Source organism: Mytilus galloprovincialis, chromosome 4, assembly GCF_965363235.1.
Source record: "Mytilus galloprovincialis chromosome 4, xbMytGall1.hap1.1, whole genome shotgun sequence".
Lineage (NCBI taxonomy): Eukaryota > Metazoa > Mollusca > Bivalvia > Mytilida > Mytilidae > Mytilus > Mytilus galloprovincialis.
In genome coordinates, this window is record NC_134841.1 from 3,503,763 (window position 1) to 3,575,851 (window position 72,089).

At 31.6% G+C, this 72,089-nt stretch overlaps 1 protein-coding gene across 2 annotated transcripts; it reads left to right on the forward strand.

Annotated features, from left to right (window-relative positions):
* Positions 1–6,068: 6,068 nt before the first annotated feature.
* On the forward strand, positions 6,069–54,809 carry LOC143070459 (neuropeptide receptor 15-like). Of its 2 annotated transcripts, XM_076244742.1 has the most exons (3): positions 6,069–6,190; positions 6,646–7,138; positions 52,826–54,809. In XM_076244742.1, the coding sequence occupies exons 2-3, from the start codon at positions 6,663–6,665 to the stop codon at positions 53,550–53,552; spliced, it is 1,203 nt and encodes a 400-aa protein (XP_076100857.1). In that variant the 5' UTR covers positions 6,069–6,190; positions 6,646–6,662; the 3' UTR covers positions 53,553–54,809. The 2 variants fall into 2 exon arrangements, with proteins under 2 accessions (XP_076100857.1, XP_076100858.1); XM_076244743.1 differs by lacking the exon at positions 6,069–6,190 and having other exon boundaries at positions 6,611–7,138.
* The last annotated feature ends 17,280 nt before the right edge of the window (positions 54,810–72,089 follow it).

A 72,089-nucleotide genomic window follows, 5' to 3' on the forward strand; every position in this document is an offset into this window, starting at 1 on the left:
TATGAAAAGTCAAGAGAGAATATTTTTCCGCCAAAATTTCAATGGCTAATATCTCGAAAACAAGCACGGTGACCTATATATTTATTTTGCTCTTTGGATTCCTTTATTAATCCCCTATCTATATAAACTGGTGTTTTGAAAAGTTAATTACTTTGAAACTGAGAAGCGAACTCCCTTAACAAAACTAGTGTATTCATATATTCTAAAATTAGATATGAATTTGTAATTGCATAATAGTTTACGAAATAATAGCACGAAATGCCGCCTACCCTTTCGAAACACCTGGTTTCATTCGCTTAGTTAAATGCCTTTTTGATTGTTTAAATTCCATGTTTGTCTGCGTGTATACTTAGACTCAAATCAGGATACAGACATTTCTATTCAGAAACGACCGAATAATACTTTTTAAAGTACTCCTAAAAAAATAAATGAGTTGAACAGCATCTTAATGAAATCAACCGTACGTATGTGATGTTATTTTCATCTTAAATCTATAATTGTGTTTAAACAGCGAAAAAAATATGAAAATGTCCATAATTTATATATAATAATTTTACGGACATAATTTTCACATTACATTAGGCCTACAAAAGATTAACGAAAAGAGAGGTATTTTCGTTCACAATGGATGACCTTAATTTTATGTGACTGCTCTTTAACTGTAAATATTACCTTTTTGCACCAGGCCTTACCACTCTTTCCATATTTAAATCGATTAAAAGACAACATCAAAAATGTATTTGAAATTTCTTCTTTAATTTCCGTCCCATAAAAACTTAGAAATGAAAGAAAACGGAAAAGAGAGAAAATCAGGAAAACACAATTTAATTACATGTACATGTATAAAAAATACGTTAAATTTTTATACATACATGCTGTACAGTAGAAACTCAGACAGCTAAAAACTTCTATTTATAAACTTTTTTACACTAACGCCGCCGTAACCAAATTGAAAAAAAGTAAATCAGTGTATTTCAACTGCGAATAATGTAAATCTGTTCTTATATTCAACTACTAGTCATAAGTAATCAGCAATGTTATCGTTTGACAACTAATCGGGGCATATTTTAAATGTACGTGCGTATAAGTGGTATCAACAAAATACTAAAAAGTAAAATAATTGTTGTGAAATCAAAATAACTTATTTTTCAAACAAAGCTAAGACAATATGTACCATTAAGTCATTTTTGTTATCATGTGAGTCGATTTCCGTCTCTATTTGAATGCAGTGTTTCAGGCTGTATAGAAATGATATATATATATACTAGTCAACAAAAGAAACGATACACGACTTTTTTTCAAATTTCAAGATGAAGTTTTCTGTTTATAGGACCAATATTGAAGGTAGTAATACTTAATGACCATGGAAATATAAATCCGTTTAAAAAACTTTTTTTTGGCTTTCATGCCGTCATTTGGCGAAATTTAATTTTTTTGACAAAATTTACATAAAACGAAAATTTTAAAAACAGAAGTTACAACTAATGATGCCAACCTCTCATTGAAAGGTTAAGACGATGTTTGTCATCTATTCATTTTTAAATCGTACAGTTTCTTTGTTTATTTGTAAAGCAAAATACAGTGTGCGTTTTTCATATTTTAAGCATTGATTTGAGACGAAAACATTTTTTTCTCTTTTTGCATTTTTTGAGATTTCAAAAAACACTTTTTTTTACCAAAAATTTTGAAAAACAATATTTCAACCCATTAATTACAATATGAACACGACTTGATTTAGCATATTGAATATTTTAAAACAAATTTGAAAATTCATTTAGTACTTTGAAAATTGTGAGTCGATTTTTTTATCCATCTTTCCGCAAAAATAATTTGCACCCTAAGATCGTTTACATGGAATTTTGTCACTTTCCGGCAGGTTTTGATTTTCATTATCATACATGTATGTGCATCCATTGCAAATGAAAGCTTTTTACAATAGTGTACATGTAACTCATTTTGTTTTATATTTAATACGTTTTGATAAATTTTAATCCAAAGCCGTATATCGTTTCTTTTGTTGACTAGTATATATGATCAAGCCGACTACAAATGATTGCTATTGTTTTATTAGATTTTCATTTTTCATTTAATTATATACAGGAAATTTTCTCGAACGTTGCTTATTTAAAGAACAAATTAATGCATGTATCTTGAGATGAATTGCATTGGAACGTTAAATTTCACGATTTTCAATTGAATTTCTTGTAATAGTTGACTACGAATAATCTATAAAGAAAAGAAAATTAATGCATAAAACAGTGCATTGTTATATAATTCTATTATTTGTGTCCCACAATGCATCAAAGGAAGTATAAAGTTGTTGACATTATATCTATCTATTATTACATGGGTATTGGAGAAACAGTCCTTAATACGAAAAATTTGCATTTTCTGCACAACATTTTTTTTTTTTAAATATTACAGACATATCTATTGAAATATTCTGAAGCACGAACAACATTGTGATAATAAAAAAGGAAGACGAACAACTCGTTGGATAGTTTCTGTTGAATTTTTTTTTCAGTGATTTTTTTTTATATTTGAGTGTTCTCGTTTATATTAGTAAATACATTTTTCATGTCGTGGTCTTTATATCTGACTATACGGTATGTCATTTCAAAAGTCTCATTTTTTAAGGATTACTAATGGCCTATAATTCTTATATCATAGCTAACTATAAAAACGAGATTTGATAAACCGCTTTTTTAATAAGGAAGTGGTGTACTAAGTTAATAAGGAAGTGGTTTATTAAGTTAATAAGGAAGTGGTGTACTAAGTTAATAAGGAAGTGGTGTACTAAGTTAATAAGGAAGTGGTGTACTAAGTTAATAAGGAAGTGGTGTACTAAGTTAATAAGGAAGTTGTGTACTAAGTTAATAGGGAAGTGGTGTATCAAGTTGATAAGGAAGTGGTGTACTAAGTTAATAAGGAAGTGGTGTACTAAGTTGATAAGGAAGTGGTGTACTAAATTGATAAGGAAGTGGTGTACTAAGTTAATAAGGAAGTGGTGTACTAAGTTGATAAGGAAGTGGTGTACTAAGTTAATAGGGAAGTGGTGTACTAAGTTAATAGGGAAGTGGTGTACTAAGTTAATAGGGAAGTGGTGTACTAAGTTAATAAGGAAGTGGTGTACTAAGTTGATAAGGAAGTGGTGTACTAAATTGATAAGGAAGTGGTGTACTAAGTTAATAAGGAAGTGGTGTACTAAGTTAATAAGGAAGTGGTGTACTAAGTTAATAAGGAAGTGGTGTACTAAGTTAATAAGGAAGTGGTGTAGTAAGTTAATAAGGAAGTGGTGTACTAAGTTAATAAGGAAGTGGTGTACTAAGTTAATAAGGAAGTGGTGTACTAAATTGATAAGGAAGTGGTGTACTAAGTTAATAAGGAAGTGGTGTACTAAGTTAATAAGGAAGTGGTGTACTAAGTTAATAAGGAAGTGGTGTACTAAGTTAATAAGGAAGTGGTGTACTAAGTTGATAAGGAAGTGGTGTACTAAGTTAATAAGGAAGTGGTGTACTAAGTTAATAGGGAAGTGGTGTACTAAGTTGATAAGGAAGTGGTGTACTAAGTTAATAAGGAAGTGGTGTACTAAGTTAATAGGGAAGTGGTGTACTAAGTTAATAAGGAAGTGGTGTACTAAGTTGATAAGGAAGTGGTGTACTAAGTTGATAAGGAAGTGGTGTACTAAGTTGATAAGGAAGTGGTGTACTAAGTTGATAAGGAAGTGGTGTACTAAGTTAATAGGGAAGTGGTGTACTAAGTTAATAAGGAAGTGTTAATAAGGAAGTGGTGTACTAAGTTAATAAGGAAGTGGTGTACTAAGTTAATAGGGAAGTGGTGTACTAAGTTAATAGGGAAGTGGTGTACTAAGTTAATAGGGAAGTGGTGTACTAAGTTAATAAGGAAGTGGTGTACTAAGTTGATAAGGAAGTGGTGTACTAAGTTAATAAGGAAGTGGTGTACTAAGTTAATAAGGAAGTGGTGTACTAAGTTAATAAGGAAGTGGTGTACTAAATTGATAAGGAAGTGGTGTACTAAGTTAATAAGGAAGTGGTGTACTAAGTTAATAAGGAAGTGGTGTACTAAGTTAATAGGGAAGTGGTGTACTAAGTTGATAGGGAAGTGGTGTACTAAGTTAATAGGGAAGTGGTGTAGTAAGCTGATAAGGAAGTGGTGTACTAAGTTGATAGGGAAGTGGTGTACTAAGTTAATAGGGAAGTGGTGTACTAAGTTGATAAGGAAGTGGTGTACTAAGTTGATAAGGAAGTGGTGTACTAAGTTAATAAGGAAGTGGTGTACTAAGTTAATAGGGAAGTGGTGTACTAAGTTGATAAGGAAGTGGTGTACTAAGTTGATAAGGAAGTGGTGTACTAAGTTGATAGGGAAGTGGTGTACTAAGTTGATAGGGAAGTGGTGTACTAAGTTGATAAGGAAGTGGTGTACTAAGTTGATAGGGAAGTGGTGTACTAAGTTAATAAGGAAGTGTTGTACTAAGTTAATAAGGAAGTGGTGTACTAAGTTGATAAGGAAGTGGTGTACTAAGTTAATAAGGAAGTGGTGTACTAATGATAGGGAAGTGGTGTACTAAGTTAATAAGGAAGTGGTGTACTAAGTTAATAAGGAAGTGGTGTACTAAGTTGATAGGGAAGTGGTGTACTAAGTTGATAGGGAAGTGGTGTACTAAGTTGATAAGGAAGTGGTGTACTAAGTTGATAAGGAAGTGGTGTACTAAGTTAATAAGGAAGTGGTGTACTAAGTTAATAAGGAAGTGGTGTACTAAGTTAATAAGGAAGTGGTGTGCTAAGTTGATAAGGAAGTGGTGTACTTAGTTAATAAGGAAGTGGTGTACTAAGTTAATAAGGAAGTGGTGTACTAAGTTAATAGGGAAGTGGTGTACTAAGTTAATAGGGAAGTGGTGTAGTAAGTTAATAAGGAAGTGGTGTACTAAGTTGATAAGGAAGTGGTGTACTAAGTTAATAAGGAAGTGGTGTACTAAGTTGATAAGGAAGTGGTGTACTAAGTTGATAAGGAAGTGGTGTACTAAGTTAATAAGGAAGTGGTGTACTAAGTTGATAAGGAAGTGGTGTACTAAGTTGATAAGGAAGTGGTGTACTAAGTTGATAAGGAAGTGGTGTACTAAGTTAATAAGGAAGTGGTGTACTAAGTTAATAAGGAAGTGGTGTACTAAGTTAATAAGGAAGTGGTGTACTAAGTTGATAAGGAAGTGGTGTACTAAGTTGATAAGGAAGTGGTGTACTAAGTTAATAAGGAAGTGGTGTACTAAGTTAATAAGGAAGTGGTGTACTAAGTTAATAAGGAAGTGGTGTACTAAGTTAATAAGGAAGTGGTGTACTAAGTTAATAAGGAAGTGGTGTACTAAGTTGATAAGGAAGTGGTGTACTAAGTTGATAAGGAAGTGGTGTACTAAGTTGATTTCCATCCGTTTGATGTGTGCTTCAGCTTTTGATTTTGCCGTTTGGTAAAATAACAACTTTACGTTTCTTTTTTTGTTTCTGGTGGATATTTTTTTCATTGACAATCATATCATATCTCCTCGTTTATGTTATAAAGCATCACAAAGAACTTTTAATTTTGGGTAACAAATATCTCCGCTAAATACATGCTCCTACTTTCATCCTTCGTGTACGATATTTATTTTCTTTCAGATACAATCGCTAAACAGATGAACATAGATATGATAGTATAATCAATATTTTAAACAATTATGATTTAAGCTATCAATCAAATGTTGATGAAGATAAGAACAATGTTTATAAAGGATTTAGATACTTGAATTTGTCTTAAGATGCCTTGAAATCAATTCATTGATCAAGCTAAGAAAAGTATTACTGGCATTTTAATGTCGTACTCGCAGTGTCAGATTTGCTATAATACTTCCACAATCTGTTACGTGTGACTGTATGGTCGACCGCCAATCAAATTAACTTATAGTATAACTATTCAACAGTTTTACGCTGGGCAAACACACGGCATCTGTGCTTTATTTATATAATATATTTTATAAATATATTTTGTTGAGATTTTTTACAATAGTCAAGAGCGGATTAAAATTTTTACCTTCAGAGATATTGACAATTCGAAGCATCTGCCGGCTGTAATACGTGATAATGTTGTGTATTGCGATTATTGATAAAGATAATAAGGACATATTTGCTTAGTGTCTCATTGAGTATGTTTCAATTCATCTTTTAAATACTTCTTAAATGTTTTTTTTTTTATTGATTAATCATTTATATAGAAATTTAAATATCTTAAGATATGACTATAGTATCTTGTTTGTTTTATGTTGAAAGAATTATATTGGATTTTTTTTTTAATTTTTATTTGTTAATTTGTTAATATTTCCGTCGATTTGTGTGCCGAACAGATGCAAGTTATCAATGTAAAACTGTGAAGGTCTCTGTTATTAACTATTGTTTATTTGGAAAACTTTTACTTTTATTGTAAACTGTTTATCTTAGCCTACAGAAAATTACTCTGAAGTTAATTTGGACTGATCGAGTTTATAAAAGCAATAATTTCTATAAACAAACGATAACCGGAACTCGCAGATACAAATATAATTCGATTAACATAGCTGTCTTACAAAATCGCCTCATTCTAATTGACGATTGCTTTTTACAGATGCAGTTTACAACAAGATGGCTTGGCAAGGAGACAACAACTCGACACTATTGTTACCGTTGAATGTCAATGTTCCCAATTCTGATAATTATCACGGAAATATTTCGTGCTCAAAACCATCCGGAAACTGTTCTGCTGCGTCAACTATGAATGGGACATCACTAAACATGGACGAGCCAGCCACAACAGAGACACTAATTGGTCTTTCTATTCTATTTTGTCAGATCGGACTTGTAGGAATTTTTGGCAATGTTCTAGTTATCTGTGTGATACTGTTAGATAGAAAGATGCGACAATCAGTGACAAATATTTTCATTATGAACCTTGCGATTGCCGATCTTCTTATCATGTTGTTCGGTATCCCGGAAATCGTCCAATTCAGGCTGAACCGTGGCTGGCTTTTAGGGAGAGTTTTGTGTAAAATTAACAGATATATCTTGGTTGTGTCATTATATTGTTCAGTTTTATCACTGGTTTCTGTGTGCGTAGAAAGGTAAGTGTTAAAACTGTAAAGCTTTCTTGTTAATATTGATTGATTACTTGCTGTTTATCGCCACTTTCTACATTCTCATTCATAAATTTGTTTTCTGATACTGATAAGTGTAAGGTCTTCAACAAGTCGTTGTATCAAGTCAAAATAACCCATGATTAAAAAAAAGGGAACCAAAACTAAATTTCTTTTGTTTCTTACCTTTAGAATAATCTCCTATACGAAAACCATTTAAAGATTAAATTATCATTTAAATTTATCTATGTCTTAATCAACTTTCAGATATAAGTGCAAATGCAAAATTTACGACGAAAGTGTTTTCCAGTTTTTATCATGTTTTCTTGGTCTTCTCGTCATTAAGTATTATTTATACCAATTATCGTTTCAAACATTTCATTTGTTTATGATACATTGCCTGGTACGAATCGTGTCTCTTTTACATTACATTTAACTCGATCTTCTCGAATATCATCGTCATGTTATTTACAATAACCTGCACTATTATTCATCCATCCTTGCCTTTGAATCTCAACTGTGTAAAAAAGATTAAAATTACTTTTACATAAGTGGGGATACATAAATACCCGTTTACCTGTCTCCGCTCCGCGTCGCCAGGTAAACTAAATTTGCGACAGTAAAACTACCGATGGACGTCCTTAAAGCTTCAAATACAATTACAGTTATCTCTTAAATCATTTTACGTAAATTTTGTTATCTGTTGACGGAGATAAACATGAGGAGGGTGACTCTAAAACGTGCAACAGATTCACGTGCCTACCCGATGTTGGGAATCTAATTACTAAAATGGTATTCGCTCTCAATTTGATAATTTTTAACTGTTCGTGGCATTTCTGTATTTAGGGATTGTGTTGTTAATGGGGTATTTTCTGGTTAAATTTTCCAGACAGGCAGTGGTTTAGATCCGGGTACTTGTATATACCCATGACCAAATGGCGACCGGTATAAATTGTCTTTTTATCGTCACTTGGTTGCTGTCTCGTTTACGTATACACCATAACTTCTTGTATTCATATTTACGAAAATTAATTGTTGACATCCATTTCTACTGGCATTCATATTTAAGAAAGATTAATTGTTGACGGATAACGATCGTATTATTGACTTTTTATATCTTTGTTTCATCGTTTCGGACATCTTTAGAAATTATCACCATAATGCCTTCCTTATTTACTACTGTTTCTTAAGTCGTTTTATCAGCGAGAGATAGTTTTCTTGACCAAGTGGTTAGTGCATTCACAATGATTCTTGATCATGATATATCGACCTATGTCAGATCAAATAGATTCTATAATGTCCAGCAGTGCTACTACCTGTGCTAAACAATATTTGGTATCGAAAAGGGCGTTATTGAGACAAGACATAATCAAACGATCAATAGTCATTAAGCGTATTTTTATTGTTCGGTTAATTCATTTCTTTGATGTCATCGGAAGTTTTACATTAAAAAAAAGTATTCCAACAACTTGTGATCTGTTTCCAATCTATTATAATAACTTACTATAAAAATAAATGCCGATTCATAGTTTTAAATACTGTATTGACAATCTTTGCATTTTTTTTTTATAATGAAAGGTTCTATTACATAGTGAGCAAGGAAATATTCTGAGTGTTAGATTTATGTGTTTTGCTGTTACATTGTACCAAAGTATGCAACATGCAACTTTAGGTTTGAAAATCACAGGAATAGGAAATGATCAAAAATGTGATTTTCGATCATTTCCTATTCCTCAAGTATTACACAATGTTTATAGAATACGATGTCAGGCTTTTCTAAAGACAATTTCCGTTCACATCTTATGATATATTCGTAAGTCTGATGCTCTTGTATAGCGCCAAGAATGCATAAACATAAGCATTATAATGCAACTTAGGAAAGTTAGAAGTTTTTAATGAGTAAAGCAAAACTGAAACGATAGTCAAAATAATTAATTCATCTGTGGTTAACTTTGGAACCTCAGTTTTGAATTTTTTTTTTTATTTTTTTTTAATTGGGGATTTTAAGAAAATGATGTTTTGTGGACGAAACGTGTGTCTTTGTGTATAAATTAAAAAACCTGATATCCTTGATCATATTATTTTTAATTGACTAGATGTATCAGTATATACATATGACTATAATGTTAATTCAAGTTCTACTATATGAAAATAACAGTTTATAAATTTCGTGTGTCCGAAGTGCATTTCTGGATTTACCTTTATCAGGAATGCTAACATCTTATCTTAGCATTTGACAGCCAGGTGTTAATATGTGAACAAACTGTTGAACCAAATGACCAACGGGAAAATAAAAAGAACTGGACAATTCCGTTGCGGTCAAACTAAGGGAGTTAAAACATTAGATCATCAATTTCTTAATTTTTAAAAATATGTTATTACTAATTTCAAAACCGAAGCATTGTCTGCTGAGCTGATGATATCCTCGGGGACTAACAGTCCACCAATAGTGGCATGACTAGTAAATGAACATATCCCTTTATCAAGAGGTATATTCGGTAAGGCCCATATTAGGCCCAGATAATTAAGTTCAACGCTTCAAGTTCAAAAAGAGATTAAAGTTGATAAAAATACAGGTGAGAAAGTTAGATAGAAAAATTCTTGTTAAAGTTTTGTTTTATAAAGCAGTGGTGCAAATGAATTTGGATTTCCTCATGTCATCTTTCGGATATTTTTAAGCTTCAATTGACATTTGTTAATGTAAGTTCATTTTAACCTTTTTACAATTGCCCAAGGCCTATATAAGAATTATAAATCTGAACCCCACTGACGGTTATATATACATGTATGTATCTGTCTAAATTCTTTGCAGCGGCCAACTAAATCATCGTCATGTCAATATTTCATATTATTTTACCTCAGTATGTGTTTTCTATACAAAAGATAATGAAATAGTTGTGCTATTACATTCCACAGACTATATGCCAGTCAATAGTTTCAAAGACTATTACCCCGGTTAATAGTTTCATAATCATCTTTCCCGTGCTTTTTCATGCTTATTTTTCATTGGACAATAATGATGTCATTGACTATTTTGCTTGGCAACGTCAAACTCTAATATTGTAAACGGTATAATCTGTTTGTGTCGATTGTAATTTGACTTACAAGAAGCAATAATAGAAAAGAGAGAAAATCTTCGCGCGGATTTTTTAAAGATCTAAAATAAAGTACCTTATTGATAATATGGGTTCGGTCGTCGTATTCTAAAAGTGAATTTGCGTTTGGTGTACTTAAGCTTATTAAATTTATCATATGCACGGAAAATTTAACACAAGTAGATCTAGGCTTTATTGCATCCATTACATCTATGTTGCAATTAATGAAATATTTACAAATACAAGAAGAACTATAAAAAAGCGTATAGTTCATCTTGTGCATGCCAAGTTATGTGACATTTTTTTCTTCTTTTCTTTAAGATGATATATGTACACTTTTAGAAAATTAGTTAATTTGGTATATAAAAACACTTAATGACTGTGTTGTTCAGTATAATAAAACACATAATGACTGGTTGTGCGGGGTAATAGCAGGTGTGTTGTCCCCTCGGCTTTACCTCGAGCAATAGTTGGTATCTCAGGGACAACAAACTTGATATTACCCTCACACCCAATAGGTGTATAATGTTGCTTTAACCTGGGACTATAAGTATAATAGTCCCAGCTTTAACCTGTAATGTGAATACTCAAAAGAAACCAGTCAAACGTTCATCCAACCGGTCCCGGAAACCAATTTATATGGACAAAGCCATTTACATTAAAGACAAATGTGATATCACAAACGTTTCATTTGTCCCGATCATAGCAATTTCACTTGTGATATCAGGAATCTATAAGTAATCCATTTACAACTTAACCTTTTTATGCGAGCATAATGCGGTAATATTTCTACAGTATAATTTAACGGTTTGTTGTCTTTTATCAATATCCGCGTAACAACGTTATCAAAACAAAGTTACTGCTTATTTTGTTTTTTGAGACAGTCATTATTTTGCTCAGATATTATTAGATACTAGATAATACCATCAAAATTGTCTGCAGTAGATTTAATTGAAAAAGTGTGTCTCGTTTTGTGATCTGAAACAGTACTTATTAATAAATGTTATATAATAGATATATATGTATATGGCGAAGGTATGGTATATTTCTATTTCGTGAGTGCAACATAATCTCCACATGAGCTGAATTTCTCTTAGAGTCATTAGGACTTGTTTTACTCTTAGTTTAAATGAAAAAGAAATTAATGATAATACACATAATCTAGCCCAAAACAGTCAAATCTTCTTTCCTTTTTTTTTAAATAACCTTGATCATAATATGAATAACTGAATGTGATAGTATTGTCTGGTCACTTTGGTAGACTTAAGCAATTCATCAGGCCATAATGACGTCATGGAGTTTTGTAATTTGAAGTTCTTCTCCTGAAATGTGTATTATATAATCATACATTTTGTCTCAACTATAAGAGGAGCAACATCTTTATCGCAAAAAATACCATTATATCCGAATGAATTTCGTTGGAAACTAAATACTTCTTGACAAGTTGCTGTTCCAATATGATAAAATAGTAATATAAAAATCTGTTTTCAAAGAACCGTTTAACTTTATTAGAATGTATTTATTTTTTCCTCTCAAAGTAATATGTTTTATGTCGATATATGTTGGGCTTAAGAAATTTCGTTTTCGTACATTCTTCTGTTTTCATTTTTACGATAAGATGTTTTGTTTTCGATAAATGCGTTTGTAAGATTGTCTGCTCAAAAATCATGTAACTTTTTTTTTACAAAGATGCATGAATTGAATTTGTCATGAAACTTTTATTAAACTAATCTAAATACATTTTAAAGTTTATTCACTAGTTTCATAATTAAAAGTTAAAATTTATATAATAGAAAAAATACCCAATTGTCTTTCTGAATTATGCAAAAGTCTTAAAACTATGTTCACAATGTATCCATCAACTTAATTTCTACATCACATCTACATAAAATGATTAAGGTAAATGCTGTCGCTATTTACAAGTAAATCATGATTTGTATATTGTAGAGAAAAGTTGATATCAAAAATATGTATATCGAAATTCATTATATAATTTTAAGTTTTGGTTAATTTTAAAAACTTTTACATATTATTATTTATTTTCTACAATACATAATAATAGTGTAGAAAATAAAGTCACAAAAATACTTAACTCCGAGGAAAGTTCAAAACGGAAAGTCCATTATTAAAAGATAAAATAAAAAACTCGAACACACCAAATGAACGGACAACTTTCATCTTTCTGAAGTGGTACATGCATTTTTAAGTAAAACATGGTGGATTAATCCTGGTTTTATAGATAGCTTAACCTACCACTTGTATGACAGCCGTATAGATTATATATGTTTATACGTATCCTTTAAAAAGTTTTCGTGTTTTATCACTTCACATTTATATAGCGAATCACGTTTTAAAACTTAAAGCTGTTGTATTTGTTAAAATAAATGATGTTTAACATTAATTAACGTTTGTGCAACCCTGTTCATGTCATGGTTAACACTGTACAATTAAGTCTAAGAGGAAGTGAATAGGTTATAACAAATCTGACCAATAAATTGACAGCAATAAGCTTACAAAAGGATCATAAATTAAGGTGCGCTACATTACCATTCAAACATTTGGTAATAAAAAAATTCCCTTGCGCGCAGATTTCTGTTACGTTTGCGCGCATGCATTTTGCGGATGAAACAGGAAAATTACTCGAAGAACATATATAAGCAAAGACGTATTAAATCTGGAAATGCAATTCAATAAAGGTGACACAGTAAACCGCTGATCAAAATATCCATCAAACATTATAATATAGAGAAGCCCACAGAGTAAATAGCATGTCTGCATAGTACATAATTTGACACAGTGTGTAGCTTAGGATAATAAATGTCTATAAAATATTAATAACGTGAGATGTACAGAAAATAACGAAAAAAACCTACCCTTACTAGATAAAAGAAATTACATCAAATGACAGGTCTTCGACAATAGACAAGTGTCTGTACAATATGTCAATCTCTCTATCCCCTGAGTCTTAACAAGTTGTGAATAGGTTTACCATATACCATAAAAGATCAGCGATCAACACCAAACGCTTCAAAGGACAACACATTAGGCTGTAAATAAGATTTATTGTGTAGGACGAGACAAAGTCTTCACTCAACAACATTGAATATGCCATCTGTAATACAATTTCTTACGTTTACGTACATCTGGTATATTTGTTATCTATTATGATGTCAACACAGAAATATGATAATTTGCTAATTATGTTAAATGTTCATTGCAGGAACTAATTTAGTTTCAGGACAAAACGTACACAAATGCTTTTAAATAGTTCAACAAACTATCCAAATGTCATAGTATACTATTATATGTCTTGGGGAATTCTAAAGTACCCTACATGACAACAGTTTCGCTTTGTAATTACTATTTGACGAGCTACTGATTTATATAATTGAAATTATTAAGATTAATGAAACAGTTATAATTCTCAACAGTGATTTCTGATGTTTCCACAAGGGATAAAACATCCTATTAGATTGCAAATGTCTACAGCATTAGCAGATTAAACACAAAAACATCACGATGAATATTTTATTTATATCTTTGACTTTATATGCTAATGGATGCAATATTTTCACTTTGATCGAGACAGCATTGTTTATCTTCGCCCATGCCTTGCATTATCTAATAACAACAAAAAATTATGTGATGAAAGTTCTTGTTTTGAAGTGGGATTGACATCATGTTCCATTGTATTTATTTTTTCATTAATATTGATTAAACAAACAATATAATTTACTGCATGTGCCAATGAGTACAGTGTTATGCAGGGTACTTTTAACGAGTCGAAAAATTATGAAAATTAAATTTTCAGAATAAATATAATATCAGTTTGCAAGCTCTAAGTTTGTTCAATTTTCATCAATTGAAAATGAAAATCAAATTCTCATGATAATAAAATTTTTGCTGTTTCTTGATCTGCTTCAGTAGGGGTTTCTTCTATTGTATCGATGCATTGCAATTGACATATAACCATAGCATGAGCACATGAAAATCACACCATTCGTGCGAAGCATCTCGTCAAATAATGAGTGAAGTGTATTTTGTTGAAGCATGGTCATTGTTGGATTGGTAACTTATAATCTGCAAGTGAAATTATCTTGTTCCGTTTGAGGAGTTATATCCCCATTAACACAGATATATGAGCGAGGTCGTTTGTAGTTAATTGTAATTTCGCAATTATTTGACCATAAAGATATTTGAAACGTTTCAAATTAGTGTATCTAACTTATCAAAACATTTCCATGAAAACAGAATATTACTTACCATTCAATATTTATTACAATTAACTCATATGTACACATTTCTGTCTTAATTAATGCATAATATGTATACACCGACTCACGTCCATAGTCATATATACAGCAAATGAGAAACGAAATGTCTACTTTTGTGTTCTGACAGTTTGAGATGTTTTGATATATTTTCACGCTTTTTAATTCACTCATTTCATTATATTTCTATAAAGTATATTTCCGCTCACATTAAAAGACCGGACAACAAATTATTACGTCATTTTTAGTTTTTTTACTGAATTTTCAGAATTATCCATTGCGGTAAATTCAGAAGTATTCATATCATTTGTTTGCAGTTAATTGAGATCTGTTAAGTCTATGTTCAATAGTTGTTCTACCTATACCGAATAGTTATATACTGAATTTTCTGAAAAGCAAATGAATAGTATTGAAATGATCGAATGCCAATCGTCTGAATAGTTTTTCAATTTAACGCAGTCAAATAATAGAGAAAAAAATACCATTTCAAACCAAAATTCGTTTACCAGTAGGGGGATTAATTGACCTTAAATGTACTTTTTGTAATTGAATAATCATCCTATATTAGAAAAGTTCACAACAAGTGCAAGGGAACAAACATACGATATGGGCATGCATTTTTAATGCGCCTTGTCCAAATTCTCGGTAAAATGGTATTATGGTTACATTTTAAAATTTCAGCAGCTTCACCACAATGGTTAGGTTGAGGGATGTTTCTATTTATAAACTATTTCATTCCTCGTTATTGAATGATAAAACGAAACACGAATAATGGACGTACTCGAGCGAGGTAATAAACTTAGATAAAATATATTTTTGTACGTTCACTATAAGGCATTTGCACTCGCTTGAAGCAAACATAATGAAATTGAAGTGTTTATTGGTTTAATTGTCGTTTTCCTTTATTTAAATTTTAAATGTTAGAAGCATGTGTTTTGTAAATCAAACATAACTGAATCATATAAAAATAATCTTTAAGTTCCTTTTTGTTTTTGTAATCAACATTTTGTTTATGTCCCTTGAGAAAATTAGCTTAAGCAAGCGATTTTAACCTCTTTAAAAAGAGATTAATTTATTTTATTTATTTTTGTAGATTAATTGTATAGAATTGATCATGATCAAAGGCAGCGTCCAGAACCTCACATGAACATTTTATAGATTGTTAGAACTCCTTAAATTAACAAAACCAACAGTTTTAACACGCTTTTTCAAATATTTTCAGAACGTATTACACGTAATACATTCCAAGACTAGTCTTTATAGAATAAATCAGTTTGCTGTATGGTCATATTAACATATTATAAATAATTATAAGAATTGGTAAATATCAATTTTTTGTCTCCTTTTTTTATTCAGTTGCAGTTTTAAGTAAATAAAGGCAACAGTAGTATACCGCTGTTCGAAATTCATAAATCGATTGAGAAAAAAACAAATCCAGATTACAAACTAAAACTGAGAGAATCTTTGTTAGTTATAGAAAAACAAACTATAAAGTACACGGTAACAAACAGCAACCCAACTACTAGATATAAGCATACTATAAAAGAGGGACGAAAGATACCAAAGGGACAGTCAAACTCATAAATCCAAAACAAACTGACAACGCCATGGCTAAAAATGAAAAAGACAAACAGAAAAACAATAGTACACACGACACAACATAGAAAACTAAAGAATAAACAACACGAACCCCACCAAAAACTAGGGGTGATCTCAGGTGCTCCGGAAGGGTAAGCAGATCCTGCTCCACATGTGGCACCCGTCGTGTTGCTTATGTGATTACAAATCCGGTAAATTGTCTAATTCGGTAGGTCATATTCATGAAAGGGAAGGGGATTGTAGTTACGACGTAAGGAACATATCCGATATCATTTGTGAAACGGTTATTCCATAACGGTCAACCAACTCGTGATGGCGTCCGTAAAATTTACGAAGGGATGATTTCAACTTCACCATTTGGAACTCTTGGTTTAATAGCTTCCTTGTTAGCAGCAAACCTCTATCAAGAAAATCATGATAGGAAATGCAAGCACGGGAATATCGTATCAATTGGGAGATATATACCCCGTATGCAGGTGCTGCTGGAATGTTGCTACTTAGAAATGGAAAGTTCACAATTGGAAAGCTGAAATCATCTCTTTTGTCGTAAAGTTTTGTTTTCAACCGACCCTCATTGTCAATTTCTAGATGTAAGTCAAGATATGAAGCCGACTTAACTGTATCTGTAGTATCCTTTATCTCTAGTTCGATTGGATAGATGCGTTCCACATAGTCACCAAATTTTGAATTGTTTAGTGAAAGAACATCATCTATATAGCGGAAAGTAGAGTTAAAGGATATTGCTAACTTCTTATCTTTCTTCCTAAGAAGTTCCTGCATGAAGTCAGCCTCATAATAATAAAGAAACAAGTCGGCGAGTAGAGGGGCACAGTTTGTTCCCATTGGAATGCCGACAGTCTGTTGAAAAACACGTCCTCCGAACGTAACAAATATGTTGTCAATCAAGAAATCAAGCATCTTGATAATATCAGTTTCAGAGAATTTTTTGTTTGAATCAGAGTGATTCTTTACAAAGTAGGATTAATCCCTCCCTAAGACAAGATACTTGTATCTACGTTGGCCATTCTTTTTTATGAAACAAAGCAATACCAACTCTTTCAATTTGTCTTTTAGTTTGGAATGTGGAATACTTGTGTACAGAGTAGAAAAGTCAAATGTTTTAATACTGTTACAAGATGAAAGAGAGTTAGATTGTATGTACTCTAAAAGATCTTTTGAATTTTTAAGTATCCACATCTGATTCACACCACCTCTAGAATAGGCAGTTCCACAATAACTTTGAAGCCCGTCTTTGATTGCTGATAAAATAGATGTTAATAATTTAGAAAGAGGTTTCGTGGAGCACTTGGAAGACCCAGCAATATACCGTTGTTTGTAAGGACACTTATGTAGTTTAGGTATCCAATACAGTGATGGAAGATCCAGTTCTTCATCTTTGGTTGAAATTCCAAAGGAACATAGAACAGACCTATGATTATCCAGGATTTCCTCTTTGGTAAGTGTCGTGAGGGTATATGTTGAGTTTCCAAGTGAATTGTCAATACCTAATTCGTTTATCAAGCAGTTGATGTAGTGACTTTTACACACAAAAACGATGTTATTTGGTATTATATTGCTCTATAACATGTTATTTGGTATTATATTGCTCTATAACATTCAGATGTAACCATGCAGTGTTGATGCAATTATAGAACATTCAACATTTCTAAAAAATAAAACAAAAAATATGATCAACCGTTTTGAAATGTCTGAACTGCTAGTAAAAGATATATTTATACGATCCTATTCCAATGAAAGGTAGCATTTTTTGGTTGATTGGTTGTGTAACGTTTAAAGGTTATTGTTTCATTTATATTTGAGACGGGACAATGTCTAGGGGTCACCTGTTGGGCATATAAACTTATTAGTCAATAGCAGTGACTTTAGAATCTTTGACAAGAGTACATAAGGCTTTCCTTGTCGTAATACAAGTACATATTATTTAATAGTTTATACAAAAACGAGACATATATCAAATAGAAAAATGTTTGCGTCATATTTGCCCGTTTCACTGTACTATTATTTTTAATAAATGACAATGAGATTGTAACGAGAATGACAAAGCCATCATTTCTTCATATGATAATTCCATTTTTTGATATCGATGTTAGAAAATGTGAAAAAAAGATTTATCAAATGTTTTCTCTTTCAAATAATTAAGCAATAAGACATTTCTTGTCACAGGATGGCTTAGCAAATATGATGATTTATTTCATTTTTTTTAAAAACTATTGCTCATATCAATTATGGGGGGAAAACCTCTACAAGAGATGACATTGATTGGTCCCATGTTGTAGTTGTAATCACGTGTTTATGATTAGTTTAGTTATCCGAGTGTCGTCACAACAACAAAGTAATCAGATTGTGTCATCGTAATGTTTTAGAAAATATAAAATTGATTGAATTTTAAAAGATTTTGAACTGCTTTTTTCTATGATTATAAGTGCAAAAAACCTGATGATTTAATACCTTCTCCTTTATTTTCAGACTAGATTTGCACTTTTTCCTTTGTCCTTTAGATACCCAAATATATAAATATATATGTAAGACTCTGAACCGCGATGGTACTCCGAACCGCGATGTTACTCCGAACCGCGATGGTCACGCTGAAGTGCGATGGCCCATGCTGATGTGCGATGGTTAACACGCTGAAGTGCGATGGTGGTTACGCCGTAGTGCGATGGTCTACCTGTGACATTGAGTCAAAAGCTAAATGTACATGAACCGTTAAAATCAAATCACATTATTACGAGTTGACATAAGTAGCTGCTAGCATTTGAAAGATCAAGACGTTCAAGTCAAATCAAAGACTTTATATTTTGTTTTTTCAATGTAATTTTAAATTTGCCAATTCTCCGATTAGCAAGCAGTAGTAAAGAGTCAGATATATTTATAGGGTGTTCAAGAATCGAAACGATTTTGTTAGTGAGTATGTCTATATGATTACATTTAGCAGTGTTCATTTCAGGTTATCAAATGTTATAACAAAACTTAAATATTGATCATAACAATTAATCTTGTGTATTATTTTAGGAAGTACACGTAGGAAGCAGTCAGGTTAATTTTGGCCTACCATGTTGTAGACAATTAACACTTTAACCGCAATAAAATAAGACAAGAGTGACGATGTTCTTAAAATTCAGGATTTATCTCGGGATTAAAGAAGATAATTAACTTGATTAAAAAAACATTGCAAATACTCTCAATCATCATTTTTCTATTAAATTTTCCACATATACATTAATTATCAATTGCATTAAGTTTGTGGCATTATTCCGAACACTGTATAGCCCATTTCCTGACTAAGTTCAAGTTTCAGTCTCGTTGCTCTCCTTAATTTGCTGCCTGACATGGTTAAAAAAAATGTAACTTCCACATTTAATGCTCAACTGTTTGGGACTTGAATCAATCGATTCTTTCTTTTTCCCTTCAATTCCTTTGTGAGCATGACACATTCATCTAAAAAAAACCCCTATCATACTGCTTGCAAATCAATGTTGTATTTAAAAAATATATTGGAAAACGTCACAGTATTCGAATGTCATGTAAAACCATCGTACTTCAGCGAGAGGAACATCGCACTTCGGCGTAGACCATCGCACTTCAGCGTGATCATCGCACCTCCGAGTCCTACATATATTTCGAGAAGAAAACTGTTTTTGTTTTCTTTTTATACGGTCGTTATTAACCAAAAACGACAATTGAAGCTTTTGAGATGTAAAAATTAAAACCTCAAAGACGAGATATTAAATTATCGTTTTGAATTTGTCATCACAAGTTGGTTAGACGTCACATATGACAATGACTTCTCCTGTATTTTTTTGCTCTATTTGTCGTATATATGTAAAGGTTGATATCAATGATATATTTATGAGATTAAGTAAGACTTCGTCTATAAATCCTCCGGAAATGAAAGCCAAAAATAACATAGTCTTTGAAACCTACGGAGTGTATGTTGAGCGGTATAATGTTATAAAAGGTATAAGATGCTCGATCAGGGAAGAAATACAAGTCACTTTTGTGTGTCTCTTTTATAATTAGTCTGGAAGTGTATAATCGAAATCTTCTAATTGATCACACGTCTTCAAGTAAATTTGGTTCCGTCTGGATTTAGCATGTAACTCAACCCGATACATAATGAACAGTAAATTACAATATTGATGACTAAGCTATTTCAAGCCAATACTATTAAAGGATCACATCACTAATTCAACCCATAACCTTTTATATATAGCACCAGTTAACACTAAAGTACAGTACTGTCTTTTTATGCCTAAAATTAAAAATCAGGCAATTTTTTTTATGAAATCGCATAAAAGATAAATGCAGTATTTTTAAATTTTCATTTACAGTTTAACCAGTCAAATTTGTTAGCGTAGTTTTACCAAATTGTGTGACATAAATAAAGGCAACAAGAGTAAACCGCTGATCAAACGTCATAAATCGATTGAGAGAAAACAAATCCAGATTACATACGACCATTTACTGTATCTTGACCTAGAACATTTTGTTTCTATGGTGATGGTCTAATCTGTAATCACCCTTTTGTATTAGTGTGTGTAAATCATTACCAGTTATGTAGGTATGATGTTTGGATATAATTACGAAATGCAGGGTAGCAACGAACTATGCTGCTTTCGAATTATTACTTTTTTCTTAAAACGTTTACTTTTTTTCTCAAGACAAGACAAGACAAGACAATTTATTACAACTTAAGCACACTCGATATGCTGTTTTTACATAACTATACCGTTTATTTGTAGTATAAAAATGATGGGCAAAGTCGTTTTAGTTCCTTTCAACTAAACTGATCGCTGTTATCGCTTATCGTTACACTACCACATTGAGTCAGAGCTTAAGATAAAAATTGCTACAAATATATTCCTTTACTACTGCTTAATATATTTAACTTTTTTGAAAGTTAAACTCTCTACTACTCTCCATCAACAGTCTGATAGTTTAGGATTATTATTGCTCGGTTCGGTATGGCTTATTTTCAGAGATAAACAGAAACTGACTCAATTGAAATTGGCTTTTTCATATTGCAGAATCTAGATTAATCACAAAAGTCCATTGATTCATTTTGAAAGACATATCACAAATTGTGTGCCAGTTATGTTTAAACATATGACTAAGACTTCAGTTATTGAGGATTTTTTCAAACATAAAAAGAGTTGTTAAGTACATGTATGCAATCAAATTATAGCGTCATTAATGTAACTACGATGATTTTTATTTTGTTTTTTTACCACATTAGCTTTCCACAAAAGACTTTTATATTCAAACATTTACCAAGTTGAAATAAATGTGAAAAGGCTCTTTTAAACAATAGAATGAAAAGACTTTATATTTTCTGTTTCATAAAAGATCTATCGGGTTAATGTTATCATTTAAAGAAAACATTTTCTTTTTTCTTTCGGAGATTAGGCATTGATCAAAGTTTGTTTTGTCATTTGTTTTTAATCATATATATATGATAATAATTATAAGTGAAAGTAAATTTTGGTTTGATGTTCAATAGAATATCAGTAAAAATGCATAAATATACATAATATATGAAAGAGGGACGAAAGATACCAAAGGGACAGTCAAACTATAAATCTAAAACAAACTGACAACGCCATGGCTAAAAATGAAAAAGACAAACAAACAACAGCACACACGACACAACATAGAAAACTAAAGAATAAACAACACGAACCCCACCAAAAAACTAGGGGTGATCTCAGGTGCTCCGGAATGGTAAGCAGATTCTGCTCCACATGTTGCACACGTAGTTTTATTTATGTTATAAAAAATCCGGTTAATAGTCTAATTCCGTAGGTCACATTCATGAAAGGGAAGAGAATTGTAGTTACGACGTAAGGAACATATCCGATATCATTTGTGAAACGGTTATTCCATAACGGTCAACCAACTCGTGGTGGCGTCCGTAAAATTTACGAAGGGATGATTTCAACTTCACCATTTGGAACTCTTGATTTAATAGCTTCCTTGTGAGCAGCAACCCTCTATCAAGAAAATCATGATAGGAAATGCAAGCACGGGAATATCGTATCAATTGGGATATATATACCCCGTATGCAGGTGCTGCTGGAATGTTGCTACTGACTTGTATATTAACAAGAACAGCAGCAAAATAAAAGATAAAAATGATAACACAATTACCAATGTCTTACTATGTGTAGTAGATAACATTTACAATGTGCGTTTTGTTTCATAAATAAATCTACAGAAAGTGGTTTCAATGCGTGTATTTGTCTGACATATAGTCCAGAGAGTATATGGTATGTTTTCAAAACTATCAAGATGTAGTTTTCTACTGAATCAGAATGTTTAACTTATTTGTCGTACCGGCCTTTATTTAATTTCGTTTCGATTGTTGCTTTGGGTTTTGTGTGTCATACTTCGTTGGTCTTGAAAATGTTAATACACTAACTGAAATGAAAGTACACTTTACATACCGTTGATTCATTAATATGCTTGGATTTAGTATAATGCGTGGATTAATTATAATTCGTTGATTTATTATAATTCGTGGATTAATTATAATGCGTGTATTAGTCTATTTTGTGGGTTAAGTAATTACTTGACGATCACGGGTTAAATTTTTTTCAGAGAAGAACACATGTCTATAATATTGTAAACAGGCTTCGGGAACACAATCTCAAATATCCACCAAAATAAAAAAAGAATTTTCCTAAAACCACCAAACTATGTGTCCTTGGAAATAATTGTTCAGTACCGGCATTATTATCTCCTTAAATCATTAATAGACGTGGACGGAAAATCACGCCTGTTTCAGAGAGGAGGTAAAAATAAAATCACATAAATACTGAACTCCGAGGAAAATTTAAAACTCTAAGTCCCTAATCAAATGACAAAATCAAAACAACACGTGACATGCACATTATTGGTCACTAATTGTGTAGCTATTGATCTGCACTTGTTATATATACAGAAAATTTACAATGACCCTAATTTTACTTTCAGTCACAAGGTAGATAATGTGCACTTATTAGTAAACAAAAATAATCAGATTATACACCAACGGAAATATCGTCAAAACAAAAGTCATGTATGAATACAAGCAAGATAAGAACACATTAAATCAATGTGTAGAAAAATAACTAATGTCTGCGTGACTTTAATATTTTGCATTAAATCTGTCATTTCTATCTTTTGTCCCTTTTCTGCAATTGTATCAATGGGATTGTGGCGCCGCGGTTGTGTTATAATGCAGCCATCTGAATTTATTCAGTAAAACACTGTCGTTAACAAAAATCATTATTATGGATACCAGTTTTGTCAGTAGTTATTGTAAAACTTACTATTTATTGCAAAACTGGTAATGGCTATGTTGGATTTCTGAATTTATTTGAGTTTGTTTTGTCATTGATTTATTACAATCAAGGAAAAGTCTTGACCACATCATTTATTACAATCTAGGAAAAGTCTTGACCACATCATTTAATCAACCAAATATAAATCAGTTATCCAGTAATGACAAAACATAATGACTATGTTATAGCATATTGGATTACGTTTATCAATGTACTACTGTATCATAATGGTAGTGTTCAATGTATCATGAATATAATGACGATCTGTGGTCATTCATTTGATTTCTATTCCAGAACAGTTAGATAAATCCAATGTTAAAGTTCACTTTAAAGGCTTGACATTCAGCTGGCTTATAAAACAACCCATTCACTGAATATATCAAAACAAGGAACATAGTTTTGGCTGCATAAACATTAAACGTGAAGTACAATTTTATGAGGAAAACAAATACAAATTTGCGAAGAACACAATAATTAACTATACTGTTTATAGAATGGTGTAATCTATTTCGAATGAAAAAAAGCCTTAAATTTTCATGATAAGCAGATGCTAGAATGTCAATCTATTCGAATTCTATCAGTTGAAAAACACGACAATCTGATTGATATCTACAATTTTAAGACAATACAAAAGTTATAAAAAAAAAGATTAAAAGAAAATCTTTATGTTAAACAGATGATACAGTGACAGTATATAGTTGTGCTCAAACATTTTAAGGAGAGCAGAAAAGTTAAAAAAAAAAGGATTGAAAGAAAAGATTTAATCTTTCTTGTGTCTATTTGTACTTCAAAAGTAAATGTAGAAATACAATACAACAGTTTCAAAATGATTGAAATAAAAACTTTTAATATTCATGGTAAACAGGTGCTTTGATGACAGTCTACGTATTTTGAATCGAGTGATTAATATGCACAGATATAACATGTTATCGGTCTCTTGCAAACAATTTTTCTCATCGGCTATGGAACCCATGCAATGAGATATGACGGTTTGATCCTTTTGAGGACTTAACAGTAATGTAAGTTAGAGGGTATTCAAAAAAATATCGCTTTTCTTTTGCTTTACCTAGTGCCTGCAGGAATTTGCCATATGCCAGGTATGCTCATTAATATGCATAGATGATATCAGTATCTTGCAAATATTTCTCCTGAGCTGCTATGGGATCCTTAAAACGAGATGTTGAGTTTTGCTCCGTTTTGAAGACTTTACTGTAATTTGGGATAGAGAATAGAAATAAAATCGCTGTCTTTACTTTATCTGGTGGCTGTAGGGAATTGTGACATGAATTAATGCACCATATCCCTACTTTTCTTGACATTTCAGATATATTATTGTGTTATGCGCAGAATGTAAAAGGGTTGCTAATTAAACTGAATTTTTACAGTTGTATGTCTTTAAATGCACGATAATTACTTCTACTATATTAACTAATTACTCATTCCCAATTTGATCTTTATATTACAACTGTCATGCCCATCCGAATTATTATCCCCCCAACATATGAAACAGGTGAAACATGATGTTCCCATTGTCTTAATGTTGATACTACTTCTCTATTGTTGATCAAAATTTAGTAGACATTATCTCTAAGTTGTATTTGTCAGTTATAGTCCTTAATCTCATTAAAGCATAGTTAATTAAAAGTTTGATTGAGCATTATTTTCTATGATTATGTTTGTGGTTGTCATGCGTTTTGCTTTATCTAATCTTACTATCTCATTGCTCGCTTTTTCTGCGTATTCTGTTGATATTCCACTCAGGAAACGTCTTCCATTTCCTTTTGTATTGCATTTGTCTTGTATATCGTGATTTTATTTTATTTTATTGTTGGTTTCATTAGTTAGAGGTAAAAGTAGTTTACCTATGTTCAAATATAAATAATGTATTACGAAGATACAAATCAAGGTAAAGACCCCCATAACGAGGCTCGTAATATTCTTGATTTGTCAGCTTGTTTGTGTTTTAAGGTTACAGTCTTCAACCAGATTTGCATTACTGGTTTCTAAAATGTTGTGATAGTTCTGGTATTTACTCCTGACCAATAAGTTTTTAAAGTTTACTTGTAAAAGTATATACAATGCCTGCGTGGTGTGTAAATTAACAAATCTAGATTCCTATGATTACTAGATTACTAGCATATAATTCGGATTATAATAGTTTCATTCATTAATTTACCTTCATCCTTTAAATTACGTTCTTTATTATTTTTCTTCTTTCACTGTTTTTATTCTTTGATACCTAATATGTTTACAACCGGATTGATACCAAAATCAGATACTGTTGACTATCTTAATTTGCCCAAGGCCACTATCGGAAGCAGCAGGCTCGTTAGCTTATTGAATTATTGCTTTTGTCAGGAAGTTTCTGGACAGTCTCATCCATTGTTGTTATATCAAAACACACTATTTCCATACTTCATGCAAAGATAAAAATCATTATCCTTATAGGAGATAACATTATTCAGGTTTATATAATCTTTTAATTTTCATGCTTAGATGGATTTAGCTATTTGTTTGTCCTTGTTGATCATATAACGCTTCAACTGACGAATCCCACCAAAACCTAGGGATGATCTCAGGTGCTATACTTTATTGTAATTTTAACATGGGTATGCATTATATTCGTGATTATTTTTGCCCGAGCGATAGTGAGGGCTGAAATGACACGAATATAATGCCTACCCATGTTAAAACTACAATAAAGTATAGCTTGGACCAATTATTTCGATTCTGAATAAGACAATTAAAGTAATTTCTATGTCCGACAAGTATAAGTGTAAAAGCATTTGTTAAGCTCTTCCATGAACCTCCCTTTTTGTCAAGAATCAAACGGCTGCCACAGTGATTTTTCAGGGGGAGGAGTTTTAACAGCAAGCATGAACGGTTGTCCTATCTAGGTCAAATATGTCAATTTCGCAATGCAACACATCTATATAGTCATAATAAATTAATTAGTACCATCGTGTGCACCATTTAAGAGTTTAAAAGTGTTTTAAAGTTAAGGAAATATATTAAGTGCATGATAATTTGATAAAATTCATTATTCTGAAGAAGTCAATATACGCATGTACAAACAAATTTTATTGGATTTAGAGCATGGGTTTGTTCATAAAGCGAAAGATGCACGTCATATTAGAATACAAATTTCTTTTGATAAGTTTACAATTTGTCGTAATTATAACGTAAAAGCTTGTATGAATAGTTACATTTCATTTTTTATTTGTAAAAAGCTCTTAAAATGCAAGTGAGTTGCTCATGTTTATACATGACATGTCGGACCAAATTGTGGCATTTTGCTTTATAAAATTCATCGTAATAACTCTTATTAATCCGTAATAAAGCATAAATAACTCGTAACAACTCGAAAGTTAAATGATAAAATTTCAATAACCATCCGTAAATTTGTGGAATCCATTAAGATTCGTAATTAAAATCCATGTATGTGAAGGGGGCATTAAGGTTTCGACATCATTTGTGAATATTGTATAAAACACAACTGATTAATTGTCTTTTTGTTTTTGGATTGCTGGATCGGTCTCATATCGACGTTACTTTTATTTGTACTGTATATCCGTCATGTAATATTTTCCTTTTAACAGTATATTTAACATTGTCATAAAGCTCGAGGTTTGGCTAGCCACAAAACCAGGTTCAACCCATCATTTTGCTTTAAAATATCCTGTACCAAATCACGAATATGACAGTTAATATCTAATAATTCGTTTCCATGTATTATGAATTGTCGTTTGTTTTTGATTGTACTTCAGCGTTCTGTTGTTTCGTTGTTTTCATCTTAAAGTTGATTTGTTTGCCTCGGTTTTAGTTTGCAACCCGGATTTGTATTCTCTCAATCGAGTTATTTCTTTTGAACAGCGTTATACTACTGTTGCATTTATTTATGTACGTCACATTTCCTGTTTTCAAGCACAAAAATGTAACTTTGATTGTTTTGAGGTCATTTGTTCGATATAATGATAACATTATAATGATGAAAAGGATAGACAGAATTGTCTATCAAATTTGTTTATTTTGATTTTCGATGTACTTTAGGTCAAACTTTTACAGAAACATGCAAGCTTTGAAAAAGTCAATATCTAAATTGTTATCCATTGCAAATTAAAGTCCCCGCCTGGATAGCATGTTGTTAATCAAATTATTATAGACTCATTTGCATTCATTTTGATATATAAGGTTTCATGATCCTTTGATTCTGAAACTAAATTAATCGGCTAAAGAGGGACAGTAGCCATACCTTTTTTGCCGAATTCTATATAATTTAAAGTTGATGTTTTGTGGATGAGTCAATGAGAGGAAATTCTTTGCCAATTTTGTAAGCACAATTAAAAGTACCTCGCGTGTTTAGAATCCAACTGAAAATATCGTTAACAAAACAAAGGTTTTATACTGGTGGAATTTACTTCCGAATCCTACTGATTCTTTTTTTATTTTCATGTTTAGATACTTCATAGATGCATGATATTGTAAATATGGGTATGTTATCTAGAAAATGATAAGGACAGGGTTCTTAACACTGATCACGGCATCATATGTTCTACTCTAGGGTCAAAAGGTCTTATGTTCATATTTATTGACCTTGATGATTAATTTGCAAATTACGCTAATGTAAAAGATATGAACAACATTCAATTGAAAAATGTTATCAAAATTTAGAATGAAAAATTAAATAGAATACTCCGTGAGCCCCAAGAAATCTGTCCACCACATGGCTGCCACTTTTGAAATTTAAAATATCTTGAAAATAGCTAAAATATTCACCCTTAACCAAATATGTTCATGTTTTTGTCTTATAAATGACTAAGATCCCCATTAAACCATATATTTTCGTATTCGTAGTATCAAACTTAATTAAATGATATATAAATAAAGTGATTCACCAAGATTATCCCAACCTCTGTCACAAAGACTCCCAAACATCTATCAGGTGGTTGCGAATCCTTCTACTAAACCATATATTCGTTATATAGGGCGAGTCACAATTGGTATGCTTTTTTAGATAGTTAATTTTCAAAACTAACTTCGCAACGTCACCTTGTTCTTATCATTACATTACTTTGTGTAAAAGAGATGCAGATAAAGAGTTTTTAAGCAAGATTATATAACCACACTAGAAATCAATCTGAGCTACTGCTCAATGTTCAGATGACAACTTCATTTATTTTCAGATTGACTTGTGGTTGCAAACCATATCGTAATGTTACAGTGGTTGTAAAACAAGGAAAAATTCCCTTGCATTTGTTTCACATATGTAGGTTAATATTCACAAATTCTATGTACATTAACATTTGATAATTTCATTTAATAGAATAACAACTGATTTACTTTGATGTGGTGATAATATGGTGCCTTTTGAAAATTAATTATCGATACCAAAAAGTCACGATAACTATTTAATTTTCTTTAGTTTGTTTTTGTTTTTGTTTTTGTTTTTGTTTTTTTGTTTTTTTTTTTTTGTCTTGTTGGGGTTTTGTTGTATCGATGTTTACCGGAAATTTTCGGTTTTCAATTAATTCGGGTTTTGTTTTGAATTTTTCGAAATTATGTAAAATAATAAAATGGAAAGGCAATACAACGTCAGAAATCTTTTTGCAATAAATATCATGTTCTTTCTTTTAGGATTCTACATACTTTACTGTAAAACATTACCAAAAACATGTCAGCTTTTAAATCTATCTACTTAAAACCCGATCTCGCATCTCTCTAGTTTTCTGATATGTCGCGTGGGAGAGCTACATAATATAAAAAAACGGGAACGGTTTGAGATCGGTTTTTGATTGAATTGCTTTGAAATATTCGATATCTAAATTGAAGTCCATAACAAATTAAAGTGCACGACTGGCTTACATGTTCAAAATGCTGTAAAATGTATAAAGTCTAGACTCATTAAATTTACATGTAACTTAAAATATAAGGTTTCCTGATCTTTCCGATTCTGACACAAAATTAATCGGCTATTTGAGGAAAAGTAACCTAACCTTATTTTTATATATAATTTACAATTTTGTTGATCAAATGTAATAACCGTAACAAAAACAAATGTCGGACCTTTTCTGGAATTTTGATATCTGATTTCTTCATTAAAACCTTGTAAACTGACAGCCCGTAATATGTTCTTCATTGCACAGATTTCAAAAGTTTCGTCGACATCTAGGAGATTTTTCTTGCAATGTGTTCTTTTTAAACTTCCATTGAGGTGTGAGCTTTTGCACGGTATTGAAGTTTTAACTTTTTCCTTAGTGTAAAGAACTTCACTCTTTGTCATGGTTTGCCAAGTGCCCGTATAGTGATATATAGTCATTCACTGGAAGGCGGTATATGAATTTTCAATACGTATAGAGTATGTGTTCATCAAATAACATTCTTTATCATTAAAATATAGTTTACTCTCTGAATACAGGTATAATGGTTCAGATGTCTTAGTTTGAAAATTCGCAATATTTCAGAACATTCTGATTATTACTGTTTGCACTAGTATAAATATTGTTTTAAGTATGAACTGATTACACTATTGCAAGAATTCAACATGTGTAGTTAAAAATATTTTGTAAATCAAATAACTTCTAAATCACGATCTCTATTAATGTGAAGCAAGATATTCTTAGATGTTTCGTGATCAATTAAAATTAAGTTATAGAATGACCACTAAAATGCCTACAGAAGTATATGTATTTTTCCTTTACGAATTTCGTGTTCAAGACAAATCTTTGGTATTATCTGATTAATTTATTAAAAATATTTCTAGACCTGAGGCAAACGTATGTCATTCAAATGTGTTTGTCTGTTGCTTGTTATGTTAACATCTATATGTGTCTCGTATTAGTGTGTTATTGTTTCTGTTGCTGGTTTGTGAATATTCACTATTACTCCCATCCGTGCGCTTCGTGACAAAGTACACAATTTACAGATTTATTTTCACGTGAATTCTTCTTCCTAATATTTTGTAACATTTAATGTAAATGACTTAAACTCTATATAATCAATGTATTCATAAATATAAAAATCAACGGCGACCTGTAAAAGTTGTAGTGACTGTAAGCACCTTGAACATACTGAGTGATCAATTATTTCCTTAAAACTATGATTAACCCCGCCTTTTAATCTCCAACGAATTTTACGTGCATGCATATTAGTTTAGTTTAAACATATTTATTTATAGTGGATTGGGAAACAAGTTTTGCAACTTATATTAATCCCTTTCCACTTTGCGGGAGCGAGTGCTGCCTTGTAGCGGCATATTCATCAGTCTAAATCCTAAATAATTTGAAGCCGATTTTCAATTGATTTAAGATTTAAAAATATTGAACAATATATACAACAAAGGAAAACCCTAAAGTTCCAAAGTAATGCAAAAATCATGCGCTGTCGGGTTATAAAATGCATTCATACGGCAGTTTAACAGCAATCTGTCCCCAAGCCCTCGAATACCGATGGTATTTCAAACAGTGCGTACCATATCATTTTCTATATTGATTGACAGCAGCAGGGGTAGGAGATGACATTTAAAGGATAGCCCGACATACGTCAGAGTACGTCTGTTTAATAAAATATCTGACACGTGTTAAATGATAACATCAAAGTAAGAATTTTTTCTAACAGCTCTGAAAAATCACACCAATAGAAAAAAAAAATGTCAAATTTGTTGAACAATTTGTTTGTTCTTTAGATTTAGTTTTACGTGTATTTTCAGGTTAATTAAAGAGATGAAAACGTGTATATTTTATAGATGTTAAACACAGAAAACTAAAGTGTGTCCCTGGTACCATTTATATATATATAGTTAAGTTTTAAATTAACATGGATAACAGGATGTAATTGGCTAACATTTAGTTTTTATAATTCGGTTTTCTTTTTTTGATAAGAAATATTTCCAAGTTTTGTTTAAAGTAAATCAGGCATTCTCACACTGTCTACAAGCTAGTCAGCTGTCAAAATCATGTGTGATTTTACAAATTTGTTCTCTGTCGTAATTCAATACGTACTTTTACAAGATCTTCAAGCTAATGGTGGCATACATCTTTCTCATAATGAGAAAATAATTAGCTAAAATGTAGTTCGTGCCATTACAGTGTTAAGAATTGGCATATATAAAAACAACAAAATTTATGTTGTGGATTGCTTTTCAAATTTCATAAAATCGTAAACATATTTCAAAAATTTAATTACTAGAAAATGCCAACACTTTTCTTTTACTCGTAAATAATGTTTAAAACAAGAACTTTTGTGAATTTCAAATGAAAGAAAATTTTAAGTATTATGTTTTTGCTTAGATAGTATTGATGATAATAAAAAAAGCAATTTCTGTATTTTTACACAATTCATATTATCTGTAAGGCTCCTCTGGCGCAATTGTTCCGTCACAATTACTATGGTCTTGTGTTGATTTCATGCCGTACTTAGTTGTCTTATCTTCACGGTTACTTGGCGGTTACATGATCATTTTACCAAATTGCAACGAAAGTACACAAAACACAACATAGAAAACTACAGACTGAGCAAAACAAACCTGACAAGTGCTGCGGAAGGGTACACATATCCTGTTCCACATTTGGCAGTCATCGGATTGTTCATATAGTACAATTTAGGAGATGTCAAATTCAATAAATAGAGGATTTTGCGACAATTTGAACATACCCGTTGTCTTCTGTTGATCAAATATTAAATAAAGTTCAACCAGCTCGGGATGGCGTTCGTAAGATTTTGACGGATTTAACTTCAATAATTGATACCTCTGGTTCAATAGCTTCCACATTAGCAGCAACCCACTTTCAATGAAATCATGATAAGGCAGGCTTAAAATATCTTATCAGATGGAGATTTATACTCCTTTAAATGTTGCGTAGACCAATAATTGTCTGTTCTTTAAAGATGTCTGTTTGGATTTACCTTTCATATGTTCATTTTTATTGTTGAATGTCCTTGCAGTGCGATACTTATATTTATTTTTATTTTTTATACTTTTGTATACGTACTGCCTAATAGCATCATATTGGTTTAATGATCTTGGTTTTCTGAGCCGTTGTTTTTTATGTTTATTGTTGAATATGTCAAATCATACGTAACATATGAAACAGTATTCTGATGCTAGAAATTGGTAACATGTACGTTTTATTACGTTATGTAAATACACAAGTACAAAACAATATCTGGTAAATGTCAATGTGACAGTAACAAATAAAAACACAACAAAAACAGGTTTACTAACAAAGAAATGCAATAATACTGACTGGACGTCAAGTCCCAGGCCATTGGTAAGCCACTAAGCGTCAAAGATCGATTCAAGTTGTGAATGGATCTTAAACAGGTAGTCTAAACTTTTTACACTGCCTGACGATATCCCTGCATAAAAACAGACATATGTGGCACGTTATTACTAAGTTTTAAACTATCAAAATGTCAACAAAAATGCATTATTCAGCAACGAAACCAGTTAAATTAAAATCAACAAGCGAAGCCCTTTCAATTCTCTATAAATTACAGTTTCCATTTAGAATTGAAGCATGTTATGTTTAACCCTTCCATGAAGGGTACTTATAGTTCATATAAGGGACTGTTAATATGTAAAGTTTCATTTCACTGTTTTGTAAAGCGTGTGACTTTAGATACGTTTCAATTACATAAGCTTGAATATATATTTCAAAGTAGGAGGGGAGGGACAAATGACTCCTCATGGTTACTAGTATTAAGTGTCACCTTTGAATGTCTTATACTGAACATTACTTATATTAGCATCGATAACACAGAGACCAATCATGCTTTCATAAACTTATATTGAACTTGGATCCGAAAATGTTAAGTTATCAGGCAAATATATATGATACCACGTTTAAGAGCGTATTCCAACTGTTGCTGGAATAGTTCGCATACTATTATGAAGACGTAAGTAGACACTAAATATGTAGGGTGCCAAATTCAACAGAAATCAATTTAAGGCATTTAGAAGTAAACACGAAGGAGTTGCAAGGTTGCTGGTACTTTTTATGAAAATAAATTGTATCATTGGAATAGCATGATCACCGGTCCAATGTAAAATAACAGTTTGAAAAACTAAACCATCCCAACCCCCCTTCGATATTCCAGAAAAGTACCAGTAAAAACTTTCTTTAAAAAATCCATTGGTGCTAGAAAAGAATTGAATATTATAGTTAGTGCAGACATGTCATGCCTTTGTTTACAGAAACAAGTAAGACTGTCCTCGCTCATGAAGGAGGGTTTTTTTAATATATTACCAGCTGATGATATTAAAACTCATTATGCAACTTTTTTTCTATTCTTTAGAGACTCTTTAATTATTCTGGTATAAAAGAGTTCAGGATAAATTGTTCATGTTTACAAGGATCCATCTTTCAAATAACGCCACCAGTAAGATATTCCTCAGACTTGACGAACTATGTTTCTTGGTTCCAGATGGTACAATTAGTAAAACACAAAGAGCGTGAAATCATTGCTTCCCAGGGGAGATAATTAAATTCCAATAAAATCATGATGTCTAACTCGAGTTCAAATATCGATAAAAAAAAAAGTTGTATTAAAAGGTAAATATATATATTAGGCAGCAAAAGAAACGATAGAATGTCATGCATTTCCCATTCATAAATGAATTGAATACACGATTCCAACTAAAAATACTAGTACCCAATTCGTCTTATGTAAGCAAAATGTTGTTCATGGGATTAAAAGATAAAAAAAACTTGTATTCAATTTTTATTCATTTGTTTTGCCTCAATTATGTAAAAAGAACATGTGAATGCCGATGTTTGTTATCATCTTTTGAACAATACTGTTGACCCCGGTGTTTAAAAAAAGTTATTTTCTCACTTTCCATCTTGTATCTTTGTCATAAGATAATGTAGCAGTTTGCCTTTTTATTATTTTCATGATATATTATAGTTAACTTGTGTATCGTGTCTTTTGTTGACTAGCTAAACATATTTTATTATCAAAAATAGCTAGGATATCACCGGGCGAGTCAGGATGTGCTTGATCAATCATGTAGATGGTTGTCATGGAATATGACAGTTAGTTTTCATTCTTTTCACCACGTGTTTGAGCTTTTGATTCTGCCATTTGATAAGGGACTTTTCATTGGAGTTTAGTATTTCAATCACACTCATCTATACCCATTTAGGAGTCGTTGAAGAAATAGATAGCAATAATCATGGACCTGTATCGTTTCTACAACTATGCTGCGGTTTATAATCAAACTCGAATCTTTGTGTTGTTTTTTCTTATGCTTGTGCTTTGTATGGATCTGAGGAGTTATGCCTTGAAAAACTGAATTTTATAGTTTGTCTTTATAATGTGCTGTTCTGTTTCGCCACTTTACCAGGTTATGGGGAGTGTTGTGCACCTCAAATATGTTGTATCCTGACACATCCTAATGCCCGCGTCACACTGTCCCGATTTTTATATACGATCGACACCCGAATGCGAAAATTGTAAGTTCGTACGAAGTTGGTCCCGATCTCGTTAAAATACCCAAAAGTGACCGAAGCAAGTACGATGAATAACGAAGTCTATACGAGGGTGCCGAAAGTATATACGATAGCAAAAGATGGACATACGAAGGTTTACCGAAGACGATATTTAAGCTTCATATCTCAGCCGAAGCCTACAAGATGGATCACGAAGGCTACACGATGGATTACGATGATGGCGCGATGGCCATACGATGTCTAAAAGACGTCGTGTACAGCTTACGATGCATTTAAATTATATGCCGAAGACATCACGCGTTTTAAATTGTTAGATCAATATTGAATATATATTATATTGTACATTTAATTTTTGATTTAATCATAAGACGGAAGACCGTGGGTATTTCCAGTTACTGAATAATTTGGTTGATTTCTAAATAAATAGTTTATGTATCAAATATGCGTATTCAATTTACCATTTTCTGCATGTGTCATATACAAATATAGTGTCCATATTTGTCCCCAATATGTTACATACGAGGGGATGCCACGCTCGGCATTGCCTTGTTTGAACTGTAAAATGTTTGCACTAGTCTGAATAATCACTCATAATTATGCCCATGTTTACTGATCTATCTTAAAGGTAAGGTAATGGGTTCGTTGATCCCTTTTATCCAAAAAGAGCTCTTTCCAGGAGTATATCATAATAATATAGACTAAAGGAAGGATGTGGGGAAAGCAAACAATGCGGCAAAATATGACATATAGAAAACAAAATGTTTATGGAGTAAACATTCGTGTAACAAAAACTCAGACGATACATAAAAAATCAGAATAATGAAGAAAAAGTTGGTTTCCCTATATACGTGTACCTGCAGTGTTGGTAAACGGGGCGCGTTTATGATTTTTATTATGTTATTTGATATGAAAAATTGACAAAAAATAATATTTTATTTGTAAAAGTAAATCCTGAGCCTGTAATACCTGCTCTTCTTGTTCCATTTGAATTAATAGAAACAACGCTGTCGCCTTTCTTGTTCTCATAGAATCATATGATATGAGGTCCATGTTTTGTGAACGTCTTTCTTAACTGTCGTATTAGACTGACCAGTGCATATCGCGCATGGCACTTTAAATGTATTTAAGCGCAAAAATTAACTTACATTTAGCTGGATTTATTGCCGTCGTAGTTCCATCTTGTCACCTTCGTACTTTTATTCGATGGCATCACGACGGGATTACGAGATCTTCACGAAGTCGTGTTGCCATCGAAAGACCTTCGGTTAGCTTCATGATTAATTCGTGTAGACATCGTAATATCAAAACTGCCCGATGGAAACGATGGAAACACGAATGCAATACGATGTTCAAAGATGCATTTCCGGTGACATTGCGATGGTGATTATGGTGATACGAACTCAATACGAACCCTAAACATCGGACGCACCTTCGGGGATTTTTTAACATGTTAAAAAATTTAGAACCCTTCCCGAAGTTGTCCCCGAAGGCTAGAAAAAGTGGCCGATGGTTCTACGATGGTTAAAGATGGCACTACGAATAGCCCGATCTGGATACGATCAGTCCCGATTTTGAAAATTTCCATAATCGTGTTGCCATCGGCGTAAAAATCGGGACAGTGTGACGCGGGCATAAAGAATATTAAAATACTATTACATAGTATGCTCAATCATGTTGGCCTGTGCATACTGAACAGGTAAAACATATTAAAAAATACTTCAAAGTTTGCATCCACTACAGTTTTATTTAATAGCAATGAATTAACTGCCAAAGGATGAAAAATAATCAACCCTTTAGTATTTAAAACATCGCATGGTGTGTTCTTGAAAACTGAACGGAAATTTTTACATAAAGCCGGCAGATTGATTTTTCATTCTGAAATTAACAATGAAGCGAACTTCAAGTAGAATGAATATTGTGTTGAGTAATAAATTAATCAATGAAAACTGTTCCTTGGTAAGAGAATTAAATCAGCATGCCTTTTATTGTTCTTACATTACAAAGTATGTTCTCTTTAGTTAAACTCTTCACTACGTAACAGAATAATGCAGAAAACCTTTCAGTTATAAGCTTGATTCGATGGAGTTACAATGCATAGGTTAATAAAACGATAGCTAGTTCTCAATCGATTTTTACTCTTAGATGAATTTACAAGCTGAAAAATTACTATTTAAGAGGATTTTCTTCAGCTTGATATTATCTTTTAAGGCAGCAGGTATTCAAAACATTTTAAGCGTGATTTAGGGTTTTAAGATTATGTAATTTACTGACAATATTCGAAACAGCATTTCAGTTTTTTGTTTTTCTTTTAATACTTCAATTTTCATTTGATTTCCGATGATTATGACGGATAGAATGTATTTATTACCATCTTGAGTCTTTCTGAGAAACTGTTATGATATAAATGTATTTTTACACAGCAAATGTTAAATCTGAATAATAAAGATGCTCTCCCAGTGAATTTCCATATTCCTCTCTTAGTATTAAGCATTTGTTTCTTCATTTGGTTACAATATCCGAGGTACATGCTCATGTACAGACTGGGATAATATCAAAGACTGGGGTAATATCAATAACTGATCAAGATTTTATTAGGATTTGTGTTCCTCAATATTTAGTATTTTGTGTCGATTTTTGTGAACTGTCATTTGTTTTGGACATTTTTTGGTCCTTTAATTTCATTGTTTTCAATACTTCTATTAACAAATTTGTTGTCTTATTTATTCTACCTACAATTTTTGTATTGCTCCTTTTTCTGTTCTTTTCCCTTACCAAATCGCATTTGCCGTTTTTTATATGATTTGTTATATTCATTGTGTTACAGATTGCTTTGCAAAAGTTTAAGAATGATTTGTAATATAAAAGCTGTAAATATAATTCATGATATATTTGGAATTGAATATCCATAAACTTTTATACTTGGCTTAAAGTTTTGATCGTTGTATATCTTGACCTGTCAATGAAAAGCCAAACATCTTCTGCAAGGTCTTTTCGTCTTATGAATAATACTTATCTTAAAATATCATTTTTTAGAGACCCCTATTCGTCCCAATATTAAAAATACAGAAAGCTAATCGGTAAAACAATTTATGACTTTATATATGTTCAAATCAGCATCATTTGACACTTAATTGTCAAATACGTCCAATGGAAAAATATAAATATTACATACAATAGCTGCTATTGCTATTTAACTGTTTTTTTTTTCCCTTGTCAAAACGTATTTGAACCCTCTGATCCTCACACTATCATTATAAACTAATGACGATATCAAATACTTACTTCTTATCCTCTCACATACACTGATTATTTCAATTAGATTTTGTGATGAAACGTTATAAAACTTTGAAGAGATGTTCCTGATCTAATTGTTCATTTTATAGCAACGAATTATAATTAGATAATGTCTAAATCATTTCTTTTATACCGCTGACATTTCTGTTGTTATTTTGAAAACTCAGCTTAACGCTTTTATCAGACAATTTTTTATGTTATCATTTGAGTGCAATATATTCGAACGCCTCCATTTTCAACCCTTGATAATCTAATTACATTAAAAACTATATCAAATATTGACCTCTCACAAAGATTGTGGATTTCAATTACATTTTGTGATGAAACTTCAGAAATGTTTTTCATTGACTATGATTTAGCAATGAATTTCAACTAGATAATGTCTAAATAATTTCATTTATATGGTTGACATTTCTGTTGTTATTTTGATTATTCAACGTATAGCTTTTATCCGACATTTTATGAAGTTAATTAAACCTTTGAGTGCAATGCAAGATATTCAAATCTGCTTAGTTGTAAGGCTATCACATTGATGTTCATCCAAAATCTTCATATTCGTTGATGTATTTATTTTTTATTCTGTTTTGGGATAACTCTTACTCTGTTTAAAAATGCTGTTGTTCAGACATAAGCTTTCTGAGACTGACAACTTCGAACTATGTCAGTGTTAATAAATAATATTATTAACCAGATAGTTTTATAGGTTTAATCAGACAGTCGGTAGTAAGAGTCATCTGAAATCTCGTTTTGCGTTTTTTTATTCGTAAGAAAAAGGTTGCTATCCTAAATTTTTTTTCCGGATTGAAGCGAATGATAACAGTTATTTTTGCGAAACATACATTAAATCATCGTTAGATATAAGCAGTCCGCGTCAGTTGGTTGGTTGAAAACTTGAGGATGTTAATTTGATGTATGCCTTTTTGTGCTTCGTTTGTTGTTTTTATAGTGATTTAGATGATAACACAATGTTGACTGCTGTACCCCTATTTTTGACATTTTTACCTATTGTGTCTGTTTGTTTTGTTCACGCATCGGTTACAATATAATGGAATTTGATGCGACTGTCATACAAGTGAGAGGTTTAGCTAGCTATAAAACCAGGTTCAATCCACCATTTTCTACATTTGAAAATGCCTGTACCAAGTCAGGAATATGACAGTTCTTGTCCATTCATTTTTGATGCGTTTTGTTATTTGATTTTGCCATGTGATTATGGACTTTCCGAATTGATTTTCCTCTGAGTTCAGTATTTTTGTGATTTTACTTTTTACAACAACCATGACACCCTTTGTTTGGATTTTTTTATAGAGATGTTAACGAATGAGCTATTTAACCAAATCTTCTAGGTAAAAATGTAAGCATGTTTTCGAAACTTTTGCAGTCGCCATTTCAACAAGTTGATCGTAGGGGAATGTCTATGTCACCCTTCTACTTGAATCTGACAGTGTTTACCCAAATACGACATTGTTAAATTCTTTGTAACGTTTTGTTCTATGATTTCATAAAAACTATAACAGAAAAACTGACACGGCAAACAGCTAAAGGGATCAGCAATACTTAATTTACAAACATGTTTACCGAGATCATACGAATTTTGTGATATTTGTCAAAATTCATTTACGTTAGTGTTTTTTATACCCCGCGATAAAATTTCCGTTCGTTCGTATGTTTTTTCCGTCCGTTCGTCCGTCTGTCCGATCATGATACATTGTTTTCTAGCTTTCTTCTCCTACAGTTTTGGAATTACAACTGTTATATTTTGTAATATGTTCAAACTCATAATGAAGGTGTGCATGGCCACAGGATTTTGATTTGTTTCTATTCTGAAAATTGCAGATAGTTGAACTTTTTATTTGGTTCTAGCAGCATACAGAGATCATGGTTTGTCCGGCTGTCTCCTTTTTTAGTTTTTGAAGTATAATTTTAATATTTTGTAGGATGTTAATTCACATAAAGGAGTTGTGTTTGGCCACAAGATTTTTATTTCTTTTAAATATTCTGAAAATGACAGGTAATTGGACTTCGGGTATTTTTTGGGGGTACTAGATGGCTAAAGAGATCATGGTGTGTCCGACTATCTCCATCTCCAGTTACATCATCAAACATAGTGTTAAGTATATTATTTTCTACGGTCAGGTGGAGGCATCATTTGTGTCTTACAGACAGGGTATCAATTTTTAGCTGTATGCCAACATCACTGCAATTTAAAAATATGAGGAAACATACTCATGCATATGACAGAGCAGAAAAGGGACATTGTCCATAGCAAGTTTGGTTATTATTCTATGGATTTTTGTATGTAATGCAACTCTATTTTCTCTCTGTTTCTGTGTACATGACTTTATATCAAGCACAATTTTATCAATGGTTTTCCTATTCAAGCAATGCACATTTTCTACTGAATTAAGTTAATTCGATTGATGTGTGAGCGAGCACCTGTACAATGAATATTAATCTTACTTTATTCTAATTTACAAGTGTAACTTTCTATTGATAGTAGTCGGTCAAAGGAGGGAATAGCTACTCATTGCTAACTGATCAAATAGCAAGGTCACATATATCGGAAATATGTCTTTATAATTCCAATTGTTTATCAATACTGAATTGAATTATTTATTGGGTTCTGTGCAATCAGATGAACAAATAGACACAGTCACACAAATAAGAATGAAGAATTGAAGGAAAAAATGTTTGAACAAAATAAGCCAAAAATACATAGGCAAACAAAAACAACATAACACACATGAAATGGTCAAACTCTATCAGAGATTTTCTATTAAATTAAGACATTGCATTATACTACTATACAGCAGTATTGGTATCTAATAATCTAAAGATATAATTCCGTAATTTAAACATTTTATCTTATTTTTTCATTACAGTTTAAAAGTATCATACTAAAAACCGACGCAATTTCTGTAGTTTCATTGCATTTTGAAGAGTATTATAAGGATAATAGTGCTTTATATACCACGCCCTCTTATAAAGATAATGGTTTCATTTCGATATTATAGAATTTAATTTTAGGAAAGAGATAATGACGTAAATTACATTTGCTTATGCTTGTACTTTTAATTAATATGTCAAGAGAGAAATTTGATTGAAAAGTTGATTTCCTCTCAAAAATGAAAATTAATGATATTTATTGCATGTGTTTGCACTAGGTTTTTGTGGAACCTTACTTTTATAAGACATGCAGAAATATCTATGTTATTGTACACTTAACATTTGGATCCGAAAACAAAATAAAAGCTGCTTAGTGGAGTTGTATGTATTTGAGATTGCTTCAAAATTTATTTTACAATCAGTTGGGAGTTACTTTTGTCTTTCACTTAATTTTTTTAAGTGTATGGAACTTTAACATATAAAGTCTTATCCAAGATCACCTAGAAGTACTCAATACTTAGCCAGTGCACAAAAACAACCTTTCCAAAAATGCTTATAACTTCTTTATGCAAAATCCCTCGTGGATGTACTAATAAATAGTTAAGTAACTTAATCGTTCAAATTTGGCTTTGAGTAGCTATTAGTATAACTGCCAGTAGAAATTTGCATATATTCATTTAACATTTTGTCAGTGTCACTAACAGGTTGTCTGATATTTTGTCAGTGTCACTAACAGGTTGTCTGTTATTTTCTCCTATTTATTGTGCTTGATATCGATCTGATGAGTACCTTTTCAATTTCGTTTTTTCAGTTTGTTCTAATGTATTGCTGTTATGACACTAGGCTAGACACTTCCATTCTAGTGGTTTATTGTCTGTGATCATTGTGTTTTGCTTTGTGTAAATTGATAAGATAAGGCCGTTGGCTTTTTGTTATTTGTTTCACATTTTGTTTACCAATGGCCTTTATAGCTTACTAAACGGCATAGGTTTCTTTGAAAAATGTATTTTTGTTAACTATAGTACAAAGAATGCAGTTTACATTCTTGTCCTTTTAGGGATGCTGTGGCATGAGTGGTTTTCCGATTTGTTTAATTAATAACAGGGACGTAGTCTTTTTTAAATGTGTTGGTCCAAGATGGGACCATGTTGATAGAGCGTCATCAAAAAAGCCAGTGTGACCATCGTAGTTTAGAGTACCATCGCTGTTAATAGTCCTACATAACAATCCAGGATTTTCAGAATTTGTTAATAATAACCACTCGCTATGGATGACTAGCACTGTTGATTTTTTCAACACACAATGATTATACTGAATAATATCAGTTCTCAACAGACCGTGGTACATGTACATGTAGAATTTAGATTCTCTGAAATTAATTTTTAAAAGTGCAGGAGATGGCCCGGATTAAAGACGTACAAATTTAAACAAGAATGGTAAATATGATGTTCTCTGATGATTAAATATATCTATATTAGTATACCTTTGCGTAATAAGTAACGTGACAACAGAACACCGTTTAAAGAATATATGTTTTCTAATCTACGTGCTTCAATTAGATCTTATTAAAGTTTGAAGTATCAAGCTTATGCATACATCTTATATGGGATTTATAAATGATTAATAAACTTTTTTGAGGAATATTGGGTAGAAAAGCAGACATTTATTTCTGGTCTATAATGAGTTATTGAACTATATTCCCTTGATTAAAATGATCCATGATTGATTAGTTACAAATGATTAACTGTCTTTTAATCATACCAGTGACGACATAATACTTTATAAAAATCAAAATACTTGAAACAGAGAAAGAAAACATTTATTTTGGTTAATCTATAGACCTTTTGGGAACTATTTTATAAAGTCCGTAAACTATAAGTTTGATGAAGTCGATTTTATCATACTTTCCACTCGCCTGTGTCTTGGGTTCGGCTTTTTTTTAATCAAAGTTTCTTAATTATTATGAAAAATATCCGATTCCCTTTGGTCGTTTTAGTAATGAATACGTGATAAAACTATGACAATGTCAATTTCGTTTAAATAATTGTCAGAACTGAAATTCCTTTTCTCTTTGTTATAAATGTGTATCAACAAAAAATTCTACATAAACTCTTTGGTCTGTAAGGAAGGATAATTTTACAAGTCATGAACCTGATGTTCATTGGTTGTCGTTTGTTGATGTGGTTCATAAATGTTTCTCGTTTCTCGTTTTTTCAATAGATTAAACCGTTGGTTTTCCTGTTTGAATGGTTTTACACTTGTCATTTTTATGGCACTTATAAACTTGCTGTTCGGTGTGAGCCAATGCTAAGTTTTGAAAGCCGTTCTTTGGTACATAATGGTTTCAATTTTACAAATTGTGACTTGGATGGGGAGTTGTTTCAGTTTGTTTAAAATTTTTATTGATACATTACTAGCCCCAGGGTAGAGGAGGATTGAGCGGCTCCAGGAAGAGAAGAATTTGGCGCTCACAATTGCAAGCGTATTTATACCCGCTTTACTCTATGTTCCTAGCATAAGTCAAAAGTCTGTAACTCAGTGGTTGTCGTTGTTTGAGTTTTGACATTTTTTCTAATATTATGTCTGTTTGTTGTCAATATAATAGATTTTGAGCGATTGTCCTTCAAATGATTAGTTTAGCAAGCTATAAAACTAGTTTCAATTAAGCCTTTTTAAGGAAAATGTAATGCCTGTACCACGACAGGAATATGACATTTGTCTTCCAGTCGTTAAATGTGTTTGCGCTGTTGCTTTTGATAAGGAACTTTTTGTTTAGAATTTTCCTTGGGTTCGGTATGTTTGTTATTTTACTTTATACAATATTTGTTTTTCGTTTATTGTATGTAGTATAAATCAGCCTGTTTTGAATGGTTTCACAATCTTCATGCTTGTCCTTGATGCGACTGTCATACAAGTGAGATATTAATCCAGCAGCTAAGCTACTAAACCAGGTTTAATCCACCATGTTCTACACCAGAAAATACCTGTACTAGACAGTTGTTATCCATTCGTTTAATGTGTTTGAGCATTTGATTTTGCCATTAGATTAGGGAATTTTCTTTTTGAATTTTCCTCGAATTTTTGTGAATTTATTTTGTTTAATTTGCTATACGGAATTGATTTTGCTCTTGGTTGAAGGCCTTATTTTTTTAATACCATGTCCTGTAGTTGTTGAATAATCGTCATATAGGTCTCTCTTAGACAATTGTCTTATTAAAAATCGTACGCCCTCTCCTTATTCTAAAACTGAAGTTTCTCATTGACTTTCCCACTTCCGTTTTATTGTCGCATCTGATGATACACTTCATGTAACACTGCTATTTTTCTATTCATCTCTTTTCTATTTATTGCATTTTGCCATTAGGAATAGTCATGTATAATTATGTTTAACACCACTGTAAATATAAAATGTTTACAAATTGGGATAAGACGAAAAAACGGAAGTGGGAAGATAGAAAGTCAATGAAAGACCTATCGATAAATAGAGTCAGCTAATATAAAAACAAAATTAATCTTTCTTACGTTTCTATCAGCGGGATGATTGATAGGTTTTAAAGTTTCCAAATGACGCTTGTAAAGTTAATGTTTGAAAGGAATGTGCTATAACAATGATTAACTCGTAGAAATGTTATACTTCTGTAGGTTACTAGAAGGTATCTTTCTGATGAATGATCGAAAAACATGGGATCGCTACTTCATTAAAAAGCTTGAAGATCTAATTAAAATATCTGACAGATCAATAAGCACCCAGGTGTAATTCGGCGGAAGCATATGTTGTAAACCGGCCTCCATATTATAATCCGATTATTCTCTGAACTTTTGAACCAAAGAAGACACTGTGTCCCAACATTTCCATGACTAGAATTACTTGTGAATATAATTATTAACTAGTATCATAAGAATATGAAGAGCATTTTACAGGAAAGTGATGAATTGTTAAAATATACTGGTATTTTGCTCCTTCTTTCAAATCTTTTCGAAATGAACATACCTGTGACTGTATTTGCAATTCATAACTAAAATGAAACAATTTAGTCCATAATAATACCTATGAGTCAGCTGATCTACTCATACTGATAAATAGTGTCACTGTGTTCAAGCTGGGTATTAGTCCTGCAATATATGTATACACACCACGAGATAGGGGTAAATTGATCCCTACGACTTGAAGAAGAAGGGGTTGATTTGACTTAGCGTTAAATACTAACAGCAATGTTAATATTTAAATCACTAAGCTAACAGTTGTTAGGAGTCTGTATTCAGCGGTTGTCGTTTGTTTATGTGTTACATATTTGTTTTTCGTTCATTTTTTAATATAAAAAAGGCTGTTAGTTTTCTCGTTTGAATTATTTTACATTTTCATTTCGGGGCCTTTTATAGCTGACTATGCCGTATAGGCTTTGCTCATTGTAGAAGGCCGTACGGTGACCTGTAGTTGTTAATTTCCGTGTCATTTTGGTCTCGTGTGGAGAGTTGTCTCATTGGCAATCATACCAAATCTTCTTTTTATAGGTATTAATGATTTTGCTATCCTTGATTAACAGTAGTTTCTGATCATGATTTTTGAATGAATTTCGCAATAGTTGGCATTTGTTGTTTTGAAGCAGTTCAATGTTTACTGTGCATGTTTCTGTTATGGAAATATATACTTATTTTATGCAAAATAAAAAAATAGCACATATTTCAACAAGTCATCAATTTCTTCACACTAGACAAGATAAACTACAAGCAAGTTAAGTTTGAGGACTTGAGAATATAACTATCTTTCTGGATTTGAAGGGTTATTATTTTAATTGTTGTATAAAACCCATTCAATGTGAGTTTCGAAAAAAAATCATTTAGAAGTAATTACAATTTTTAAGTGTAATTGTTTCATCATCACCCGTCCCATACATCATATTGATTTCTTTTTCGATTAAGAATAATTCAATCAGTGTCAGAAAAATTCCATTATTCAAACTGAATTCTTTACATAATTGTGTGTTTCGCCTATCTGATTTTTTTTTCTAATTTTTTTAAGATGTAGTGAGGTAATTTTAAAAAAAATCTAGTTCAAAATCAATATAATAAACAAGAAGAACATTAGCTAGAAAATTATAAACAGATTATGGAACTTCTTTTTGAGATATTTGATTTTAACAACATGGCGGGAAAGGCTGACTCGGTATTTTACCTATATTTAGCACTGACATTATTTGGGTCTCAAATCGTAAGAAATGAAATCTAGAACCTGCTTAAATTTTGGTTAAATAATATGACCTTTTATGAGATACTGAAATTTTCTTTAAAAAGAAGAGTGCATGATATGGGGCAAAATCCTTTACCGTGTATCATACGGAAAATACCCAAGGAGTCAGAACATCTGTTGAAACCTATACACTCGGTACGGTGCAAGTGACGTTGGTCAGATTTTACTAACAAAGATTTTAAAATTCATAGTTACAGTATACCTTATTCACCCAACAGATAATTTATGTGACGAGTTTATATAAACAAAGAATTAAACGAGCAAGAACTTCTATTTAGCTGGTATTAGATAAGTCTACAAGTTCCAGCCTCACACTGAGCCATGACTTCGCCTCAGCTGGCGACTGATGAAGTTACCTAATTAATATATTAAACTACGAAGAAAGTGATCAAATTAATTCGTGGCCATATATTTATTTTGTGTAAATATCCAGACTATCGTATCTCATATAATAAAATAAACACGATACAAGAAAATGCTTTGCGTAACGGGCAATTCAAGCAAACACTTATTGATACGTGTTCTGAGTAAATGATTTCGCGTAAGTTTGCTTGTTACCTATGTAGTTACGATTACTTTCAAAGCTAGCACACTGAAACAGCTTGCTTGTCTCGTAACATAAAGCGTGTTTTATTGGTAGAACATCTAATGTTATAATCTTTAACACTCAAATTTTGTATATTCTTTCATGTGTCTTTAATAGGTACACTGGTTGAAAGGGATTGAGGTCTAACATTTTTGGTATAAAACTGTTTAAACACACCACGTGTTCTTGTATCTGTCAAATGGCAGGCTTGTCAATGACGTTTTAGTTCATATAACTTGTACTAGTATCTGGTTAATGGAAAATGTTTGATAATTTCTTGTCGATTAAGAAACTGACATATTGAATAGACGTGTTTGTATTGTTTAAGTCTATTTTAGCACGTTTATATATTTTATTATTATTATTATTATTATTCATGTCATAGAAATGCTGTCTTGTGGTATGTTCTCCACATCTTCTTGTATTTGTATGTTATATTTGAAGTCAAGTAAAGCATCTTATTGATTTTATAAGAATTAATTTGAACTTTCAATGGTTTTCTGTAAATTCGTTACATAATTGAATATAACTTCAAAAATTGGAAGTAGTGCGTAGTAGTATTTCATCCTAGTTCATCCTTCATCATAAAAAGTCTTTATTTTTCTATTCATTCACAATATACGTCAAATATAATATGGTAAAAATGTTATCGCAACAATGGTGACGTTTTTTTTTCTATAATTTGTGAAATTATAACTTGCATCAAATGATATAAACCATTGTCAAACAATTAGAGATCTTTTATAAGCTTATAATAAAATGACCCTTGGGAAATCACCTCCTTATTTTATGGATCAAACATGAATGGCGCTTCCTTTACTATAATATTGTAGGGAATATGAAGAAAATATGTTAGTCAATGGTTAATTATTAAATCAATCAGATCTTCCCACCAATATAGTCAATGTTTCGAAACTGTGACATCATGTTCACTAAAAACTTTCATTTCTAGTTCATTTTTTATTTGAACAAAAAATCCGGTATTGATATTCAACCGCTACAGGTATGAAAGCCTCTTGAAGATTTTTATAGTACAAAAAGTTTGTTTAAATGAATATTACCGGGCAATGACCTACTGTTATGTTGTACTTCACAAGAAATAGAACGAACAATCTAAATTAATTTGGGATTTTATTTTTTGTTGGAAACTCAAGGATGGATATTGTAGTTTCAATGGTTAAATAACAAACTGGTAAATTTCCATAATTTATTTATACAAATACATTGATTTCGTTAGCCAGAACTTGTGACATGATAGTTAAATCGGATCTTTGGCGAGCCTATGATAACGTAGTGAAAGACACATCATATTTATTTAATATATACAAGGCCAGAGATAATATACATTGACAAACGCCGTAATTTAGTAGAACCCACATTTAATTATTATTTGAATTGACACTCAGTGACAGAGATAATTCTTCATTTACGTATATTCTTACAGACAAAGTCACCTTCATTGCCTATTTAATTGATGACAATTTCATATAGAATAGGTACCAGATTCAAATTTGCAAAAAACTGAAATCAGTAGTACATGTCCATGTAGAAAAGTATTATACAGATAGATTGGTAGCGATTTAAATTTACAAGCAACTATTTGTTACATGTATATTGAGGACGCTAACATTCTTATGCGGTACAATTGTAAACCCTTTTTTGTTGAGCCATACTTTAACGTGCTTCTCCACAAAGAAACAACAGTGAGTCCTTAAGAAAACACATCAGAATGTTACTATAGTTCAGAGCCGACCATTCTTTTCTGGGTATTTCCGCTGAGCATCTATAATGTTTCACATATGGGTCATTTTCAAAAAATGTCGAATTTTGAAATTGAAAAATTTAGTAAAAGTTACTTATTCAAACAAACCTGTACATAAGCAAATCAAAACAAACAGAACTTTAAGAACAACATGTTAAAAGATGCAATCTTAATGATGTCATACAAGAATATCTTGAAACATTTTGTGATCGGTGGTACAATATTTTGTCTCTCCTGTTACCATTTTCAAAAGAAATTTTTGGTTATTAAGAAAAGGTTTAGATAAAATGTTAAGCTTGTTTTACGTAGCCAATTAAATGGTTTTCAAGAGAATAAACTTCTATATATATTCATTCTGTAAAATAATAGATTATTTGCCAATTTTTCAGGTTGTACTAAAAAATGCCTCCAAAAATTGGTTTTCAAAGGTTGTAAAAATTACCACCAGTAATGCAAGTCTACGATAGCAATTTATATTGTTCGGCATTTTTTCACCCTTTCAAGTAAATTCTTCATAAGTTAGTTTACTTTTTTCTTTATTACATTGGTGATTATGGTTTTCTATTTTGACTTTCGTTTCCAACACGTTATTGCACTTTTTACAAGCATACTGTTGGTGTAATAAATCAAAATTGTTGGTAACAGCATAGACATGAAAAAAAGTACACTCTATTTTTTTACACTAAATGTCTTGAAATTTCTTTTCTCTACACTGTCGTTCAAGAAACGTGGCGTTTTAAATGTAAAGATTACTTTGCACTTTTGAAGTCAACACTGACTGATTATATATTCATAGAGAGAACAATTTAACGGCTGATTTAAGTAGCGGTAACAGGATGGACATGAACCTCCCGTACGCTGATTGAATTTAGTTTCTAGATAATATGTTACATACAATGATAAAGAAGCTACGATTGTTTGTTAGAGTAATAATTAACGTTCTTAAAGTCACTTTTGCAGATATCAAGGCGATCAGAAAATTGGAAAAAAAATCATTTGAAATGTGTATTTCTGACACTGTACGCACATAAATACCCCCAAAATCGGCCTTAAATACAGTTTAATCTTATCAAAATAGATGTAAGGTGTGTTTATTATTACTGTTATGAATCATAAATCCGACAAGCTTTCATTCAAACCATTACAACTGAAATTTCCATTAGAAATAAAAAAAAAAAAAGAAAAAAAAAAAGCATGGGTGTACTGAAAATTTGACATTTTTTGAAAATGACCCATATCGTCTATAATTTGGGTATTGTCAGCATCAGGAGCATATGTGATGTGTCCATACATGAAGATTTAAGCTCTTAGGAAGGAAGGTCGAGTTCAACTAATTTCTTGTTGGTGTAGGTTTTTTTTTCTGTCTATTAATTTTCGATAAACCTATAGTTTCGCTGTGATACTGCTAATCTCATTTTAAAAAAATGTCTCTATATCATGATTTACATTTTTCCCAATATTATTATTGTTTTAATAAATTAATTATTGTCGACGAAATTGTCTAAATAAATGGTATATGTTATCTATGAAATTTCATGGTGAAAAAATAATCTTTCATGAACATTTTACATTTTTGCTAATTTTCGCAATCCATATGCAAAGTGTAGTCTTTCTAAAAATAATATCGAAATGTAAACATTTATATACGGCTGCAAATAGGACGAAATCGTCAAGTTATCTTAATTTTTTTATCATGCATGATGTGTAGGGAGATCATCATTAATCGAATGTATAAATCATACTCATCTTGGTATACCTGTCTAAATGTTTGAAACTAGAAGAGAATAATGTCCGTTTAAGTTTACGATTAGGTTGATAAACATACCGCAATGTATGTTCGCCCAAATAATAATTTACATACATGTAATGTGTGCCCCACTTATATTCACCTCAAATGCAATTCCTATGTATCTACAATTCTCGTTTGTACTTATTTTATGTTTCTGACATTTGTCAATAATTTCTTTTTAATCTCCATTTCCCCTTTTGTGTAGAATCCTTTTAATATATTTCCAGCTATTTAGGTATGATCATTGTTGTCAACGTTAAACTGTAATACATTGATTTCACCAAGCGTCAAGTCACACCCCTTCTTATAGTGTATTAAAGAGAATCTTCGATTTTCTCCGTTTAAAAACAAAAAAACGTTATTTGTTTTTGCGTATAACGTTACAGCATATATGTATAACTATAGAACAAATGTTATTGACCTAAATTTTTATACTTCTTTTTCAATCTGTATCAACCGCCCGTACCTTAGTCACTATTATTTAGATAATTAGCAATCATTGAGTATTAATCACCTATACTTTAAGGACACACTAAAAGACAGGCGAAAGATGCCATATGAACATTTAAACACAAGTATGAAATAAACTGACAAAGCCATGGCAAAACAAAGTACAAACATGCAAAACACAAACAATAGTATACAAAACACAACATAGAAAACGAAATACTGAGTAATACACACCCCTCAAAAAAAAAACCGTCGTGTTGTTAATGCAGAACAAAATTTAAAAATGCCAAACTCCAATGAAAATTTAAAAGGAAAGTCCCTAATCAAATGGCAAAATTAAACACATTAAACCCGGGAATAAGGCTAATTTGGTAGGTCATACTCGAGAAAAAAAGGAGGACGGTATTGACGATGCGACGAGATTGGATTATTTGATTATATGTATCCTTATTCGCAGGGAAAAAAAGCATGAACCAATTGACGTTAACCATAGACGCTATTGCATTTCATTATATTTCAACAGATACCCAAAATTATTGAAGGCCATCTGCAAAACCGCATTTTGATTGCACATTGCATAGTTTATATTCTTTTAACAAGCCAAAAGATAAATAAACAATAGGTCAGATATATAAAAGAAGCAATGAAGTAGAGAAAAGATCGTTTCTACTAACGTTCATTTTACAGATATTCCATTAAGCTTCAAATACAAATTAATGGCTTTCCTTAGGATTTAAATGAGAAATACGACATAACTGCATGTTTCATAACGCTTAAAGTACTTCAATGACGGCGTAGGTTCCATATAAACTGCGATTGTGTACGCCTGAACAAGGTTTATAGAACAACGACATGATACTTAATCGCAATGTCACAGGCATTTACTGTGAAAACCGGAAACTCTTTTTTCATCTGTTATATAATAATAGCGTTTCCGTGACGAAAACTCAAGTGACATTTAACAAATATTTTTACAAGAATACAAAAAAGGTTGTTTACATTTTGCATAACAGTTTTATCATTCAGCTGTGAAACAGCGCAGTTTTTTTCGTATTTTAAACATATGGAAGACCTGCTTTAATGAATAATCCAGATTCTGAAGTGATTAGGGACATCAAAATAAATATAAGTTAATATTAAGCCGTTTTTGGATTATTTTTTTTTTAAAAATAGCTTTATATGAAAATAAATGTTATTTAGATTGTGTTGGATACCTGTCTCATTAGCAATCATCCCACATTTCCTTGTTTTATATTGAGAGCCAGAGATCAAATACTATAATTTAAGACGGCATAGTTAAATCTTTACTATTCACTTCTATGGGGAAAAAACGTACAAACCCTCAATTCCGTTCTCAATTTTAAACTATAATGTCCTCGTACAGAACACATCTTTCTTGGATAAACTCTTTCAGTTACGCTCGTTTCGAATACAAAAGTTAGAAAATAACAGAAAATTGTTACAGAACAGAGAAAACGTTGCAACTTCATAATTTTTTAAATGAAAACTGATACCAAAAGTGTATAATCATTGTATATATGACTCCTTGACAAAAGATAATCACTGACGTACAGAAACATGGCAGTATATAAAATAAATAAATCAAATGGAACCAGTTGGTAGTAGCCATACTGTTAACCTTTCATTAATATTTAACTATTCAAAATATGTAAGTGAATCCAACTTGACTCTGTAATCGGGATCACCTCTCTGAACTATCGGGTTTTACCTTTCTGAACTGTACAACCGTTTATCGAAAATCATCAACAGCAACATTGATTGTATGTCTTTTGCATCATACGTTATCTTTAGAAATACTTAACCTTCTCTTTACAGTTACTTATTACAATTCCGTCAGTGAAACAATTAATTCGAAAAACATTTGTTTTATTTTCGTTTCAGGTTTGTAGCTATTGTTCATCCGATAAAAGCACAGATTGTATGTAACAGACGTAAGAATATTGTAGCTGTCGGCGTTATATGGATGATATCGTGTGCCTGTGGGATACCTACAGTGTTATACAACGAAGTCAAGTTGATGATACCTCACGCCGACATATCGTTTTGTATAACAATCTTTCCTAATCACCAGTTAGATAATATAATCTTTAAGTTTTTAGAGTTTACATTCTATTATTTCATCCCAGTGTGTATACAAATAGTTCTATATGCCATCATTGGGAGACGCCTGTACGCAAGCACTGATGAACTTCATACTAAATTTCAAATGAGAAAAGAACTAAATAGAAAAACTGACCGAGCTGCAGAAACTATAAAAGCTCGAAAAGGTGTTGTGAAAATGCTGGTAGCAAGTGTTATTGTTTATACATTATGTTATGCCCCGCCACAAATTTTGTTATTTTATAACACACTCTCCAAGACGAGATTTCACGAGACATGGTCCTTTCAAGTATTTGTCAATATTATTGCATATGTAAACTCAGCTGCAAATCCAGTGCTGTACAGTATATTCAGTCAAAATTTCCGTCGTAATTTTAAGCGTTGTTTATTCTGTATGTGCATTAAATATAAACATGAACCATATATAAGAGCTAGATTTAACTCACTTGACTCTCGTGGAATCTCGAGAAAAGTCAGCACTACGAGAACTACAATATCAAGACTTTGAATCAAAGATTTATTATTCTAGGAAACGGGCTGGGATTTGTTGATCCTGATCGCGTTTTATTCAACAATATGTTTATCTTTGTTTGTGCTTTTTTTCATTTGGGTTTCATCCATGCTTCATTTCGAAAGAGAGGCTACAAATTGTTTCACTCATGCTATGTCCTCATTATATCATATTTACTTATATTATGTCCCTTTGTAATGTCTTTCCCAAGTTCTTTCATTAGAAAATAAAATGCATGATATATTTTTTTTAACTTTTTCTTGATAAAGATCTTCTTATTTGTTGATAACGATACATTTTGGTATCGTTAAAATTTTGTAATTTACATATTAATATGTCTCTTTGGATAAGGATGTTAAGTAAACGTCTTTCTACCCTGTTGCTTTGTCATTTTTATAAATACTCTGATTATTTCAGAATGTACAGGAGTTTAAAATGACTCAATAGAAAATTAGAACTAAAATATAATTTTTACGATGCTCTTTTCATTGATTGCTCTAAAGAAACAACTATCAATTTTGAATATAAGAAAAGGCATAGCATTCCTATTACCAGAATCAATTATTATATTACAGATTATGTTTATCTTTCTTCGTTTCTAAAATGCCGTTTCAAAACAAATTTCCAAGAAAAAGAAAGTTACATGTTCCAAGGGTACTTGTCTTGACATAAACTGATTTATAATTTTGTTTTCCCTTTTGAAATGTACCAAAAAATATATTTATATTTTCCCTAGCTTTCCATTTCATCTGCAATTGGCGTTCCTGGTGTAGGTTGAGCCAGTAAATCGCAACTAAAATTCTATAAATTAAAAATATATTTTCCGTTTCCATTCTCAATGTTATCTTCGATTTTAAAATTCAAATCTTTTCAAATTATTATATTAAAGCAATGTCAGGAAATGTGTATAAATTCGGATATTTTTGTTATAAATGCCTTGGTGAAACATATCAGAAAGCGAATAAACTCATCCAGTCTGATAGTTTGAGATTAACAAAAGATCTTTAATGTTTGCTCGAAAATCATGTCAAACATGTCACAGGTTGTTTTTATTCATTTCAAATAAAATATAAGTATCACAAAATCAAATCATGTACATAATACTTAATATTTGTTGATGTTTTTATCTTTGTATATATTTAAAGTATATGAATATTCATCGACCTTGTCTACGGGTCTTTATATTTTTTGTTTTGTGTTATTGATAATAATTCAACAAAAATGTATTTGTTTTGTGTTCATTAAAAAGTTTATTTCATGTCAACTATGATTTGTGATTTCATTTATAATTCAATTATGTAACTAAATATAGTATAAAAGGTTTGCTAAATACAAACTAGGTAGCAATTCTGGTATCTTCCACGCTTTATATATATAAACAGCTTATGACTTTCCCTTTTGATTATTTTTAAGAGTAATGTTGCTTTCTTTCACTTTCTCATGGTATATTTTGACACCTTATGAGCATGAATACAAAGTTTTCATCCACCTTGTGCAGTCTCAAAAATAATGGTTTGTCTCAATTCAACAGTTGACCAAAGTTAGTGTTCGTAAAAACAGGCAAACATTTGCCCCAAAAAACCTGGTCAGATTGGACGAGCTCGAAAAAAAGTAAGTCGACAAGAGCTAACTGTATGACGCGTATTTCATTCTATGCAATAGCTATGGGATTTGACGAACTCCAAACGAAGTAAGATAAGGACTAATGATATAGTAACCCTCTATCCAATAATGGTAAGACCGTACATTCGAAACCAAGTAAGACAAGATACTACTTAAGCTAATCAATATTTCTATAGGTATCGGAAGATGTGATATGAGTGCCATTGAGACAACCTTCCATCTACGTCACAGTTTATATAACACGGAATTCCAAAAAAAAATCACTAAGGGAAAGTTTGTGATTGTTTTGGCTTTCGAACGTCATTTAAATATAATATTTAACATTGCCATAAAAGCGGGAGGTTTGGCATGCCACATAACCAGGCTCAACCCACTATTTGTTTCTTAAAATGTCCTGTACCAAGTCAGGAAAATGGTCATTGTTATATATTATAGTTCGTTTCTGTGTGTGCTACATTTTAATGTTGTGTTTCTGTTGTGTCGTAGTTCTCCTCTTATATTTGATGCGTTTCCATCAGTTTTGTTTGTTACCAAGATTTGTTTTTTTTCTCAATCGATTAATGAATTTCGAACAGCGGTATACTACTGTTGTCTTTATTTATATGGAACAGGATCGTCGTTTTCGTTTATATTTCTCTGCCATGATAATGACAGTTGTTTTCTTCTTGAAATATTCTTTTGTTTTCTTTTGCCTCTTTTTCTCTCCTCTCGTCAATGAACAATACAAATATCTCATCATGAAATATAAATAACCAAGTTTAAACAATATATTATCTTGTGTTATGACATGTTTCACAAATCCAATGATAAAGATTTGCTGGCTAAACGGAATCTATTGATTCAATAGTTGTGATTTACGAAAGCTAGTGTCTTATAAAAATATTTACAGACACCATCAAACAATGTTCACAGATGACAACGGATAAATTCCATTTGTCATAAACATAATCCTGTCTTCCTTTTTTTTCTTTGATGGCCATCGCCGAGTGCAATTTCCTGACATATATTATATTTTATTGCATGTAACACCTGACTTTTTACTTGTTGAAAAACAGATAAAAAAATAGTACCAGAGAGACAGACAAACGCATAAGTCGAAAATAAAATGAAAACGCTATGGCTAAGAAAGAAAAATACCAACTGGATGTGTTAGCATGTCAAAATGTCCTATTGTTATGTTTATTTGTGTATTTATTTGTCCTGAATGTTCTTGCATTTATTTGTACTGTAGTCCTGTCATGTAATGTTGTCACTTTAATGTTTTATTAAACATTGTCATACAAACGCGAGGTTTGGCTGTTCTGTACCAAGTCGAGAAAATGGCCATTGTTATATTATAGTTGGTTTCTGTGTGTGTTATATTTTAGTGTCGTGGTTTTGTTGTGTCGTAGTTCTTTTCTTATATTTGATGTGTTTCCCTCAGTTTTAGTTTGTAACCCGGATTTGTTTTTTATTCCATCGATATATGAGTTCCGAACGGTGGTATACTACTGTTGCCTTTGTGTTATAGACAAGCAATTGTACACAAAATTCAACATAGAAAAATATAGACTGAGCTATATGAACCCCACCAAAAACTGATGTGATATCAGGTGCACTGGAAGGGTTTAGCAGATCCTGCCCCACATGACATTGTGTCACCTGTCCTGTAGTTTATGGTATGAGAAACCTGGATCTTATAACATTCTATCCTTGTTTTGCTATTGTTAGTTGGTTTTTCAATTATTTGTGTCTATAGTATCATTGAATCTTAAGTTTTACATTTTGTCTATGAAGCTCATTAAAATTATCAGGCTTACGATTTTGTACACCAACAGGAAGTTGTTGATTGAAAATGGATTGTCCTAGTAAGCAAACCAATGAACCCCTAACTGTTCTAACGGAGCAAGCTGAGCCAATTGAATAAGCGTCCCCTGCTATGTTTCGAAAAACGGCTCAGTAAAAATTCACACAATGTTAGGATAAAAAAAAAATAAGTCTAAAAATGGTCGATTGGGTTTCAATATTGTTAAAATTTAAGTTCGTGTAAATCAGGTTAATCATGTATAATGTTTGAACTTTCTTGAAACCAAATCTGATAGCACAAAGCAAAAACAAATATAACTAAAGGCAATGTAGTTAATAAATGATCAAATATCGTAAAATTTCATAAAAGTATCTAGACTTATAATTTGGTACTTCAAACGCGCATTTAGTCGACATCATACTTATCCTTTTACATGTTATGACAGTGTAGGGTCCATAACAGCTTTAAGTGAATACGATACAAACATTCGGCAATGTATTTACTTATCTACATGTATGTACTTATCTACATGTATGTACTTATCTACATGTATGTACTTATCTACATGTATGTACTTATCTACATGTATGTATTTATCGCATTGGTTTTGCATTTTATGCATATGCTAGTCATACAATATCTCAAAGATCAGTATCAGTATCTAATCGGTAAAGTGAACTTACAAGTAGTTTAAATCAACAACAAACTAACTGTATATGAAGAAACAAAAGGCAACAGTAGTATACCGCTGTTTTAAAGTCATAAATCGATTAAGCGAAATAAATCTGGTTACATACCAAAATCGAGTGGAACATATCAACTATCAAAATAAAACACCGGAAACACTAACTGTAACAATGAAAACTTTAACAAACACAGAATGAAAAAAATATCCAATTTATAACTGTAAAAGTCCTTCATTTTTAAGACTGCATAGCTATAACATGATGTTGTTTGATGCGGAAGATACTATGGTGATATTTAAAACTGATATATCGAGGGAAAACTGATATATCCAGGGAAATCTAAAAACGCCAAAACTGTTTTAACTTTACCTCTAGAAAGTCTTGTTAAAATGGCTTTCTTGTAAGCAGATACCCTTTATTATGCAAATAAATATAGGAAAAGGAAACTCTGGAATGGAGCTTCAACTGGTACATATATTCGTTCCGACGCAATAAGGCTGAAATAGAATAGTTATTTCGATCATTTGTAAAACAAAAAGTTTTCTGTTTTAGTGTTTGAATGTTATCTAACATTTATGAGAACGAGTCAACCGTATACTTGGTTAATATGCGTACTTGCATTTTTTTAAAAACAATAATTATATGATTCACAAGAAATGAATTTACCGTCATTTCGGGTAACTAATGAAGGATTTATAATAAAGACAAAAAAAATCAAGATGAAAATTTCTTTTTCTGTTTTAAAGTTGTGAATTTTTTTAAATGTATTGATCTATTTGAATAAAATTTGATTCAACCTAACAAAAAATCGAAAATCAAATGGAAATTTCAGGAAAAGAATAAGCAGGAAGGTATAAAAGTAAAAAAAATACCGAACTTTATGGAAAATTCTTTATTTAAAGTCCCTTATTTAAAGGCAAAATCAAAAGCTCAAACACATCAAATGAATGAAAAGTAATTGTCGTATTGCTGACTTGGTTCAGACATTTCCTTATATAGAACCTACCTTGTTTTAAAGCTAGCTAAATCTCTGACTTATTGCACATAATTTTATTATATTGAAAACACCATGAGAGCAAAACAACGATACAAAATAGATAAAAGTATCAAACTTAGGGAACAGCAGTTAACATTGTTTGATTATCTGAACCACTATAAAACAACAAATAAAACAAAGAGTCGTATAGGCACTCGACAAACAAAGTACATAAGCAAACATGAAAGACAGAATACAAATTACCATAATACAATCGCAGATGAATCAATACCGAGCCACGTCAAAATTATTTTACCAAAAACAAAAAGGACAACACCTGCAAAACCATCATGTCATTATATTATTTGTGAGATTGAAACAAAATATTTATCAGCAAAGCTTTGGTATCTTCCCAAATCCTATTTTGCTAGATAAAGGCAAAAAAGGTCCTGTGACATTATCCTGGTTCATCAACTTTCTGCTCGGACACTGGTGTCTTAGGAAGGTTTAAATCCTACAATGTAAAGCATCACTCTGATTCAAACAAAAAATTCCCTGAAATTGACATTATCAAGATGCTTGATTTGTTGATTGACAACATATTTGTTACGTTCGGAGGACATGTTTTTCAACAGCCTATCGGCATTCCAATGGGAACGAACTGTACCCCTCTTCCGACTTGTTTCTTTGCTATTATGAGGCTGATTTCATACAGGAACTTGTTAGGAAGAAAAATAAAAAGTTAGCAATATCCTTTAACCATGTTAACTCTACTTTCCGCTATATAGATGATGTTCTATCTCTTAATAATTCAAATTTTGGTGACTATGTTAAACGCATCGATCCCATTGAACTAGAGATAAAGGATACAACAGATACAATTAAGTCGGCCTTATATCTTGACTTACATCTAGAAATTGACAATGAGGGTCGGTTAAAAACAAAACTTTACGACAAAAAATATGATTTCACCTTTCCAATTGTGAATTTTCGATTTCTAAGTAGCAACATTCCAGCAGCACCTGCATACGGTGTATTTATCTCCCAATAAGTACGATATTCCCGTGCTTGCATTTCCTATCATGATTTTCTTGATAGAGGGTTGTTGCTCACAAGAAAGCTATTAAATCAAGAGTTCCAAATGGTGAAGTTGAAATCATCACTTCGTAAATTTTACGGACGCCATCACGACTTTGTTGACCTTTATGGAATAATCGTTTCATAAACGATATCGGATATGTTCCTTATGTCGTTACTACAATCCCCTTCCCTTTCATGAATGTGACTACCGAATTAGACTATTTACCGATTTGTTTTATCACATAAGCAACACGACGGGTGCCACATGTGGAGCAGGATCTGCTTACCCTTTCGAGCACCTGATATTACCCCTAGTTTTTGGTGGGGTTCATGTTGTTTATTCTTTAGATTTCTATGTTGTGTCATGTGTACAATTGTTTGTCTGTTTGTCTTTTTCATTTTTAGCCATGACTTTGTCAGTTTATTTTCGATTTATGAGTTTGACTGTCCCTCTGGTATCTTTCGTCCCCTTTACTAAAGTCTGGGTAGTGGGTGGAGTCTTTTGAACTCAAAATGATTTGGGAAATGTATATCCTATGTTATATGCTGGTGAAGTTAGTATATTGCTTTAGTTATAAGAAATAAAATCACAAAAATACTGAACTCCGATTAAAATTTAAAACTGAAAGTCCCTAATAATGTTGAGGAAATGAATAAGATCGTCTCATTTGTCATAGATTCTGGTGCTTATGTCAAATTATTATTTGGACTATCCTTGAACTTTGGTAGTTTGCTATTTTACTTTTTACACATGTAGTCATTAATGGAGCTCTGAAAAGAGTAATTAGTAATCTTATTTGGTCTTTGCATTAATAAAATGTACAGTGTAAATTAAGTGCCATAGGATGATGTTGATCCCGGAACGGAGAGTAAAATTGGTCGTAGATTGATGTAATTTACCTACACTAATGAACGTAGTTGTATTCACCTTTTCATAATCCAATTATTCTTGTCTGTTTTCAATATCCTTGATCTCTGTTAAGGACAGTATTGACTGTATATAAAGCAGCGAGTTCGAGGCAATGTACAGTATTTCTGTTTTCTGGCTACCAGTTTGGGACCAAAGATAGAAACATGCCGGGTATATTTGTTATTGGCTGGTATGGTAATATGCGTATATCTATATTTCAAAACAAAATTAGTTTATTCAGTTTTTTTTTTCATAATTAAATTTTGAAACAGATTTTTGGAGACAAACTTATCTTTAAAAGCATTTTAACATCACATTTGTGTAACTAGAAGGGGATGAGGATATCTTTGGTTCACTATGTAAAATAAAACTTCTGCATTTTAACAAAGCCGGAAAAAATGAAGATTCGGGAATTGAAAGTTAAAGAATAAATTGCCTATAAACAGCACCATGCATATGTCCAGTATTAGAACAGACACAATGTTGACAAATCGAGACAATGGTGTTGATCCTCATTAAGGCAATTGACATATCTTATCAAATACGTCCTTCATTTTAATCTGATATATACCAAGACTGACATAACTGATATAAACTCATCATAGATACTAACTTTTGCATACAAAAGACTCATTAGTAACCTCGCTTTGAAAAAGTGAAAAGGACTTAAATTATCATCAAGTTGAATATCACTGGGAACCCAATAGCCCGTATCTTCTCAACTGATAAAGGACTACGATAAATGTTTACAGCGAACAACACGGAACTTTAAAAAACGTAAGGTTCTTATCATACAAATAACGTTGAATAAGACGCAAGTTATCTGAAAGTTAATCCAACCTGTTCTAGATCAACCAAGAAAATAATGATTTTGTAATATAAAAAATATTCTTTCAAAGGATAGACAACAGCAACAGGGGACATGTCGAAAGTCGCTTTTGCTCATTGTGTTTTCTAAATTGCATATTATGACTGCGTAAAATTAAGATGTAATTTTTATTTTAAGATTACCCTTTTCCTTTCATTTTTCCGTCATTTAATTGTAGTATTATCTAACATTGCTGAAACGAAATTTATTACAGTTAGGAATCACTCATGCACAAATGTCGATATGTTCTCCTTTCCGAACTTGCCGTATAGAAGATTCCTGTCTATCTATTGTAATCTTTGTGTCTGTTTCCAGTAGATTTAACACATTATATTATTTAACAGCAGAAAAATGAAATGAGAACTTTTAATACAAAACCATCAATACCAGTCTTCAGTTTTATCAGAGGAGATGGTTAAAAAATATATACGTACTTAAACAGCATTGTATGGAGACGAATTCAATCATGCCATTTGAATTCATTTTAAATTATTAACTGAGTGTGACGTTTTATGTCTAGGGAGGTTACACATTTTACTTAATCTAATGTAGTTGTATTGTTAGCGATTATTTGGGAGTGTTATTACTTCTTTCATATGTCCTTGTTCAAATGACTAGTTTATGGAAAATCTAGGAATTGGATTTTACAAGTACATCTGTTAATTTCTTTGCCAAACAAGCCTTTTTAGCTCACCTGGCCCAAAGGGCCAAGTGAGCTTTTCCCATCACTTTGCGTCCGGCGTCCGGCGTCGTTAACTTTTACAAAAATCTTCTCCTCTGAAACTACTGGACAAATTTAACCAAACTTGGCCACAATCATCATTGGGGTATCTAGTTTAAAAAATGTGTCCGGTGACCCGGCCAACCAACCAAGATGGCCGCCATGGCTAAAAATAGAACATAGGGGTAAAATGCAGTTTTTGGCTTATAACTCAAAAACCAAAGCATTTAGAGCAAATCTGACATCGGGTAAAATTGCTTATCAGGTCAAGATTTATCTGCCCTCAAATTTTCAGATGAATCCGACAACCCGTTGTTGGGTTGGTTCCCCTGAATTGGTAATTTTAGGGAATTTTTGCTGTTTTTGGTTATTATCTTGAATATTATTATAGATAGAGATAAACTGTAAACAGCAATAATGTTCAGCAAAGTTAGATGTACAAATAAGTCAACATAACCGAAATGGTCACATGACCTCTTTAGGAGTTATTCACCTTTATAGTCAATTTTTAACCATTTTTCGTAAATCTTAGTAATCTTTTACAAAAATCTTCTCCTCTGAAACTGCTGGGCCAAATTAATCCAAACTTGGCCACAATCATCTTTGGGGTATTTGATTTAAAAAATGTGTGGCGTGACCTGGCCAACCAACCAAGAAGGCCGCCATTGCTAAAAAAAGTACATAGAGGTAAAATGCAGTTTTTGGCTTATAACTCAAAAACCAAAGCACTTAGAGCAAATCTGACATGAAGTAAAAGTGTTTATTAGGTCAAGATGTATCTGCCCTGAAATTTTCAGATGAATTAGACAACTTGTTATTGATTTGCTGCCCCTGAATTGGTAATTTTAAGAAAATTTTGCTGTTTTTGGTTATTATCTTGAATATTATTATAGATAGAGATAAACTGTTTACAGCAATAATGTTCAGCAAAGTTAGATCTACAAATAAGTCAACATGACCGAAATCGTCAGTTGACCCCTTTAGGAGTTATTGCCCTTTATAGTCAATTTTTAACCATTTTTCGTAAATCTTAGTAATCTCTTACAAAAATCTTCTCCTCTGAAACTACTGGGACAAATTAATCCAAACTTGGCCACAATCATTTTTGGGGTATCTAGTTTAAAAAATGTGTCCGGTGACCCGGCCATAAAACCAAGATGGCCGCCATGGCTAAAAATAGAACATAGGGGTAAAATGCAGTTTTTGGCTTATAACTCAAAAACCAAACCATTTAGAGCAAATCTGATATGTCTGCCCTGAAATTTTCAGATGAATCGGACAACCCGTTGTTGGGTTGCTGCCCCTAAATTGTTAATTTTAAGGAAATTTTACTGTTTTGGGTTATTATCTTGAATATTATTATAGATAGAGATAAACTTTAAACAGCAATAATGTACAGCAAAGTAAGATTTACAAATAAGTCAACATGACTGAAATGGTCAATTGACCCCCTATGGAGATATTGTCCTTTATAGTCATTTTTTAACAATTTTTATAAAATTTGTAAATTTTTACTAACATTTTCTACTGAAACTACTGGGCCAAGTTCATTATAGATAGAGATAACTGTAAGCAGCAAGAATGTCCAGTAAAGTAAGACGTACAAACACATCACCATCACCAAAACACAATTTTGTCATGAATCCACCTGCTTCCTTTGTTTAATATTCACATAGACCAAGGTGAGCGACACAGGCTCTTTAGAGCCTCTAGTTTTATTTCCTTCACTTCCTGAACAAGGCAATAAGGATACGTATAGTGATATTATTTTTAAATGACTAATAAGATGTTTTAATTCTTAACACATACGTCGGGTCAACCAAATCATCAAAAACATCATCAGTAAAAGATTCGTATCCAAATCTTGAATGAGTTATTTAAAAAAAAAACAAAGTGAGACCAAATATTTTAATGTTCAAATGAGTTTCTTGATATTTCGTATTTTTTCTGTTTTTCAGATGATTTAACATCCATTTAATGTTACAAAATTGAATAACTACATATGGAAAATAACCATACTGATTTGATAAAATGCGTATCTAAATTAAACATTTAAGATTTCAGACCTTAAATTATAAACTGAAAATATTGCTGTAGAAGACATTATAAATTATTTGGACTTTAAACTCAGAAGAAAGTTGGTATGCCCTTATCAAATATATTTTAAACAATGTGATATCTTTCTTAAACTTGGCAAGGAATCATATCAAGTTAAGCTTGCTGCATGGGACATTTAGTTAGTTAAACATTCATTCTAACATAATTCAAACTTTGATAACTAAAGATGTATAAACTGTTTTTGAGTAAATTAACAGATAATAGTATGGTAAAAATCATGTTTTAAATCATTTTTCTATATGTTTCCTTGTTGAATGTGTCTTTGATTGCCTATAAATCTATTGTACATATTAAAATGATACAAACGATTCACTGAACTTTGTAAAATGTTGACTTCCTTTAGCAATTTATATACATCCTACAGATGAAAACAAGTTTTGCTCTGAACCAGTACGTTAATGTCGTATTTAACTTCCCTTTCATGGGTAGCCTTGCAGTTACGTCGCATATGTCGCGTGTATTTCCGTAAACCGATAGCATAAGAATTATACTAATTCAATTCCTCAAATCAAGATAAATAACCAAAGAATGAGTCGGATATTATGACCACCCTTTATTTCAATTGCACAATTTCTTATACAGTTCATAAATTAACCGTCTTACAGAAACTTCAGCAACACATTAACTACATTTCTATGTAATAAAATAGCTTTGAATATTTGCATTTTTTACTTAAGAAATTTCACCCATATTGTGTTTGAAACGTAACTCTAGTTTTTTTCAATATGAACACTGACAGAAATATTACTCTTTATGTCTTACATTGGTACGAAAATATTTTATTTTTAATTAGGTCAATGATAAAAAAAGGAAACCACCAAGAAAAAGAAAAAAATAGACTTTCTCCTCCGCTTTATACAATCATTATTATTCAAGCTGGCACGTTATGCATATTCCTGGTTTGATAAACTGCTTATCAACATGGACAATCTCCCACACAAAAACACACAGTAAGATGTGCAACCAAAGCAATAACGGTAAAGTTCCAGTTCTGAGGAGGAAAATCGAGACCAATAATGTCTCAGATTGAGGAACGTCAATAACTGGTGTTGCGTGCATTGCACGAAAAAGCGAACAATGTAGGCGCCCGGTCTCTCTCCGGCAGACATCAAGTGACATCACATGTTTCCATATAGCCTGATTGGGTCCAGGAAAAAATGTGGTTGGGTGTAACATTTTACGAGACACGACTAGATTATATGCTATATAACAAGAAAACAACAAAATCAGAACACAACACTCAAAGGAGTTCTCATAGAGTCTCGTCATGAAAAAAATTGCTAGTAAGAATCGACGATACAAAAAAATAAATGACAATTAATAACGGCAACAGTAGTATACCGCTGTTCAAAAATCGTAAATCCATGGACAAAAAACTAAACCAGGGTAACAAACTAAAACTGAGGGAAACGCATGAAATATAAGAGGAGAACAACGACACAACATTAAAATGCAACACACACAGCAACGGACTAAGCATTAGACAAAATCCGATGAGAAATAACCAATATAACATCAAAACCAAATACATGAATTTGGGATAGAAAAGTACCGTGACACGTCTTATAGTAATGTGAATTCATACTCAAATATAGGAGAAAACAAACGACACAACTGAAACACAACGTAAAAATGTTACACACACAGAAACGAACTAAGATATAACAATGGCCACTTTCCTAACTTGGTACAGGACATTTTTAAAGAAAAAATGGTGGGTTGAACATGGTTTTGTGGCCTGCCAAACCTCGCACTTTAATGGCATTGTTAAATATAACATTAAAATGACAACATAATAATACAAGACTTCAATGAAAATAAATAGGAGAACGTATTAGGCAAAGAAACATATGAATAATAGATAACAAAAGGCATCAGGTTTAAAATTCAATACGTTTTAACCGCGCCTCGTCCACACAAGACTTACCAGTGACGCCCAGATATAAAAGTTCGAAAGTCAAAAAAAGGGGTACAAAGTTGTACAGCTCTGAGGATCAAAAGTTGAAAAAGGTTGTGCCAAATACGGCTAGGATTTTCTGCTTGTGATAATAACATCCTTATCATTTAGAACAATTTATGCTATTGCAAACAGTAAATTTTATCAAATGAATATAAAAGATTTACATGATGAAACTGACGTCTTAACCAATTACATAAAACAAAACCCGAATACATAATACATTGAAGACCAACACAGAAAATAGACAAACCCGATTTGGTACAGGCTTCAACGCAAAAAGTCATAACAATGAAGTCACATACGAAGTAGTAAAAATGCACAAAAGTTACGTCACGCAGACATTTGAATTTCTGAAACAGCACAAAAATGACGTCACACTTGAAAAACTATATCTCAAAAATAAGACAGAAATAGGATTGACCTAAGATTATAATATAACTAAACACTGATACTACATTCAAACACAATGCACATTGCAATACTAATTTATAGCAATTAACTATATTATACATATGTCCGGTTTGTTTAGAATCTAACTTCAATCATAAAATATCGTACAGATTATGTGACCGTCTTAAAATCATGTATATAAGACGTGTACATTAGAAGATATAAAAGTGCGATTTTCATTATTTTGTTACCATATAATGGTAACTTTTGTACTTATGCAAGGGAACATTCAGAACATAAAGGAACAGAAAATGACTTCGCCATATCACACAAAAAGCGACGATAAGACAAACGAAAGCGGAAAATACGTATTTTGTCGGTTTTACTGTACATTTCAAACATTTGTAGACCATTTACAAAATTTTATAATTAGCTTTATCTCAAGAGGTGGCACGGTAGTATTTGCATTCCAGAATTTAGGTTGCTTTTTTGTGTACCCTACTTAGGTTAAATTGTATCTAAACAGTGCGATTTGACAAAAAATACAGTATCAACTGAACTTACTTAACTAGTGTGAAATAAACTTCTATTGCATTATCTTGTGCTACAGAAACAAATCCCTATTCAAAATAAAATCAACAATAATTAAATGACAGTTGTTTATAATTTGTAAAATATTTCTAAGGAATAAAGTGAAAAATAATGAAATATTTTAAGAAGACACCATCGTATCATTACATTCCATAAACGAAAAATATGTCTATTTAAAAAAAGAAAGGAGAGGTGAAACTTCAACCCTACATACTATTTGCATGTTAAATCAATATACATTTTTTTCATATAATTCATATATTCACTTAACATTACAGAAACAGCAATAAAACATGTCATGTAATGATTGTGTAGCAGAGTGATTTTTATGATCATTTTATATATTGTAAAAATCATCTATATAATTACTATGTTTATTATAAAAGCTTAACTCAATATTTTGAATATTGTATTTTGGTTAAATTATTACTTGCAAAACCTTACTTTTATGTATAGTAATATTCACGTTATTTTCTATGAATATTCATAAGGGATTTACTTGAATCATTGTATTTGATTGGCTGTTTAAATTTCGCGGTCAAGTTTAATTTCCTTTGTTTTGTACCTGTACAATTCCACGGGACGATAGCCATGACAGTCCGTTGAATTTATATCTGTTTATATTGACCAAATAGTTTAACTGTAAACCTTATATATTTTGGACAACATTATTATAGAATACTGTAAGTTACTTCTTTATTAACATTATTTATATTTTTCACGTAAATGATATTCTAGTAAAGTTTCTATTTTGTTTTGTAACGTTCTCCTCATATCGCATTTATGTAACACAAGTACACGAGATGTACAAGAGAGTATTTTATTACGCTATAAGTATATGATTTTATAATCTACGGTTTATTTGCCACGGTAGAATTGTATGGTTAATTTGCGTACATTACTGTTTGATTGTTGTCATGAATAGTCTATATTTTATAAATGACGGCTTATTAAGTGAAAGATGGAAAAGTGTTTCCATTTATATAAAGTAATAGTTTTGTAGTAAATTTTTTTATCAAGTACAAATATGAATGAGTAAAGAATATTTGGTACATATTGTATCTTTTTATAATTAGAGTCCGAGTATTTATGTTCGTATGTTGGTTTCAGGACTCCATGTAATGTGTAGTAATATAGGACATATGATTGTGTGATGTTTATAAGATGTGCCGTTAACTTTATCAGTACAACTCACTCCACAAGTGGTAAGAGTATATTTATTTATAGTTTATCATTGTTTATATTGTAGTGTAAACATGACTTACCTCCCATTAGTTTGGAGCTTTTAATAAATCAATAATATTGACATCATAAGTCTTTATGATTATTATATTTGCAACTTTATGATTGTTGCATGATATTATGTAGTTAATTATTATACGTATTATATATTTTAATGAAGTCATTATTAACAAATGTAGATGTAACATTTATTATATGCCGTTTATAAGGTAAACCAGTATTGAATACAAATACACAGATACACGTAAATAACATATTACCGACCGTGCAAGGGCTGTATAGCCAGTCAAGGTCGTTAAAATTTTCCATATATATATAGCATATGACATTCGATTTAGTTTATAGTCAAAGGTCAATCAGTTGTAATAGTACACGTGACACCCGATGATAATTTCATAGAATGTAAACATTGAACAATTTCTACTTGCAAGACATTTTACTTGCTACTGAGTGAAAAACATTTAAAGGTATTATTTATTATAATTCTGTATTATATAATCTGTGATATTTTGTAAAAAAATATATTTATATTATACGAAATAGCTTGTTATTTATATATGTTGTATTGCTATTTCAGACTTGTTATTTATATACAAGGGCAAGGGCCCATGATTGGTTTAATAAAAATAATGTCTAATGTCTATACTGGTACAATAAATCATCAGAACCTTAAGCTCTTGTTGGTGTATTTCTTGGCATTGAAAACCACCTACTACAATTGCATATACCTTTAAATACATTGTTTACGCGTACTAATGAAACCGCATTAATACATAATTAATAATGTGAAGAATTGCAAGAGCCACAGTTGTAAGGTCAAATACTCTGCTATCATAACAGACATGCGAAATTGAATGACATATACAGTCATGACACTAAATAATCTTTTACCAAATATGACATCTACATAATGATAGGATTCTTTTCCCAGATAATGTCATACTTGAAGTCTTGTTCAATGCCAAATGAATCGGTTAATTAATTCATTGCAAGATGTTAACACTTTTTTATTACTTCTACTTTAATACGCACCTGATACTACTTAAATTGAACAAATACGTCTTTCTTTCTAAATATACGTTTTGACAACAGTTAAACTGTTTCAGATAACATATAAAAAAAATAGATATGAGGTATAAATAATAATTGAATATAAAACTATATAAGTATACACTTAAATCTTATACATCCGCGTGAGCTTGACTGTTATACATACCAGAGGGACATTCAAACTCAGTTGTATGGACAAGAAGGCTTGTCTCATGTCTACAATATTTCCTAGCAAATAGAGTTAAGGTAAACTAAATGCTAGAAACAATGACAAAAACAGCGATTTCATATTATCAATCGTCAACACTCTATTGTTCAGAAGTAACATCCTTACTGCCCAAGTCTAGTGTGTTTACCTATCTCAATTGAAAAAAATCAACAGCTTGTGTTTAATAATTGCGTTGCAGGGAACAGGAATACACGTTTCGTAATTGGCAAACATGTACTTAGTTCTTTTCATGTTTTCGTCTGACTTCGTCCATTGATAATCGCTTCTGAACACTATTAAATTAGAACTCTGTCATAGATCTAACATATATGCTAATGTGAATCTGTTATTTGAACAAACATTACACTTTTGGCGTAACTGGTCGTTCCTACATTTTTGTCCTCATGTGTTGTCTGAAAATATTCAGGCCATTTGTTTTCTAGTTTATTTTACTATAAAAGAGGGACAAAAGATACCAAAGGGACATTCAAACTCATTAATCGAAAATAAACTCACAACGCCGGGCTAAAAATGAAAAAAGACAAACAGACAAACAATAGTACACTAGACACAACATAGAAAACTAAAGAATAAGTAACACGAACCCCACCAAAAACTAGGGGTGATCTCAGGTTCTTCGGAAGGATAAGCAGATCCTGCATATATAATTGTCTTTTCGCGGCCTTTTTTGGCATGTCAAGACCAGTTCAAATTGCATTTACTTGATAAAACCAACAACAATAATCGATATCTTGATGGTATTTTTGGTAAAATAATCACGAATTTTCTTAATATTCTTCAGAAATTTACCAAAAAGAACTTACCTCAAAACAATCAAATGTAAATGAATAACTGGCTTTTCCTAGAGTTTGATATGCCGGTTTTACATAGAAAACGCAACACTCAATTTTTCGACAAAAGGGACGATTTTTCTTTCCTTATTGTTAATTTTCTGAGTTTAGATGGTTATATTCGGTGTTGTCAATCCACTATTTTCTACATTTGAAAATGCCTGTACCAAGTCAGGAATATGACAATTGCTGTCCATTCGTTTGATGTGTTTTATCATTTGATTTTCCCATTTGATTAGGGACTTTCCGTTTTGAATTTTTCTCAGAGTTCAGTATTTTTGTGATTTTACTTTGGCACCACCGTACGATATTTATATTTCACAACTCGTTCACTATGCCTGTTTAAGCTGTGAACGTATTCTATATGTTACTTGTAAATCATCAAGCCAGTATCACACTTTATTTTAAACCTTAACTAAATTCTGCCATAGATATAAAGATTTGGTTTTGAAGTTTGGTTGTACATGTAGACAACTTATTTCAAACGGGATATCGCATCATCGCCCTCCTGTTCACTTATATGTTGTTTACTGTGACCGTAAATTTCAAAACGATCCTGGTAAACTTATCGATCTTTTAAATAAACTTATTCTAAAAGGTTACCATTTCAACACTGTAATTTTAATTTTGAATATTGGTTTAATTGGCATTGGTATTTATTTTGTTATCAGTAAATCAAAAGCAAACTAAATAGTATGGTTATATACATATACACATTCATGGATCTACAACCTGTATCTAGACTTTGCACAAGGTCATGTTTATCTCTAACTGCTTATGACGTCTAAACATTTATTCCATTGGATGTTTGGTGTGTACCTATTGATAAGATTATCATAGATGAATGATTTTTTACAAGTTGCTAGTAGCTATGAACTAGCTGTCAGTAATTAAAACTACTCGTAGAGCTGTATTTAGTGTCTTTTTGTTGTTAATATTTACAAGAACCGGCCATGTTCACTCTGTGTTTTTGTTATCTGTCTTTATATTTGTTTCCATCTAATAATTTAAGCCTTCAACAACTGTTTTTTATTGGTTCGTTCTTATGTTGTACTGTTACACCACTGTCTCAGGTTAAGGACGGGTTGGATCCCGCTATGATGTTTAACCCCGCCACATTCTGTATGTCCCAAGTCAGAAGCCTGTAATTCAGTGGTTGTAGTTTGTTGCTGTGTTACATATTTGCTTTTCGTTCATTTTCTTTGTACATAAATTAGGTCGTTAGTTTTCTTGTTTAAATTGTTTTACATTTGGCATGTCGGGCCTTTTATAACTGACTATACGGCATGGACTTTGTTAATTGTTAAAGAGCGTACGGTGACCTATAGCTGTTTATTTCTGTATCATTCGGTCTTTTGTGAAGAGTTGTCTAATTGACAATCACACCACATTTTCTTTGTTAGATGCAGTATGAGTATTTCTTAAAGTCGTACAGTGATCTATAAAAACTTCTTTTTGGCTCTGGTGAAAAGTT

Bases quoted from the DNA above. Each gene is read 5' to 3' on its own strand.
- LOC143070459 (XM_076244742.1), top strand. From the start codon at position 6,663: ATGGCTTGGCAAGGAGACAACAACTCGACACTATTGTTACCGTTGAAT. The intron at 7,139-52,825 runs GTAAGTGTTAAA...TTTTCGTTTCAG, and splicing joins GTTTCTGTGTGCGTAGAAAG to GTTTGTAGCTATTGTTCATC.